Raw genomic sequence first — 72,089 nt, 5'->3', positions numbered from 1 at the left:
CGGACCATTTGTCGACCGTCCGACTCTTTTAACAACGTGCGGGAAAGAGGACCAATTAAATCTTTTCTTACGAGCTCTGAATTATATTATTACTATGGCCATTTCTTCTTGTGTAAGTTCCCCAGGAAATAATGTTTTGGCATTCAGAACAGATGTTGGTGATTGAAATTTCGTGAAAAGATCTTTTGTTTTCATGTCACCACAACTCGCTTATCAAATCTGGGACTCTCTCTCCCCTATTTCGTGACATTACAAATCGTGCTACTGTTCCTTGGACGTTTTTGGCGTACACCGTCAATCACGTCTGTCAAGGATCACATACTGCGCAGGAATACTATAGCAATGGACGGACAAACGTATTGTAGGCAGTGTTTTCAGTAGACCTGTTGCGTATTCTTCGTGTGCGGCCAATAAAACGCAGTCTTTCGTTTGCCTTCCCCACAAAAGTACGTTTGCGATCGTTCCAATTTAAGTTTTACTGGGTACTGAGATGAATAGACAGTATTTCGACTTGTGTTTTGTCATGTAACCGAAAGTTAATTATTGTTACTGGACGCAGCTTTCGTGTTTAATGTATTCCTCATTCAACAGGGTACACTCCTCGTACACCACACGTAACTGTTTCAAAGTATTGAATTGTTACTGATGTAACCAAGTTGCAGTGGTAAACTAAACTTGCCGTTTTGAAACATAGGAAAATATTATAGCGCAATATGGCAACTAAGAAGCGGACTCTCCAAATAAACAAACATTTACGGTTCAAGTCGTTGCAGTAGGTCTACTACACAGTAACGTAAATTAGGAGTAAAGTCCATTAGTAGATCGTTATCAGGAAAATCAGCCCTCATACTGCGAAGTGCCACTAAAAGAACGAAAGTTTCCAGACATGTCAATGAGTAGTCGAGGAAGGGGACGCATTCTGTCTACTGAATCGCAACGCACGCCACTTACGAGGGGACCCGCCATGTGTCATACCCCGATCTTGCTGAAACTTCGCTCAGTGAAAAAGGGGACAAAATAAGCGAACACGTGTCCCGGCTTATCTCAATGCCCGACCGCTTCTGAGAAAACGCCGGTCAAAGTTTTCAATGCGCTGTTGCTATCGTGTAAATACCTTTTAGCGTGTAAGGATTCAATTGAAGCGGGGGCTCAGCGGCTACCGTCGAGACTTCAGAACCTTGCGGTGCGAGTTCGAAACCCGGTTGCTCCTTCCCCCCCCTCACTTTCTGGATTATCTACGAATGTTTATTCCAATTCGTGTTGAAACAATGTTGTCGTTATTCGTCAGTTAATTTACTGGGTAATGAAAGAAGTTAAAAAAGTAAACATATGAGAAAATGATGTGAAATATTTCTGAATGTCCTTGCAACCTTACAGGTTGAAAAATATTTCACATTATTTTCTGATTTGTTTATTGTTTCTTTTAATTCATTAATTGCACAGAAAGTTAACTGACGAATAACGACAACATTATTTTAACATAAATTGGAAAATAACATTCGTAGATAATTCTGATAGAGAGCGAGGAAAAAATAATAACAAAAAAACCAATATGGTCTCGAAGTCGGGAATCAAAGTTAAGAAGGAACGACTGTAGCCACTGAGCCATCGCTTCAATTGCATTCTCGGGCGCAAAAGGTATCTACACTATAGCAACAGCGCGTTGATAACTTTGACCGTCGTTTTCTCGGAAACGGTGGAGTGTCTGCAGATAAGCCTCAACACATGTTCTCTTATTTTGTCCTCTCCTTTACTGGGCAAAGTTTCCGGACAATCAGCGTATGGCACATGGCGAATTCCCCTCGTTAGTCGAGTCGCTTCTTACACCGGCGAGAACTATGTATGCCTCAGAGTAAACTGCGCCACTTGGAAACCGGGCGAGCGAGGATAAGCACGTTTTCCTTCTTATAAGGCAACCTTCTACAGCTACAATTCACGGAGTGTTCGTCATTTGCCTCAGATATTTCAGAAATGTTTCTTGCGTTAGGCCTGCCGTATATGCAAAACGTAAACATTTCATTTCACGTAACATTTATCCGGATAAGACATGACAAGAGCATACCAGACCTTTCTGAGAAAAATTACAGATTCTAAGTTACTCCGCCGGCCGGAGTGGCCGTGCGGTTCTAGGCGCTGCAGTCTGGAACCGAACGACCGCTACGGTCGCAGGTTCGAATCCTGCCTCGGGCATGGATGTGTGTGATGTCCTTAGGTTAGTTGGGTTTAATTAGTTCTAAGTTCTAGACGACTGATGACCTCAGAAGTTAAGTCGCATAGCGCTCAGAGCCATTTTCTAAGTTGCTCCACTGTGTAATGACACGGGTACGGGATTGCGATCTCTGGTTTATGCCATCGATTTCCGTGTTATACATACTTGGCCACTGCGTTGTAACTGCAGTCGTGGGGAGGCAGTCTGTTTCCTACTAGCGCTGTTTCCGCAGCAGATATTAACCGCGACGAATCATTCACTCAACGCTAGCCAGGTGGATTAGACGAAGGGAAGGGGGTGGTAACCTGAATGGAAGGCCTCATGGCCGTCGCCGCAAAACAGCAGCAGTTCAGGATCGGCAGATACGCCGTTTCAGTGAGAACCACCCATTTGTTAACGCACGACAAATTCAGCAGACTTTGGGTGTCAATGTTAGCAGTAAGACAGTCATTCGTCGTCTAAGGGAAGGTGGACTGAGAGCAAGAAGCGCTGCTGTGAAAGAGACATTGACTATTTCCCACAGAGAAGCCCGCCTTACTTTTGCTGCTGAAAATGTCGACAAACCTCTCCAGTTTTGAAGGCAAGTGATTTTCACGGACGAAAAAGTGTTCTCTACGGCATCAACCGGAAAACTACTTGTTTACCGGCCAAAAGGTGCTAGGTATAATCCATAATATATTTACAGTTGCCGAAGGAGTGGCAGGGAGTTGGTACCGGTATGGGCATGGATATAGGCCGAAGGATGTGGGCTCCTGTGGGAAGTGCAAGGAAGACTCGGTGCGCGCAATTACATATCAATTCTGGAGAATGTGATGTTGCCTTCTGTGACAGCAATATTTGGCGATGATCAGATCATGTTCCAACAAGATCGCTCGCCTTTACATATGGCACGTGTGGTTAAAAGGTGGTTCAACGACCATAGTGGTATTACTGTAATGGAATGGCCACCTAAAGGAGCTGACATGAATCCCATTGAGAATATTTGGGCAGAAATGGTCAGAGTAATACGGGGAAAGGGACAGTCATCGTCGACTCGCCGACAGATTTCTGATGTGATTGACGACGCTTGGAATGCGTTAGCCGAATCTCCTAGTTATGTGGCTACAGTTGTGGGCTCAGTACCCAGCAGAATTCGAGCCGTTGTGGAAGCCGAAGGAGTCTATACGCGATACTAAACAGCATCATCAGAGGTGTTCTTTTTTTTCAGCCCTTAGGTAATCAGCTGCAACAGATGTTTCAAGTATTTTTTACAGACGTATATTTTGTATAATTTTTAAGGAAACGCAATAAGTGGAATCTGGAAAAACAAATTAATTCAAAAGATATGTAATACTTAATTTGCTAAGAGAAGAAATACGTTATACAGGGCTATTACAAATGATTGAAGCGATTTCATAAATTCACTGTAGCTCCATTCATTGACATATGGTCACGACACACTACAGATACGTAGAAAAACTCGTTTTGTTCGGCTGAAGCCGCACTTCAGGTTCCTGCCGCCAGAACGCTCGAGAGCGCAGTGAGACAAAATGGCGACAGGAGCCGAAAAAGCGTATGTCGTGCTTGAAATGCACTCACATCAGTCAGTCATAACAGTGCAACGACACTTCAGGACGAAGCTCAACAAAGATCCACCAACTGCTAACTCCATTCGGCGATGGTATGCGCAGTTTAAAGCTTCTGGATGCCTCTGTAAGGGGAAATCAACGGGTCGGCCTGCAGTGAGCGAAGAAACGGTTGAACGCGTGCGGGCAAGTTTCACGCGTAGCCGCGGAAGTCGACGAATAAAGCAAGCAAGGAGCTAAACGTACCACAGCCGACGGTTTGGAAAATCTTACGGAAAAGGCTAAAGCAGAAGCATTTCTTAAACAGGAGATTGGAAAACCGACGGATCGGTCATGGTGGAGATCATGATCAACAATTCATGTCGTGACCTCCACGCTCTCCCGACTTAACCCCATGCGATTTCTTTCTGTGGGGTTACGTGAAAGATTCAGTGTTTAAACCTCCTCTACCAAGAAACGTGCCAGAACTGCGAGCTCGTGTCAACGATGCTTTCGAACTCATTGATGGGGACATGCTGCGCAGAGTGTGGAAGGAACTTGATTATCGGCTTGATGTCTGCCGAATCACTAAAGGGGCACATATCGAACATTTGTGAACGCCTAAAAAAACTTTGAGTTTTTTTATGTGTGTGCAAAGCATTGTGAAAATATCTGAAATAATAAAGTTATTGTAGAGCTGTGAAATCGCTTCAATCATTTTTAATAACCCTGTATATTCAAGCAGTCTCTAAAAAATACTGACACATGTGTATATGCAACGAAAAAGAAGAGAAAAATCAAGTACCCAATAGATTTCGTTGTCGCAGCAGAGGGCGGTTGGTATATGCGATTCGGAGCAACATTAGAAGAACAGTTTTATTTACTGATTTTTGAGGCTTTATTTTGTGACGGCTAAACAGTGCTGCTTCATGAGACCCCTATTTGCCCACATGTGGCTAGACATCAGAGGTGTAAAAAATTTTGAGAGGTGCCAAAGTTTTCTGGAACAGTAACGTGTTTTAGAAAAGGAGGTGATTTTTAGTTCATTTCATTTTAACCATTCACAGTATGCTTTGAGATTCTAATCTATGATTTCATTTTGTTATCACGTATCTTTTCTTCACTGAAAGTGAACGGTAGTAAGTTTCAAGATCTAGAGAATAACTGGAAGTTTTTAATTTGTGGAATAGCGTATTTAACAGTTAATATTTTCAACAGAGTTATAGGACATATTAAGAAGCAGGTCAAAAATGGCATTGCGGAAAGATCAGTTGGTCTCTAAAGGGTGACGACGGTCAAATAGCAAATACAAAACAATGGGTAACAGCTATTGTTGATGGTGAGGAACCATAACCGATATGCCACTATTCTGTAATTGTATTTCTGAAGTTTATCGTTGATCCTAGGCCTGAAACCGATACTCTGTTTTACGTAAAGAATATAACCTTTAAAATGTACGTAGCAGCGCACAATATTAATACACAGTGTATAGATCAGGAACCTAATCCCACTGCCTTTAATTTTATTCTCACGGATTACATCGAGACAGTAAATAACAAGAAGAAGAACAAAACTCTCAGAATCAATATAGAGAATTCAAGTGTCCAGTGGATTCAAAAGTTTTCTATAATAGCGAATAATTGCTTTCACTGACTCCTTCATGCCTACGTTTTCTAAGTCAGACAATGTTTGAAACTAGGACTAGCAAGGTAAAACATTTTTCCACAAATGGTCAGATTGGAAGTCGAAGAGAAGTGACATAAATTACGATGACAACAAACGTTTTTCAAGTAGACTGATCACTGTAGGAATCCAATGCTTTTATTGTGTGTTACATGCGCAGTATATAAACTGGCAACGCTACCAACAAACAACACCACTAAGCTATAAAACAACTGTAGCAAAACAGAGCATCCTCGTTGTCCATGTGATGGATCAGACGACTCATTCGCAACATAAATGTCAATGTAAGCAGTAATTTCTGTTGGAACGTGCTTCCTGGACCAAATAACATACATTTCCTACGTCTTCAAAGCGAATCATGTACTAGCAAATGTAATCAAAGGACATAAAAATAACGAGTGGATCTGCTAACATAATTATGAACCACTCAAGAACGTAAATCGATGGTCACATAGTTATAAAACGTATTCTACGGTGTTGCCATCGTCCACTAGACTAGCAACAGGAAGAAGACGTTCCGCTCAGGTGATGTGCTGAGATAGCTAGCACTAGAGAAGCTAGCGCCTCGAAGGCGCCACAGCATCGTCTGCCACCACTTCGTGGGAAACGAAATACCTCAAATACAGGGTGTTTCAAAAATGACCGGTATATTTGAAACGGCAATAAAAACTAAACGAGCAGCGATAGAAATACACCGTTTGTTGCATTATGCTTGGGACAACAGTACATTTTCAGGCAGACAAACTTTCGAAATTACAGTAGTTACAATTTTCAACAACAGATGGCGCTGCGGTCTGGGAAACTCTATAGTACGATATTTTCCACATATCCACCATGCGTAGCAATAATATGGCGTAGTCTCTGAATGAAATTACCCGAAACCTTTGACAACGTGTCTGGCGGAATGTCTTCACATGCAGATGAGATGTACTGCTTCAGCTGTTCAATTGTTTCTGGATTCTGGCGGTACACCTGGTCTTTCAAGTGTCCCCACAGAAAGAAGTCACAGGGGTTCACGTCTGGCGAATAGGGAGGCCAATCCACGCCGCCTCCTGTATGTTTCGGATAGCCCAAAGCAATCACACGATCATCGTAATATTCATTCAGGAAATTAAAGACGTCGGCCGTGCGATGTGGCCGGGCACCATCTTGCATAAACCACGAGGTGTTCGCAGTGTCGTCTAAGGCAGTTTGTACCGCCACAAATTCACGAAGAATGTCCAGATAGCGTGATGCAGTAATCGTTTCGGATATGAAAAATGGGCCAATGATTCCTTTGGAAGAAATGGCGGCCCAGACCAGTACTTTTTGAGGATGCAGGGACGATGGGACTGCAACATGGGGCTTTTCGGTTCCCCATGTGCGCCAGTTCTGTTTATTGACAAAGCCGTCCAGGTAAAAATAAGCTTCGTCAGTAAACCAAATGCTGCCCACATGCATATTGCCGTCATCAATCCTGTGCACTATATCGTTAATGTCTCTCGTGCAGCAGTGGTAGCGGCGCTGAGGGGTTGCCGCGTTTGAATTTTGTATGGATAGAGGTGTAAACTCTGGCGCATGAGACGATACGTGGACGTTGGCGTCATTTGGACCGCAGCTGCAACACGGCGAACGGAAACCCGAGGCCGCTGTTGGATCACCTGCTGCACTAGCTGCGCGTTGCCCTCTGTGGTTGCCGTACGCGGTCGCCCTACCTTTCCAGCACGTTCATCCGTCACGTTCCCAGTCCGTTGAAATTTTTCAAACAGATCCTTTATTGTATCGCTTTTCGGTCCTTTGGTTACATTAAACCTCCGTTGAAAACTTCGTCTTGTTGCAACAACACTGTGTTCTAGGCGGTGGAATTCCAACACCAGAAAAATCCTCTGTTCTAAGGAATAAACCATGTTGTCTACAGCACACTTGCACATTGTGAACAGCACACACTTACAGCAGAAAGACGACGTACAGAATGGCGCACCCACAGACTGCGTTGTCTTCTATATCTTTCACATCACTTGCAGCGCCATCTGTTGTTGAAAATTGTAACTACTGTAATTTCGAAAGTTTGTCCGCCTGAAAATGTACTGTTGTCCCAAACATATTGCAACAAACGGTGTATTTCTATCGCTGCTCGTTTAGTTTTTATTGCCGTTTCAAATATACCGGTCATTTTTGAAACACCCTGTATAAGCCACTGTGTTGTATTCGCGTATCTGTGACTATGACTTGGCGCCAAAGTGTGGTTATGGTTAGTACGTATGCTCAGATTGCGAATCTAATATCATAAATAAAGACAAGGGGGTATGAATTAGGCGTCCTTCCTCTTTCGTAACATCAAACATATTTTAGTCATTCTGTCTTAAATGAACTGAGCAGAAAATCATGCACCAGGAGTGAAAAACTATTTAGTAACACCAGATGATATTAACAGCTTGCCGGCGCGGGTTAGCCGTGAGCTCAACGGCGTCATATCGGAGGGGGGTCTCGCTCGTTTTGTCCACGACTGTACATGTCCTTGCGGGTGTTGCATTTCTTTCCAGCAGTATACGTAATTAAATATGTAGGTGAGAAACGTAGAACACGAATCGGCATTTAGTATAGCAACCATCGAGTGGCGTGCAAAAAAATAAAGAATAGGATAAAAACATTACCTTTTATTCTACATGTCTGGGAACAAAGCTTGTACAATTAGGAGTATAATATCATTTTCATAAGCTTAGTATGAGCTATTAGTTGTTGCTGGTATTCTCACAGTACATGCTTTCATACCTTTATTGCAGTGAAATTCTCAGTAACGTCGTTGAAATCTGTTTCATTTAAAACAGTGATTCCAAACCTGGGAGTAATTACACTCTGAGGGATAAAATGAAATTTTCTGAAGAGTAAAAACTAAACGATTCGATTCTGTTTCAGTCACGAAACTAAATTATTTTCAAAATATCATTACTATTATCACAGTTTTGTAAGATTCTAATACTGATTGTACAGGTTATCAATGACTACTTTTTCTCAATTAGTAGCATTAATGCGACGAAGGTTACAGGTTTCTCACATAGCTAGCCCACTACACTCATATGTTGTTCTTTGTCATTGCTGATGATAAAACTGAGGCATATACGTAACAGGTACTAAATATCTCAAGAAAATGTATTCTCCAGGTTGTAGATAGTACCTACAGTTGTCCAGGAATTGTTTCACTACTCGCTTCGAAACAGATAAGTGAATTAATTGACAGCACGACACAGCAGTTGCCGGCCGAAGTGGCCGCGCGGTTCTGGCGCTGCAGTCTGGAACCGCGAGACCGCTACGGTCGCAGGTTCGCATCCTGCCTCGGGCATGGATGTGTGTGATGTCCTTAGGTTAGTTAGGTTTAACTAGTTCTAAGTTCTAGGGGACTAATGACCACAGCAGTTGAGTCCCATAGTGCTCAGAGCCATTTGAACCATTTTTTGAACACAGCAGTAACTACATAAGTGCTTATATAGTGCTGTACACATTATTATTATTATTATTATTATTATTGCTACTACTACTACTACTACTGACTGTGGGCAGGCACAAATCATTAACACATTGAAATCTTCCAGTTTCTGCCAGTTCAGAAGAAGGAGTGCAGCAGTCAAGTGATTTATGAACAATAAGTATAGTGCACACATTATAACTTGCTTGATTTTAAATGGGGTTGCAGAGTGCAGGTCAAGCAAGTAACAAGTGTCTACCGTTACTGTGGATAGTTAGCTTTCTTATTTAAGATGGAGTTGTGAGTAGCATTTGCAATGCATCATGAATTACTTCGTCTTTCATTCTAACACACAACACAAACACTAACACACACACACACACACACACATGTGTTCCAAGAAAAATCTTTCATTCTACAGTTCAACTAAGAGTTAAAACTGGTGATAAAGTGGGGGAGCGGGGGGGGGGGGGGGGGGGGGTGCAGATGGACGGGAATACTAGCTAAGGTCAATTGCACTTAGCAGAAGAAAGGTTGGTACACACATTTAAAGCTTTTCTTTCAGTTGTTAAAATGGAGAGACTGACTAGTCGTTACTGATTCATTGTAGATTGAAGATAATTTTTTATTAGTTTCAGGTTAGAAAAAGTGTCTCACATGATGCGTCTGAGACACAATTGGTGAAGAACTATTGCATTATAAGTGATGTATAGCGTAATTATCCAATAAAGTCCCATTAAATTAAAAACTCAAGGATTTCTTGAGCTGTTCATCTAGCAACTACATCCACTTTTGTATCAGACAGAGCAAAGTGACGCATTAGTTAGCACACTGGACTCGCATTAGGGAGGACGACGGTTCAAACCCATGTCCAGCTACCCTGATTTAGGTTTTCCATGATTTCCCTAAATCGCTTCAGGCAAATGCCAGGACGATTCCTTTGAAAGGGCATGGCTGATTTCCTTTCCTAATCCATTTGGACCGATGACCTCGTTGTTTGGTCCCCTTCCTGAATCAACCAAGCAACCCACTTGTATTGGTTGCACGCAGAGGCCTTCAATACTTTATTTCTTGATATTGTCATAACAGTTCTTGTATAAATCAGTCTTTGCATTCAAACACTGACTGACGAATTTCTTCTTGAATTAATAATCCAGAATCATGAACTAGTTCACCCATCATTGTTTTATTACCCTTCCTTGTTCCTCTTCGGTCAATGTGAATTCTATATCACTGCAGTTTTTAGTATGGCCTATAGCACTGTCTCACCCCATACCCCACCCCCATGAACCACGGACCTTGCCGTTGGTGGGGAGGGTTGCATGCTTCAGCGACACAGATAGCCATACCGTAAGAGCAACCACAACGGAGGGGTATCTGTTGAGAGGCCAGACAAACGTGTGGTACCTGAAGAGGGGCAGCAGCCTTTTCAGTAGTTGCAAGGGCAACAGTCTGGATGATTGACTGATCTGGCCTTGTAACATTAACCAAAATGGCCTTGCTATGCTGGTACTGTGAACGGCTGAAAGCAAAGGGAAACTACAGCCGAAATTTTTCCCAAGGGCATGCAGCTTTACTGCATGGTTAAATGAGGATAGCGTCCTCTTGGGTAAAATATTCCGGAGGTAAAATAGTCCCCCATTCGAATCTCCGGGCAGGGACTACTCAAGAGGACATCGTTATCAGGAGAAAGAAAACTGATGTTCTATGGATCGAAGCGTGGAATGTCGGATTCCTTAAAAGGCAGCTAGGTTAGAAAATTTAAAAAGGGGAATGGATAAGTTAAAGTTAGATACAGTGGGAATTATTGAAGTTCGGTGGCAGGAGGAACAAGACTTCTGGTCAAGTGAATACAGGGTTATAAATACAAAATCAAATAGGGATAATGCAGGAGTAGGTTTTATAAATACAAAATCAAATAGGGGTAAATTCATTAATAATGAATAAAAAAATAGGAGGCGGGTAAGCTACTACGAACAGCATAGTGAACGCATTATTGTAGCCAAGATAAACACGAAGCCCACTCCTACCACAGTAGTTAAAGTTTATATGCCAACAACCTCCGCAGATGAAGAGATCGAAGATATGTATCATGCGAGAAAAGAAATTATTCAAATAGTGAACGGAGACGAAAATTTAATAGTCATAGGGGACTGGAATTCGATAGTAGGAAGAGGAAGAGAAAGAAAAGTAGTAGGAGAATATGGAATGGGGGTAAGGAATGAAAGAGGAAGCTGCCTTAATCATAGCTAGGACATCGACTGTTTGTAATAAAAGACTTCCAGGGTTTCTTCAAAATGCAATATGTATGACATCTGTACAATGTTTAGTTCTTGTGCAATAAATGATTCAAATGTGTGAATTCCTAAGGGACTAAACTTGCTGAGGTCATCGGTCCCTAGACTTACAGGCTACTTAAACTAACTTATGGTAAGAACAACACACACACACATGCCCAAGGGAGGACTCGAACTCCGACGGGACGGACCGCGCAGTCCGTGACATGGCGCCTTTAACCGCGCGGCAATAAGTAAATGAAAGTGTTCCGGGACTTTATGTACACCCTGTACTATATTAATCTACACAACATGTCAACGGTATCTGCAGATCGAGACTTGCTGTCGCCTCTGTTCCTACTTTTAAGCCGGCAGGAGTGACGGAGCGGTTCTAGTCGCTACAGTCTGGAACCGCGCGATCGCTACGGTCGCAGGTTCGAATCCTGCCTCGGGCATGGATGTGTATGATGTCCTTAGCTTAGTTAGGTTTAAGTAGTTCTAAGTTCTAGGGGACTGGTGACCTCAGAAGTTAAGTCCCATAGTGCTCAGAGCCATTTGAACCTATTTTTAAAAGAAACGACGTGCATACTAGGGGCACTAGATGAGTAAACTGTTTTATGGGGTTCATATTTTAGCAGACAGGTCATTTAACAGACAAGGAATACTGACGGATGTCGCCAGAAGACGCGTTTTCTAAAATCATTCAACATTACAGTAGATTAGTCTTCGTTCCGTAACAGTTTTCAGGTTATAAAAACCTTGTCAGTGAATAAAGAACATGGAACTAAAGAGTCAGCGGTTTCCGGAATGACGATAAAACCAGGTGGAGGAAGATTTCCTACTGGTTTAGAGTTGTAGCAAGTCTGGCTTTCTGCGGATTTGTCTTCGCACTGACCACAGCGAAGGCTGTCCATTGCGGGGAGGGACTGTTTTGAGATATGCCCGAACTTGTTTCTGTTGCCGGAGAAATTAAAATGATAAAACAACATATTAATAAATACTCTCTGCTAAATATTTTCTAAATGTTGACGATTGTGTGCGTAGTTTCGTTCAACGGACATTAAAAAAAAAGTCAGATCCACGCACACTTAACTGCTACCCTGCACACGTATTTTTTTCGCCACTTCACGCGAAATATAGTTTTGAGACTGTTCATGTGCTTTATTAGACTGTAACTGGTCCCAGAGACATCTTTGCTTTGTACATTTTTATGCCGCGACAAGCTTATACCCGTGACTTCGTCCGCGCATAAAATACGCCGGCGCGAACAGCAGCTCACAAAGCTTTGCCGTCCTGCCGGCACATTTGATTGCAGCAAGCGTCAATGTCCTAAGGTGTGTAACAGCACATGCTTTTATGGCAAAACTGCGGTAACTTCCATTCGACCCGGCGTGTCAAAATGAAAGCTGTATCACATTTTACGTTAGACCTGCAAAAATACAACTGAAAATCGCATCCAATTCCGTGCATTAGTTTTTGCGTGGTGGGCTTACAGACATACACACAAAAATTCTAAAAATAATTGTTTTCGATTCGATAGCTGTTATAAAACACACCGTCATAGTCAGTTTTCTTAAATATCTCCTACGTAGACACATCTTCAAGTTACAATTTTGTTACATGTGTCAGTTCACAATGCAGTGGATACCGTTGATCGTATCATTCAAAGGGTATTGGCTCATATGCAGCAAAGTTATGTCCAATACTGAATGAGTTTCGCTGCCAATATCTTGAATAGCTTTGTGGACGTCACTCCAGATCACCATCCTTTGAAAAATTGTTAGAGATACCGTTAAGGGTACACTTCCTTTGAACTGTAACGCTGACAATATTATGAAGTACAGATTCAAGAGCTACACCATTCTTCAACGCTACCAATTTGTAAATTGAAAATTATTAACCTGTTATCAAAATAACTGTTTAACCAATTAGCAGTGTTCATGCTTCACGCTTTACGATTGAGAAGATACAGTGGGGTGGGGTACTGCAACGTGCTAATGGTTAAAATGTACATCACAGATGGTCAAAGCTGCGCACTATCAAAATTATTGCTCAATTTTTGACGCAAAATCGATTGCAAGGTTGTTGTTTCACACGTGTTCTGTTTTCCTCTTTATAATATGACTTCAAGTCGACGACGTTACATTGTGGTATTAAAAATCCTCAAGTATATACCAGTACTAAGGGTGAACAAATACTGAGTGCTAAATAAATGTCTACTGCATTCGAAATCATCCAAATAAAAAGTACAGTGTTTTATGATGATAGCAAACACAAATAGCTGATTCCTACATAGTTACATGCCGAGAATCAACATACTTTTTTATTGTTTAAACTTCGGGCTATATTTGAACAAACAAGGTCCTTACCTTATGCTTCAGTGATTCCCTCTTTTCAGTCAGCAACTTTGGAATCACTATATAAAATCGATGTCACCCACTTAATAATCTTCTACTTTGTAAAAGAAGTTGACGATTGGCCTCCAAGCCCCGATTGTTAAATGTCTGTACCTCTCGGGACTTGGGCCGACTGCCCTTTTTGCCAACGTAAACATTCCCGCGCTTTTACGTTTTGTGCTGTGTGGCGTTAGTTGCATGCAAGGGGTTTGCCGCATGAACTAAATGTCACTAAGAAGTTATTGCTGGCCATCTGTTCTTCGTCGTGACGCCAGAAACATTATCAATCAGTTGGCACAACGTTGCGAACTTAACCAAATGGTGAGCTAATTCACCTTTTTCACTAGTCTACTTGCAACAAATAATTGCTATACTTGAAGTAACTGTCAATAACGAAAAAAAAAAAACTCTGACTTGACAAGAGTTTTCGCGCCCATGCACGGGGCCCCGTAGCATTTGCTAACTCCTGTTACGTGGCTAATCCTGCACTGTGAGAGGGAATACGTGAGAGTGCATGAACTCTATCTTTTTAATTAGCGCCATACGATCATTTCATTTCACTTCTTCAGTTTTTCGTTGTGCTACTCCATGCTCACCTGAGACTGAGGCGGCATTACCATAGCCTTGAGCGCAGCACAACGTAATATCCAGCCCATCTTTTTCCAACTACTGTTGAATATCTTTTGATTTATCCTCTGCAGTCTTCCCCGACATTTATTTCGGATGTATTTTGCATACATATGGAGCCTTCAACTCCAAACTGCTTCCCATTTATTGAACATATTTATACCTCGTTTGGGATTGGATTAAAAACTGTCTGGTCCTGGGAGGCCCCCAGGAACGGAGGACAGTGACAGGCCGCCTCCTCCGCCACCCTTTTGGTCTGCCAAGGCACTGATTAGAGAACAGGAGTAGATTAGGACGGAAGTGGCGTCCAATTGAAAGATTTGCCCGCGGCCCTTGAGTCGCACTTAAACAATCACTTCAGCACTTCCCCCACCCGCCGGCCTTGGGCTTTTCCTCCACTATAGCTGTTAAGCTTGCGTCACACAGGACGCTGCTCGGCTGCTTGTAGCCGCTAGTAAACAAGTGACTGCGGAGGTTATATCACAGAACGGAACACGCGGGAATACGGTAGGCGGTATTTCAATATCGTTATAAATGTATTGTTGAAAGTGTGAGAACATCAAACGTGTTCAACTTTACAGTTCTTTATAGAACTCTTGTAACACCCATTATCGCTTACTGTAAATTTTACTTCACTTTGTGGCGTAGCCTATAAATGAAAATAACTTAATAACTGGTATGTGGACCAAACCGGTATCGGTAATGTTTGTTGTTTCACTTCTTCATCTGACACATGATTAACATGAACATTACTGTTGCGTGACAGTGATGGGATGATATACGTCAATCATATATGGTATCGGTGTTGTTAATACACGTGGGAATGGGCGTTTCTTGTTAGCTCCTTAAGTCAAGTTAACCACGGACAGGTGATGTTTCCAAATGATTTCGGGTTAAGTAATGTAAAAAGCGATAATTAATGTTAGGCCTAACTGAATTTGAATCATACAAACTGTCAGTATACTGTAGTGTACAGCGTAACTTCTTTTCTACGTTGTATTTGCAGTCGTTCGATCGTAATAACCTGTATCACAAACTGTGCGTTTTTCATACGATTGGAGTAACATATGATGGATGGATATTTGAGACAAGTATTGCATTCATGCAATTGGCAAAGATATGAAAACAACATTTAGCATCATGTCAGCAACAGAACACACTGCAACAGGAATAGCATTGAAAAGGATATTTCGCCTTTCGGCACTCATGAATCAAGTTGTCATAGCCTTTTTAGAGGTTTTGACTTATCTGTTCTTATATATGGTACCAGTACTAGGTCTGCTCTATAGACCTAGTAACTGGGCACTCTTCCGTGACTAATCAGCAAGACTGCTAGAATAATGGAGAATACCGTATGAAATATATTTTTCTGGGTAAGATTTTGGGAGACCATGTGTTTTTTTTTTTTTTGTGTAAAAGCTCTGTTTAGAAGTTCTGCATATGGACACTGAGGCAGCGTTGCAACTATAAAAGTGCATCTAAGCAGATGCATTTATCACAGATATCAAAGCTACTGGGGAGGGTAAGTTTCGATATGTAGTTGATGTTACTTGTCAAAATAGATTTGTAGTTAGTTTGCATTGTTAGACAGTTTTATAGAGCCACCAGAGAATCGACCAGCGAATGGTGGCATGCAAAGTGTTCATAAAGATGTAGCATGTAGATAAACAATCTTATCCACGAAGATGGCTTGTCATAAAGCTTCATTGATCTTGCACATGGTTGAGTCAGAGCCTGTAAGTCAGAGAATTTTAATGAGTTGGAATAGATTTTAGCCCACCATTGACACAGCAGGTGAAATGTGTGTATTAATCTGACAATTTTTGGAATGTGTTCAGTCCATCTTCATATACACTGTTGTGTTTGTCCTGTTTTCAAATATGCCATGTAATCTGTACACATGTATATTGGTACTGGTTTCTTATGTACCTAACTGAATACTGTCACATCAGTAAGTACCATCATTGACACAGTACTATTTATTTACTTATGTTGTTTGTTTTGGCAAATGTCTGATCAATAATGTATATAGTCCTGAAGATGTAATGATCACAATCTGTAACAAATTGCGCTGATAATACATTTGGAATGTGTTCAGTCCATCTTCATATACACTGTTGTGTTTGTCCTGTTTTCAAATATGCCATGTAATCTGTACACATGTATATTGGTACTGGTTTCTTATGTACCTAACTGAATACGGGCACATCAGTAAGTACCATCATTGACACAGTACTATTTATTTACTTATGTTGTTTGTTTTGGCAAATGTCTGATCAATAATGTATATAGTCCTGAAGATGTAATGATCACAATCTGTAACAAATTGTGCTGATAATACATTTCAGTTGTGCCAGAGGTGGTGGATTGATGGTAGCTTTATACTGCAAGTGAGAAGTTGCTGCAACAGCACATTCACTTACACATGAATAAAATGATTCTAATGAGTCTTTTCCATTTTTTTGAGACGGTAATAAATTTTTTACTAACTTGATAAATACCTCAATAGTTCTATTGGCTCCAACCAGCTCTTATTTTTTGTAAGTGTCAGAGATTAGAAATCATGCAACTGTGTGCTGCTAAGAAGTAGGGTTTTTCATTTTACAAAAACAACCAAGAAAATGTTTGGGACTGTGAAATGAATCAATGAGCAACAGAGATACCAGTCAGCATGAGATCTTCTCATTGTGATTCCTTGTAGTGTCAAGCTTTATTGTCTTACATTTGTTACCGCGAACTGTGAATCTAAAATCTCAATAGTGGAAGTGCATTAGTATAAGGAACCTTAGGCATGTTAATTAAAAAACACAGACACACGTCATCACAATTTCTGGACAGTTTAGGCCTACTACTCACACAACATATATAATATTGATGATGCCAGATACTGGTCACTTATCAGTCTCAAAATACATACACCATAATAGCTGTTCATAGCTTGGTTACATGTAAGTGCACAGTTGGAGGTCCGTACTTAACCTGCTCGCCCACCATTCTCATAACAGTAACATATTTCTCAACAATTCTGATAGTGCATGATACACTTTGCAAAGTCCATAAAGATTTTCATCACTGCAGTTAACACAGTCTATTCTCATATGAAGTCACGGTCCAAGTCCTTCTACTGCCTTGCATCTGGCTATTTATAGTCTCATCCTTTGGGCAGTAATGCAACACTTCATGGTTTTTAGCATATTACAAGAGAACGCTTCATTAATTTATGATACAGAAGGGAGAATATATAAAACTTGTCCGGCTGGATTTTTAGCATCAATTACTTAATGCACCATGTTGTTTGAATACTTGTTTTTTACAGAAACATGAGGCACTACTATTTGATTTTATAATGTTACTGTACTTTTGTGTTCAACAAAACTTCCCCATCTTCTAAGAGAGCCACCATTTATAGTTTATTTAACAGAAGTTTAAGCTTTGAATATTTCCCTTAAAAATCAAAGTTTGAGAGGTCTAAACATCACTGGGTTCAGAAAATTTCAGGCTACAGTACTATGAGAGCAGAATTTTGAAAATATTAAAACATATGAGTGGGTTGTGTGTTGAAATCATATCTTAATTAATTAATAACTTTTGACTTACAGAAATTTAGTCAAAACGAATCACTGTCTTAGAATCAGGAACAATTGATTCACAAAGCTGATTATTTTGTGGGTTCTTAAGTTTCAGCTTTTACCCATGTATTTTTGCATGGTAGGCCTAATGAAATTATATCTTCTAATTTACAACTACACTCCACAAACCACTGTGAAGTGCATGACAGAGTGTATGACACATTGACCCAGTCATTAAGGTTTTTCCCATTTCATTCTTGTATGGGACATGGGAAAAATGATTATTTGAATGCCTCTGTGTATGCTGTAATTATTCGAATCTTATGTAATGATTCCTATGTGCGTAATATGTAGGGGTTTGTAGTATATTCCTAGTGTCCTGAAACTTTGTTAGTAGGCTTTCCCAGGATAGTTTGTTTGTTTTCAAGAGTCTGCCACTTCAATACCTCTGTGACTCTCTCCCATGGGTCAGATAAGCCTGAGACAATGTGTTGACTTTCTCTGTATATGTTTGGTATCCCCAGTTAGTCCTATTTGGAACAGGTCCCACACGGAGCAATATTGTAGAATGGGTCACGTGAGTAACTGTGTATAATATTGATAGTAACCTCAGTTTGTTGCTGTTGATGCAATTGTTTATAGCGTAGTATAATAGATTAGAAAATAAAACGAAGTAGTGAATGAGTTTTGCTATTTGGGGAGCAAAATAACTGATGATGTCAAAGTAGAGAGGATATATAATGTAGACTGGCAATGGCAAGGAAAGCGTTTCTGAAGAAGAGAAATTTGCTAACTTCGAGTATAGATTTAAGTGTCAGGAAGTCGTTTCTGAAAGTATTTGTATCGAGTGTAGCTCTGTATGGAAGTGAAATGTGGGCGATAAATAGTTCAGACAAAAAGAGAATAGGAGCTTTCGAAATGTGGTGCTACAGAGGAATGCTGAAGATTAGATGGGTAGATCACATAACTAATGAGGAGGTATTGAATAGAATTGGAGAGAAGAGAAATTTGTGGCAAACTTGACAAGAAGAAGGGATCGGTTGGTAGGGCACATTCTGAGACAACAAGGGATCAGCAATTTAGTATTGGAGGGCAGCTTGGAGGATAAAAATCATAGAGGGAGACCAAGAGATCAGTACACTAAACAGATTCAGAAGGATGTTGGTTGCCATAGGTACTGGGAGATGAAGAACCTTGCACGGAATAGAGTAGCATGGAGAGCTGCATCAAACCAGTCTCTGGACTGAAGACCACAACAACAACAACGTAACAAGGGGAGGGGGGAACCTACACAGGTATCCACTCAAATCTAGGTAACATTTCAGCATGGTACAAATATTGGCAACTTGCCTTACATGCACAGAAATTTAAATTTGTGTGCTTTACAAACTGCAGAAATGTAGTATGTAATGAATGCAATAATAATGCATCACAGTTGGAATCAGCCAACTTGGCAGTAAAATACGTTGGTGAACCAATAGTGCTTGTTATAGGCCTCATAGGCAAGTCCTCTTCACGCTCATCCTTATCCATCTTGTGAAGTTTAAGAAGACCATAAAATCTCGGTGGTACTGCACCTTGCACTTTTAAACTTCTTATGACTTCCTTTGGTAGTGATGAAGCATTCAGCAAGGCAGCAGTCTTATTGTCACCTTGTTGGTAGGATCTTTGTTAATCTTCTGGTATGCACCAGAACTAAGTAGACCTCATGTATTTTCCTTATAGACTTCTTGAGACAGAAGGACGGTAGCATTAACTTTATCAGTACGCAGGATGACTGTCAGTATCCTCACACAGCTTTCATATTGCACATATTTCTTCCTTGAAAACATTACTTCTTTGTGGATGATGATTTGTAATTGCTCGGCAGATGTGTCATCTGATTTCTTCAGCAGAATCCTCTGGCAGCGGTCGGATAGCTTCTTCAATGGTACTGATGAAAGATGATATCGGCAAAGTCTTCGTACTAGGAGCAAAACATGTCTTCATCCACACCCTTACCCATCAAGTTTATGACAGGACATGGATTCGCGAAGTGGCTACAAAAAGACAGATTGCGAAGTACAGGTGATTGGACCAGCCTTCTCAAGTGGACTCTGTTGTTCGATGTCCTGTCATAAATTTTATGAGCAGATTGATGGCGTTGATATGGGAAGCCCCCTCTCCCCACTGATAGCTAATTTATTCATGGAGGACTTCGAGGACAAGGCACTTGACTCAGCAAATTTTAAACCAACGATCTTCTGGAGGTACGTGGACGACCCATATGTGGTATGGCAGCACGGGATGAATGAATTACGTAGATTACTTGAGCATTTGAATTCTATCCATGCTACTATAAAATTTACTATGGAATAGAAAACGACAGCTGCCTCCCCTTTTTGGATGTTGTCGTGTGCCGTAAAGATAATGGCACATTAGGACATGCCGTATATCGAAAACCAACACGCACAAATCTATATCTGTGTGCCAATAGCTGCCATCACCCTAAGGTCTTAAGTGTCCTTAAGACCTTGTGCATATGGCGCATTGTATATCCGATAAAGATAATTTGCAAGAAGAGCTCACACACCTCAAGATTTTCTCTGCAACAATTTCATAGAGCATTCAATGTAAAACTTACAATGCAGGCATATGATGGGGAAGAAGATAGTAATTCCTTCAGATCAAATGAGTTTTTGCCGTATGTGGGTGTTCTTTCCTCGAAGATAGGCCGCATATTTTAGAAAAATTGTGTTAAGGTAATCTTCCGGCTACCCACAGAGATTGTGGCTTTACTCGGCTCTGTAAAGGAAGATTTACTGCTTTGTAAAGCGGGTGTGCTTGAGATTCCTTGTGGAAGTTGTGAGAAGTCATACATAGGTCAAACAACTCGCACCGTTCATGAGAGAGGTGTGGATCATTGAAGATACACATGCTTATCACCGCCAGACAAGTCAGCTGTTGCCGAACATTGCATTGATATACGGCATTCCATGAATTACAATGATGTGAAGATTGTAATATCCATCTTTTCCTTTTGGGATTCTGTCTTCAAGGAAGCTATAGAGATCAGATTAGCTAATAATTTAATAACTAGAGATACTGGTTTTAATTTGGACAAAGTATGGAATCTGGCTCTTGGGGTAATTAAACTGCAGGGAAGTTGTCATGGTGTCACTGCTGCCGAACATATGTCAGTAAGCGAATTGAATGCCAGTATGCCTTTACCACAGGCAGCGAATGTGTGACGTGGAAAGAGAAAATTATTTGAATCATTTTTCGTGAGCCAATCATTGATATACAGGTATATCAAGAAAAGCAATGCATCCATCCATCGCCCACCAGACTCATCTCCTGATGCAATCAAAAACCTTAGAGAAAACCTCAGTTCGTGTGTACTTAAGTAATCTTTGGTGGAGACTTTAATTATATATAGAGAGATGCTGCTGGAAGTGTGCTTGGCTGTCAAAAGGGCAGTGTGTGAAGCCTTCAATAACTACCGTAGCAGAATATTGTCAAGTGTTCCTTCATGAAACCCAGAGAAATTCTGATCGTATGTGAAGGCACGAAAGTTAGTGTCCAGTCCCTAACGAATGAAGCAGGAAATGAAATTAAGGGTAGCAAAGCAAAGGCTGAAATGCTTAACTATGTTTTCAAATGTTCCTTTACAAAGAAAAATCCAGGAGAATTTCCCCAATTTAATGTTTGTACCACTGCAAATCTGAGTGAAAAAAGTATTAGTGTCAGTGGTGTTGAGAAACTGCTGAAACAATTTAAACTGAAAAATGCTCCAGAGCCCAAAGGAAATCCTAGCAGATTCTGTACTGAATTTGTGGCTGAACTAGTCCTTCTTCTAACTGTTATATTGTAGATCGCTCAAACAGAAAACTGTGCTCAGTAGTTGGAAGAAAGTACAGGTGACAGCTGTCTCCAAAGAGGGTAGTAGAAGTGATCTACAATACTACTATCCAATGTCCTTGACATTGATTTGTTGTAGAATCTTAGAACATATTCTGAGCTCAAACATGAAGTATCTTGAATGGAGTAACATCCTCCATGCCATTTAGCATGGATTCTGAAAACACTGATCATGTGAAACCCAACTAGCACCACTCTCGCATGAAATACTGAACGTTTTGGATCAAGGCTGTCGGGTAGATCCAGTATTTCGTGATATCTTAAAAAGCATTTGACTCAGTGCCACAACTACGCTTATCATCAAAAGTTCAGTCAAATCGGGTCTCAAGTAAAATTTGTGACTGGACTGAAGACCTTTTGATGGGAAAGATACAGCACATTATCTTGGACAGAGTGTCATCATCATTTGTAGATGTAACTTCAGGTTTGCCCCAGGGAAGTGTGTTGAGACCCTTGCTGTTCATGCTGTATGCTAATGACCTTCTGGACAGTATTAATAGTAACTTCAGATTTTTTGCAAATGTTGCAGTTTCCTATAATGAAGTATGGTCTGAAAGAAGCTCTATAAATGTTCATTCAGATCTTCATAAGATTTCAAAGTGGTTTGGCAACTTGCTTCAGATGTTCAGAAAAGTTAAATTGTCCGCTTCAAAAAATGTAGGAAAGAAGTATTATCCTATGGGCTATGTCAGTGAATCACAGCGGAAATTGACCAACTTGTACAAATACCATGGTGTGGCAATTTGTAGGGATTTGAAATGGAATGATCACATAAGCTCATTTGTGTGTAAAGCAGATGGTAGATTTCAGTTTCTAGAATGAAATTTTCACTCTACAGCGGAGTGTGCGCTGTTAGGAAACTTCCTGGCAGATTAAAACTGTGTGCCGGACCGAGACTCGAACTCGGGACCTTTGCCTTTCGCAGGCAAGTGCTCTACCAACTGAGCTACCCAAGCACGACTCACGCCTCACCCTCACAGCTTTACTTCTGCCAGTACGTCGTCTCCTACCTCCCAAACTTCACAGAAGCTCTCATGCGAACCTAGCAGAACTAGCACTCCTGCTAGGTTCGCAGGAGAGCTTCTGTAAAGTTTTAATCTGCCAGGAAGTTTCACAACAGCACACACTCTGCTGTAGAGTGAAAATTTCATTCTAGAAACATCTCCCAGGCTGTGGCTAAGCCATGTGTCTGCAATATCCTTTCTTTCAGGAGTGCTAGTTCTGTAGGTTCGCAGGAGAGCTTCTGTAAAGTTTGGAAGATAGGAGATGAGGTACTGGCAGAAGTAAAGCTGTGAGGGTGGGGTGTGAGTCTTGCTTGGGTAGCTCAGTTGGTAGAGCACTTGCCTGCGAAGGGCAAAGGTCCCGAGTTCGAGTCTCGGTCTGGCACACAGTTTTAATCTGTCAGGAAGTTTCAGACTTCAGTTTATCGCTAGAATACTGAGGAACTGCAATCACTTACTCGTGTGATCCATTCTAGGATATTGCTCAAGTGTGTTGGGCCTGTACTAAATAGGGCTAACTGGGGATACTGAATGTATACAGAAATGGGAATATGAATGGTCTCACATTTGCTTAACCCATGGGAGAGTGTTATCAGGATGCTGAAGAAACTGAACTGGTAGACTCTTGAAGACAGGTATAAACCCTAGAAAGCCTACTAATAAAGTTGCAAGAACCTGCTTTAAATGATAACTTTAGGAACATACTACAACCTCTTACATATTGCTTACATATAGAATAATTACAGCATGCTCAGAGGCATTCAAACAAACATGCTTGAATGGAATGAGAAGAAACCCTAATAACTGTTACAATGGTATGTATCCTCAGTCCTGCACTTCTTGGTAGTCTGCAGAGTATAGAGGAAATAGATGTCGATGTTGCTGTAGAACAGAACCTTTTTGCACACTCCACTGTTCATAATTCCAGTCATTTCTATTTGGTGTGGATCCGACATACTTTAACAATATTCTAGAATGGGTTGCATGAGTTTTGTAAGAGAACCCTTTTGTAGACTAATTGCATTTTCCCAATATCTTGCCAATGAAGTTGTCTGCCACCTGCTTTACGTATGGCTAAGTCAATGTGATCATTCAATTTCATAACTATATGAATTGTTACACCTGGTATTTGTGAGTTGAATGATTCCAATTGTGACTCATTTTATTGTAGCCAGAGAATACTACATGTTTGCATTTTATGAAATTTCTGAACATTTAAAGTATGTTGCTTCATCCTTGCACTGCTTCAAAATCTTATCATTGCCTGACTGAGTATTTGTGCTGTGTTTTTTAGACAGTACTTCATTACAGTAACTGTATAATAAAAAAAAACAGAGGTTACTATTAATATTGTGTACCAGATTGTCTTAATATACAGCAATGGAGCCAATTCAATTCCCTGGGGCATGCCTAAAGGTGTTTATAAATCTCTGGATGACTCCATTCAAGATGACATACTACATCCTCCCTATCAAGAAATGTCAATCCAGTCACAAAGTTTTTTCGATATCATGTATGATGGTACCATTGTTAATAAGTATTGGTGCAGTGCTGATGGTGAGTCAAATTCTTTTCATAAGTCAAGAATTATTGTGTCTACTTAATTGCCTTGATCCATGGATTTTAGGATGTCAATGAGAGAAGCACATTTTGGATTTTAAAAAACCAATATTTTTCAAATTCATACCGGTTGTGATGGAGGAAACATTCTGGGAAAGGGGTGGCTGGTGAGATGCTCAGAGGGATGCAGCTGGTTTGCCAGTTAAGAATGCGAGAGGGAGGGGTGACAGGCGCATCACCTCCTGCCACCCAAACCTAGTCTACCAACAGATTTCCCATGCCATATCCTCACACACCCTCAATCCTCCCACCACCCTCAAGAATCACCTACGAAGGAACTCTCCCCACTGAGCCAATATCACCTTGCACTGGAACAACTGAATCATAGAGTTTTATCTCCCATTGTTCCCTGAAATGAGGGAAATCCTGCCCAAGATCCTTCCCAACTTTTCCAAACTGGTGTTCAGTCACCCACCCAACCTACAAATCATCTTAGTCCACCACTATGCCACTCCTATTTCAACCTCCTTCAAGGATCATATACCTGTAGAAGGTTTAAGACCTGCCCAAACCACACACTCAGAACTTTCTACTTCAGTCCGGTCACAAGCTTACCCTACCCCACCAGAGGCTGGGCCATAGCTGAGAGCAGCCATGTCATAGACCAACTCTACTGCAAACACTGCACAGTTTTTTTATGTAGGTATGATTACTAGTCATCTGTCCACCAGGCTGAATGGCCACTACCAAACTATTCCCAAGAACAAAGGGTTGGGGTTGGGTTGTTTGGGGGAAGAGACCAAACAGCGAGGTCATCGGTCTCATCGGATTAGGGAAGGAAGTCGGCCGTGCCCTTTCAAAGGAACCATCCCGGCATTTACCTGGAGCAATTTAGGGAAATCACGGAAAACCTAAATCTGGATGGCCGGACGCGGGATTGAACCGTCGTCCTCCCAAATGTGAGTCCAGTGCAGGAACAAAGTTGACCACACAATGGCACAACATGCAGCTGAACGCAACAAGCTCAGTTTCAGTTTCTCCTTCACAGCCCGGGCCATCTGGGCCTTTCCCACCATCACCAGCGTCTCTAAGCTACACAGTTGGAAGTTACACACACAACACATCGTTTGCTTCCATAGTTGTCCTGGCCTCAATCTCTGGTAATCCGCTATCCCCACATGTTACACCCAACAGTTTCTCCTCCCTTTGTCCTGTTGGCTCCTCCCAGTCATGTCCCCATGTCACCTCAGCAAGCAGTGCTGTCCACCAGCTTCAACAGAAGTGTCCAACTTGTGCAGCTGCCACCCCTCCCTCCCACATTACTAGCCCGCAAACCAGCTGCCTCCCTCTGAATCGCTAGCCAACCACCTTAACCCCTCTCCTTGCCTCCCAACTCTCTGTCCCTCTACCCACCTAACCACCCCACCCGACACAACCCTCACCTCACCCCAGTCCACCCTACATTAGTCCGCCTGCCGAAATGAGGCACTGACGTATGTCCAGTTGGCACCATTTTTGTTTGTTTGTGTACTTTCTATGTGTATTTTACAATAGCTGAAAAGGGCTACTCTGCAACCCAGCAAGTCTTCTTTTTTTGTGTGCATGCCTGTCAGTGACTCAATGCATCTGCTTTTCAGTGACTGGTGTCCTTTAATCCCAAAGCTCTTTCAAAGATCATCAGTTTTCATTATTATAAAGCAGAACAGCATGCCATAAAAGCATAATTTCTTAAGAGGCAGCATAAGAACAAGACACTGTAGACATTGTAAATATAAGACTGCTCTATTTTAGTGCTGAAGGTCAGGCCTTCTGTGTCATCTTTGGGGCACCAAATCAGTATTTAATGGTAATTGGGTGGCAACATATAATTTATCGAAGTAATTGCTGCATCCTCCAGTGCAAATGTACAGTCGTGGGAATCACCCCAGGTTCTCAGTCTCAAAACCAAGTGATTTGTTCTTTTGAAATTTCCCATGAGATTGTGGTATATGACTAATTTTACTTTCCAAGGTGGTAACAGCATTGGCCCTGTATTATTCTGTGCACTCAGTAGGTGGGCTCATTTTTGTGGTAAAGATCTGCTGGAAATCCTGATATTGATAATCATTTGCTTGCTTGTGGAGTTTCGTTTGCTGATAAGGTGGGTATGGGAACTGGGAGTGGTGCAGTAATCTGTAGATCAACAGATACAATAACTACAATATATTTCGTACTTAGCCATATTTCTGTAGAAGATAATTCTTTAGAACGATAGGTAATAAAAATATTCTGAATAAAGTTTGTCATTTCTTCAAGACAATACAGTAAGATGGATTTGGTCGTGCAAAATGTGCCAAGCTGAGCTTCATGAATTTTTCAATTTGTTGACTCTAATTTACCTTTTTATTCACTCCAAGGACTTTTACTTAATATGTTTCATTTAGTGTATAACCTATAATGTGCATTTCTGGTCCCAACTGTTCATTTTTCCCCCCCTTTTCTTTTGTTTCAAATTGAACCGACACATTTTTGTGCATTGATATTATTCAGCATGTAGTAACTTAATAAGAAACAATTTCTTTCAGCAGTTTTGCAATGGCAACTCTTGACTTTTATGGTGAACCAGGGAGTCCACCCTGCAGAACAGTTAAGATGGTAGCTGCTGCCATTGGTGTGAAACTTAACAGCAAGTTTGTAGACCTTGATGCTAAAGAACATCTGAAGCCTGAGTTTCTGAAAATGAATCCCCAACATACTATTCCTACAATAGATGACAATGGTTTTTATCTTTGGGAGAGGTGAGAACTGTTCTAATAATGTTCTAGCATTTAATCAAGTTCAAATAATTTGTGTGCTTCATTTCACAAAAGATCCCACATTCTTGTATGTATCATTTTTTAAAGAATATATTCTTATTATTAACCACAAGGACTATCAAGAGTAGATGTAGTGTTTTGTTTGTGCACAATTACAAAAGTCCTTGAAGAGGACGCCATGTGACACACACACACACACACACACACACACACACACACACACACACACACACACACACACACACACACACACATTATATTGGCTATACATGGTTGTTCCTGCAGACAAGTTTTGTTGGAGATGAAAGAATTGTGGTTAGGGAAAATTATAAAGGAGAGGAAGTATCAGGAAGGAAAAGAGGGGGGGAGATAGCTCTCAGCAGGATACACACACACACACACACACACACACACACACACACACACACACACACACACACAGATATATCTGTTTGTGTGTCTGTCGACCTGCCAGCACTTTCATTTGGTAAGTCACATCATCTTTGTTTTTAGATATATATTTCCTACGTGGAATGTTTCCCTCTATTATAACTATATATATCTGCTTGTGTCTGTATGTGTGGATGGATATGTGCGTGTGTGCGAGTGTATACCTGTCCTTTTTTCCCCCTAAGGTAAGTCTTTCCGCTCCCGGGATTGGAATGACTCCTTACCCTCTCCCTTAAAACCCACTTCCTTTCGTCTTCCCCTCTCCTTCCCTCTTTCCTGATGAGGCAACAGTTTGTTGCGAAAGCTTGAATTTTGTGTGTATGTTTGTGTTTGTGTGTCTATCGACCTGCCAGCGCTTTTGTTCGGTAAGTCACCTCATCTTTGTTTTTATATATATATATATATATATATATGAGGGCGGTTCAGAAAGTAACCTCCGATTGGTCACAGTGCGGGTTGTGGGGGGAGTAGCGACGCCATCTGTGCGTTCACGCACTCAACAGGTCAGTCGGCATCAAGCCGTGGTCGAGTGAACGTCGTACCTGTGCTAGTTTAGTTTTTGTGGCAGTTTGAAATGTGTGCTGCAATAGAAAACCCCGCCAAATGTGAAGTGCATGCTGTCATAAGGTTTTTTACAGCCAAAGGATATTCTGCAGCAGCTATTCATCGTGAGCTTTGTGCCGTGTACGGACCAAGAGTTATGAGTGAAGGAGTTGTCCATGAATGGGTACGTTTATTTAAAAGTGGACGAGAAAACGTTCATGATGAAGAGAGGAGTGGTAGGCCATCATTGGTGACTGACTAACTCGTTCAGACAGTTGATGCAAAAGTTCATGAAAATAGACGTTTCTCAATGTCGGAGTTGTCTACTGGTTTTCCACAGATTTCTAAGACTCTCTTGTACGAGATAGTGACAGCAAGATTGGGTTACCGTAAGTTCTGTGCACGATGGGTGCCCAAAATTCTTACCGACCACCACAAAACTCAAAGAATGGCCTCTGCATTAGACTTTCTGTCACGTTATGAGGACGAAGGAGAACCATTGTTAAACAGAATCGTGACCGGTGACGAAACCTGGATTAAGTACGTGAACCCTGAGACAAAAGAACAATCAAAGATGTGGGCACATTCAAATTCGCCTACCAAACCAAGAAAAGCCTCGCAAGATTTTTCTGCCAGAAAACTGATGGCAACGGTGTTTTGGGATGCCAAAGGGGTGTTGTTGGTTGAATTCATGGAACGTGGTACGACCATTAATCAAGACGTGTTCTGTGAAACAATAAAAAAGTTACGATGGGCTATACAGAACAAACGCCGTGGTATGCTGACTTCCGGTATCGTTTTTTTGCACTATAACGCCCGTCCTCACTCTGCTCGCAGAACAACGGCCCTTCTTGAGTCCTTCAAGTGGGATGTTATCAACCATCCACCTTACAGCCCAGACCTGGTGCCAAGTGATTATCACCTCTTCATGCATTTGAAGAAATGGCTCGGGTCACAGCGGTTTGATGACGATGAAGAGCTCAAAGATGCAGTCACAGGCTGGCTCCAGGCACAAGCGGGTGATTTTTATGCAGAAGCAATTTCAAAGCTTGTGAAGAGATACGATAAGTGCCTCAATCGCTATGGAGACTATGTAGAAAAATAGTGCAAAGATGTAGTTGTAAGATGTATATATTAAAATATTTTTATTTAACTTGGTGTATTTTTTAAAATCTACCGGAGGTTACTTTCTGAATGGCCCTTATATATATATATATATATATATATATATATATATATATATATATATATATAGAGGGAAACATTCCACGTAGGAAAAATATATCTAAAAACAAAGATGATGAGACTTACCAAACAAAAGCGCTGGCAGGTCGATAGACACACAAACATACACACACACAATTCTAGCTTTCGCAACCAACGGCTGCTTCATCGGAAACAGGGAAGGAGAGGGAAAGACGAAAGGATGTGGGTCTTAAAGGATTACAAACACTATGGCAGCTTTGAATTATGATTCTTGACAACACTTGTTATTGCCCAGCCCCCTATCTCAGTGGTCCTTAAAGAGCACCAGGCTGGGCACAAAGGCAAAACATGTGAAACACTAGAGTGCATACAGTAGCACCTCATATTTTTACGCATAAAAGATATTGTGTTAACTCCCACAACGACAACAGCAAAATGCAGATGCTTAGAGAGTAATTCTTTGGAAAATTGGTATAGCTTGGAGAATTTACCCATTTCATTTCTGAGTTACAGATGAAAGTACAGTATTAATCAACTTTAAACCAATGTTTTATTGCAAATTTTCAAAAAACTTGGGTGTAAGAGAAACAGAGAGAGATTTTTCCCAAATTTATGTTAGTATGATGCATTGTTGTGTGTAAGAGGTCTGTCCAAAAAATTTCAGAACATTCGTAATTTCATGCCAGTTGTGTGTTGGAGTGAAATATGGTTAGTGTCCCTGTGTTTAATGTGACTGCCAGAAGTTTCATTGTTCTATGTCTGTTAGTTATTATCCAGTGCCGTATTGAGCAGAACATTCACACAGTTTGCAAATTTCGAGATGGCGTGGTTAGAGGAGCTATGCACCTGGATTAAATTTTGCATGGATCTCAAGAAAACCTTTATAGAGACACACCAAAAGATGCAGGATATCTATGGTGACAAGTGCTTAAGCAATACTCAGTGTTATGAATGGTTCATATGATTTAAAAATGACGAGACAGAAGTTAGATGACCCTCGTTTAAGATGCCATTTATTTACTGACGATATCAGGAATGTTAATGAAATTGTGCATGCCAATTGGAGACTGACTGTCAGAGAGATTGTAGAAGAATGTAACACTCCAGTTAGATCATTTCATGGAATCCTGACACAGCATCTTGGAGTGCATTGTGTTGCCACCAAGTTTGTACCGCGGTTCATGAATCAAGACCAGAAACATCTTCTCCTCGCGATCTGTGTAGAGCTTTTGGATCACGCAACTGAGAACATGTTCCTTAAGAGAATCTTAAGTGGTGATGAGATGGGGGGTCTACAGTTACGACGTTGAGACCAAGGTTCAACCTTCACAATGGGTCAGGAAAGATTCTATGATACTAAAAGAAGCTTGTCAGATCGGGTCAAAGTCATGCTGATGGTTTTCTTTGACTTCGCAGGATTATTTCATCATGTATTCGTCTCACAGGGACAAACTGTTAATCTATGGTAATATTGGGACATGTTGCATCATCTGCAAGGAAATATGAGAAGGAAACAGTCTGAAATGTTGCGAGATAATTCACGACTTGCATAGTGATAATGCACCTGCACATTCAGCCCTGTTAGTATTATTGTACAAAAAATGAAATCTCTGTGCTGCCTCATCATCTGTACCTCCAGATCTGACCCCTGCGGAGGTTTTTTTTTTTTTTTATTTGTAAAGTTGAGAACCTCATTGAAAGGACAAAGATTTGTGTTGTGTACATAGTTCCGCGTAGTCAGCGTGTACACAACTTTCCCTCTAGAGTGCGCCCCGTTAAGCACAACAGTGCAGGCACAACGCTCGTCCGTCTCCGCACTACGAGATAGCGCTGCCATAGAGACGGACCAAATTCTGCTTCCGCCGATCTGCGTATTAATATGTAATGCAGCCAATGAGATTGCTGCTAACATAGAACCTTTTCTCCTCGCGGTTCACACTCGCGCAGTGATACATGAACGCGCGAGGTATTATAACGAGTGTACAGACCTCCGATGACCAGTCTGCATTTGTCTGCATTAGTCTGTACCAGTCTGTACGAGTTCCACATTTGTCTGTACCAGTCTATAGTCAAGATTCAGTCTACGCCTAATAAGATTACCATATTCCTGTACATAGCCATGAAGATAAATGTATAGACACTTTTGTCAAGTATCAGAGATATATGTGAGAATAAGATAAACGTACCAATACCAAAGGAACTTCAGATTGTCAATTGTAAATAGCATCCAGAACCAAGTTAAGTAATTTTTATGCTTGTTATTATTTTAATAAATGTGTGTGAAAATTGATCAAGTTCTGTTTAAAGTTGGTCACCGTCAATCTGCTACTCTAAGCGTGCAAGTGGAATTTCTATCGTCTGACCTAACGGCAGAAGATAAACACGCCATGTTAAGACCACGAGACATATTGCTGACACTCGCCTACTTCGTTAGAGCGCCAAGTCAAATAATCTGATGGTGTGTGTACTGAAGGTCTTACAGTACGCACACCACAATTTGCAATTATAGCTGAGATAAAAGAAAATTCGAGGATGGCACTTAGTGCAGTCCAGCAAGAGACGTACCAAGACTGCTTCCAGAAGTGGAAACAGCACTGGAAGCAGTGTTTCAATTGCGGAGCAGAGTATTTTTAAGGAGACCATGCACAATGAGTAAAAGATAAGCATAAAAAAAATTTGTGGATAAAGTTCTAAAACTTTTTGAACAGACCTCGTATATGGGAATGTCATATAGCTCTTGAAGGCTGTGCAGACAATATAGTCACTTTCCAAAGAATGGCATCAGATTTATTTAGTATATTATGCTGTTGAATTAATACTTGTGACACAGTCAAGGTGTCCAGGACATTTTGGTATAGTGTGCATCTCTAAGAAACTAATGACATTAACAAAAACAAGTTTGAGGTAGTAAATTTCTTTGAAATCCCTGTTTCCTTAAAAAAGTAATTTTCTTTTCTAACTTGCATTGATTTTCATATGAAAGAAATGTTTCTGATGAATTATCATTTTAAATAGCCGTGCTATAGCTGCTTACTTAGTGGACCAGTATGCCAAAGATGATTCCCTGTATCCCAAGGATGCTAAGAAGAGAGCTCTTGTGAATCAGAGGCTTTTCTTCGATCTTTCAACACTTTATGGTTCCTTTGCTGATTATTATGTAAGTAACAGATTTATAGGTTAAGAGCTAGATAGTTGTTTTTCATTGATTAAACGTAGAGAGGATGTGCAGATATCTGTGAAGTTTGATTAGGATATTATAAAAGAAATGCAAAGTCTACACTTTCAAAGAAAGGTAGATCAGCATTTAGCCACAAGCTTGCATAACAAATATTATATACGGGCTAGGCATACTGATTAAGTGGAATGTAGTGACCATTCTGTAACAAAATCATTTTATTGTATTTCTCAGCAACATATCATGCAATAGTAGACTGGTTCTTCTTCGTGGTAAGTTGGCATAAAATGTTTTCAATCTGTTACATAGTAACACGGTAACTAAAAGAATCCAAGAAAGGCTCTCTCAGACTGTTCAGTTTCTAAGTTACTGTGTAACAGATTCAAAACCTCTGACTTACTAAGGAGTCAAAGCCAGTCATTATAGTATTTGTATGACACAAAACTGTGAGATACAATTAACGAAAGTTTCTTGCTGATGATAGTTTTCCACCCAATTTATTCTGCTGTTTTCATGTAACCTGCCCAGTGCTCAGTTAAGCTAGTTACAAGGAATATAAATAAAACCAACTGGATCAAGAACAACATTTATGCAAGGGTAAAACTACATTTCTACAATACGCAGTGTTAAAATGCAAAAAAAAAATTGTAAAATACTAGCTACATTTAAAAAATTCCACATATTATATATATACCGTAATACAATTTTATCCCGCCTATATATACTCAATAATACGTAACCCACTTCCAAACCATAACCAAAAAAATTTTTATTTTCCGCTTTCAACACTACCGCTGCTATAAAATCCACCGTTTCTAGTTCAATAACAGCTGCTTTCATGTATTAAACAACCATTTCGGCTAGTTCTAATAACTTTCACTTTATTTCCACTTCAGTTTTTCGCACATCACTGATCATTTTTAGCCGCTCCCCACAGGTTTTAACATCATTATTTCTTCGTCAGACAATTGTTAGCCCCATTTTTGTAATCTTTCACCATAACACCACTCCTTTTAATACATTTACACGTTTTTTCGAAATTTTCCCGAATTTCTCCGTCCTTTAACGTGTTTCAGCGGCAACACAACCACCTAACCTTCATGCACATCGCTGTCTACCAACCCAAGTTCACCACAGGATCAACTTAACCAACACTTTTTCGCCTTTTTTCCTACCAGATCTCCAGTTACTTTCTAGTTCACCCTTATCTCTCCCCATATATTTTTATCTTTCATTTTCATTTCAACCTCATGTTACACTTTCCACCTTCTAATACCATGTCACCCTCACAACACCCTCACAACGACCCCATTAAGTTTTATTTACATTCCCTCCGCAAACATGCCTTCACCCTAGCCAGATTACGCTCACATATTTTATTTTCTCAGGCTTGTCTGACATTTGACATAACCCCCAAAGGCCTCACACTTAAAGTTCCCATCTCTGGCTGCAACCCTTCTTTCCATCAGTCCCTATACCAGTTCCAAACTGAACTATCCATTGCCCTCACCCACCTAATCCTTCACCTACACATCAACTCAGCCAATGAACACACCCGTCAACTCCTATCCTTAATAAAAGTCCTCAATCTTTCCTCTCCCACATCCACACCGTCTATTCAGAGCATCCTCCTACAGGCCAACCGCAAATTAGAACAGCATGCCACCCTTCACCTCAAAAAACTATCCTATCTCCTAGGTTCCCACCTCCGGAAAGGCAACTCACTCACCCTTCACAACCTTTCCAGCAAACCTCAACCACCTCTCATTGCACACAAACCCAGTCTCTCCCATCTACTCAGTCTCCCAATTCCAGCTCCACTCCCTCCAAAACCTCAAAATTCCAATCAACACAATCTGGCACCACAGCACCCTAATTCAGTAGTTAACCTTTCCTCCAAACCTCTCTCCCAATCTGAAACCTCTGTCCTATCCAAAGGCCTCACCTTCAGCCCCACTCCCAGATTCAACCAAACAGCCCTCGTCAAAGATTTACTGTCCTACACTCGTACTCTCTGCTGGAAGTATCACTTTGCCACGAAGAAAAATGATCCTAATCCTACCCCTATTGATCCAACTCCCCAAGACACTATCCAAATTGAACCCTGCCTGGAACAGTTCCGTCCTCCGTCACAGCGGGACCCACCTCCTCTTCCTCAAAATCACCCTCTCCAAACCTTCCAGGAATTTCTGACTTCCAGCCTTGCATCTCAATCCTTCTTAAAAAACCTTAATCCTACTCCCAACATCACCACTGCTGAAGCCCAGGCTATCCGTGATCTGAAGGCTGACCGGTCGATCGTCATTCTTCCGGCGGACAAGGGTTCCACGACCGTGGTACTTGATCGTCGGGAGTATGTGAGGGACTGCATCAGCTTCCAGACAACACCACATACAAAGTTTGCCAAGGTAATCCCATTCCTGATGTCCAGGCGGAGCTTCAAGGAATCCTCAGAACCTTAGGACCCCTACAAAACCTTTCACCTGACTCCATCAACCTCCTGACCCCACAGACACCCCGCACCCCTAACTTCTACCTTCTTCCTAAAATTCACAAACCCAATCATCCCGGCCGCCCCATTGTAGCTGGTTACCAAGCCCCCACACAACGTATCTCTGCCTACGTAGATCAACACCTTCAACCCATTACGTGCAGTCTCCCATCCTTCATCAAAAACACCAACCACTTTCTCGAACGCCTGGAATCCTTACCCAATCTGTTACCCTCAGAAACCATCGTTGTAACCATTGATGCCACTTCCTTATACACAAATATCCCGCACGTCCAGGGCCTCGCTGCGATGGAGCACTTCCTTTCACGCCGATCACCTGCTACCCTACCTAAAACCTCTTTCCTCATTACCTTAGCCAGCTTCATCCTGACCCACAACTTCTTCACTTTTGAAGGCCAGACATACCAGCAATTAAAGGGAACAGCCATGGGTACCAGGATGGACCCTTCGTACGCCAACCTATTCATGGGTCACTTAGAGGAAGCCTTCTTGGGTTACCCAGGCCTGCCAACCCAAAGTTCGGTACAGATTTATTGATGACATCTTCATGATCTGGACTCACAGTGAAGAAGAACTTCAGAATTTCCTCTCCAACCTCAACTCCTTTGGTTCCATCAGATTGACCTGGTCCTACTCCAAATCCCATGCCACTTTCCTTGATGTTGACCTCCACCTGTCCAATGGCCAGCTTCACACGTCCGTCCACATCAAACCCACCAACAAGCAACAGTACCTCCATTACGACAGCTGCCACCCATTCCACATCAAACGGTCCCTTCCCTACAGCCTAGGTCTTCGTGGCAAACGAATCTGCTCCAGTCCGGAATCCCTGAAGCATTACACCAACAACCTGACAACAGCTTTTGCATCCCGCAACTACCCTCCCGACCTGGTACAGAAGCAAATAACCAGAGCCACTTCCTCATCCTCTCAAACCCAGAACCTCTGACAGAAGAACCACAAAAGTGCCCCACTTGTGACAGGATACTTTCCGGGACTGGATCAGATTCTGAATGTGGCTCTCCAGCAGGGATACGACTTCCTCAAATCCTGCCCTGAAATGAGATCCATCCTTCATGAAATCCTCCCCACTCCACCAAGAGTGTCTTTACGCCGTCCACCTAACCTTCATAACCTCTTAGTTCATCTCTATGAAATCCCCAAACCACCTTCCCTACCCTCTGGCTCCTACCCTTGTAACTGCCCCCGGTGTAAAACCTGTCCCATGCACCCTCCCACCACCACCTACTCCAGTCCTGTAACCCGGAAGGTGTACACGATCAAAGGCAGAGCCACGTGTGAAAGCACCCACATGATCTATCAACTGACCTGCCTACACTGTGACGCATTCTATGTGGGAATGACCAGCAACAAACTGTCCATTCGCATGAATGGACACAGGCAGACAGTGTTTGTTGGTAATGCCCTTCAGTATATCCCTTCATCTCGTTATCCGCCAGGCCTCAACCTCCACTGATTTCAAGTTGCCGCCGCTCATACCTCACCTGTCTTTCAACAGCATGTTTTCCTCTGTACTTCCGCCTCGACTGACATCTCTTCCCAAACTCTTTGCCTTTACAAATGTCTGCTTGTGTCTGTGTATGTGCTGATGGATATGGGTGTGTGTGCGAGTGTAACCTGTCCTTTTTTCCCCCTAAGGTAAGTCTTTCTGCTCCCGGGATTGGAATGACTCGTTACCCTCTCCCTTAAAACCCACATCGTTTCGTCTTTCCTTCTCCTTCCCTCTTTCCTGAAGAAGTAACCGTTGGTTGCAAAAGCTTGAATTTTGTGTGTATGTTTGTGTCTGTGAGTCTATCGACCTGCCAGCACTTTCATTTGGTAAGTCACATCATCTTAAGATAACACTGTTATGGAGGGAGAGGTGAAGAGCACCAGTGCTCTATATTACTACCTGTCCAAAAATTATTTCTGCAATAGTTCATTTCATTGTTAGCATTTCAGTATTTTGTTTCTTCATTGTTGGTCATTTATTTCCTTTGGGTTTGTTTTGCTACCAGTGATGTGCCACAGTAATCAGTGGTTAAATCCCAAGGTCAGGTATTAATACCCAGTTGATGGTAGAATTTTTTCTGTCACTAATCGCGATTATTTGTGTTTGTCGAAAATGCCATGTTTTACTGTTGTTCGTGAAGTATCGTTGCCCAAGGTGTGTAACAAGGTAGTGACTGATACGCACTGTGGAATAACAGGTGTTTGCTTATTGACCACAAACTAAGTAGAGCTTTAGAGGACAAAGGTCCACACTTGATTACAACTGAAATGACCTTGTGTGATGATGCATACTAAGTGTCCATTACAATGAAGTCCATGATTGTTGGTAGTGGCTATGAACAGGGAGGTGCCATAGATGCATAGTGACAAGATTCCTCAAGGTTATAAGATATTGGGAAGTTCAGGCATAGATCCAGTGGAATGAGGGCTGATGGAGGTCTGAAGTCTAGGATCAAGCAGCTGCCATCCTGATGGAGATGCAAGATGGCTGTGTCTGATGGGTAGTGGCAGGCATGGTCCAAAGCCTAGGCTTGAGGCAGAGGCTAGTGGTTGGTCTGGTGCCCGTTGATCAACTGTTCACTGAGGGGCCGAGCGGCGATCTAAGCATCCATGAGCAGAGGAATCGGGTGTGGTGTCATGTGGATACATGACCTCGTTCACACTGATATGTGCCTGTGATTGCAGCACTGTTTACTATGATCTGCATGCGATGTATCACGTGGTTTGCACTCCTTATGCTTTGATTGCTGAAGGAGGCTTGGTGGTAAACAGCTCTGTGATTTTTCTCTTGACAAACCACATCCCGCACTTAGGTAGTGGCTATATCCGGCCCACAAAGTTTATCTGCAAGTGTGGGGGCCAAATATGAGGCACAAAGCAGCCTCAAGAGCAGACTAGAACAAAACAACAGGATAGTCAGTCAGTGAACACAAAAAAAAAAAAAAATGATCCCAATGAAAGAAGCACAAGATTCTGCATAAGGGACAGCAACTGGCCACTGTAGGTGGTGAGGAAGGCAAGGTAGGCAGGGCCGGCAGCAAAGTGTTCAACAAGGCACAACAGCAGGGGTGGCTGGCCTCATGCTGGAACAGCTGCAGAGGAGGCGGCAGCTGCACTGTTAGTGGTGACTGTCAGGAGTGACATCGAGAGGGCTGGCCACAACAAGCGGTGGAGACAATTGTAGAGGAGGCCACAAGACAGATACAACAGTGGTGCAAGTGGTGACGATGACTGGGAAAGGTGTTGTGAGGGCCGTCTGAGATACAGCAAGCAATGATTAAAGGGCTGGGCGCGACAGGGCCAGTGAGTGAGCAGACAGTGTGGGCTGGCTGCCTAAAGGTCAATGACGAGTGGGTCAGGGTCCGATGGCATCATGTGCAAGGACTGGACCAGTACCAGAGGAATGTCTGGTGGAGAAGTCTGTGAACAAGAATGGAGTGCAGCTTGGCATGACAACATTTTAAATAAGCTGGATGGCAGGGGGGCCAGCTTGCCATACAGAAAACACCTTGATGTCCTGTCCAAATACTGTAGGAAAAAAAGATCCTTGTGAACCTAAGTGAGTTGAATGATGCCCTGCAGCAGGCCTTGAATTGTACAACCTCTGAATGAAAGTATTGGAGACACTGATGGATTGCCTGACCCCTGACTTGGAGGGCTGGAGGAAATGATAGTTCTGGCGATTGAGAATACAATACAAGTGAACTAGAACCTGAATGAACACAGAAACATAAGGTATTTACAGACCAACAACACAAAGTAAGAGAATGTACATTGGAAGAAATCATCACCAGATCACCCGGACTATGCAGAAGAGAGAACATTACCAAGAGCTTACATCTGCTGAGAAGTATGAAGACAAGTTGCAAAGGGACTCCTACCAGAATCGAGACAATCAAACAATTGTACAATAACACTGACTCCAACAGTTGAAAAGTCGTGGTCCGGTGCATGGTTGGAAGAGTAGTATTCTCTTACCGAGGAGTGAGACTTGGTGAATTGAGACACATATGTTACAATGACAGCTGTTTATTACAAGAACCAAACCAGATACACCTCCTGAGAGTAATGTCTGCACGTGGGAACAGCAATGTCTTGAGAAACAGGGAAGATTAATAATGACACAGCCTGACAAGGCGATGAGCTTGTAGGCAGCCTCCCGATGAACAGTATGTGCTGCGACAACACTATCCTACAGGGATACGTGATCATAGGCAACCTATTGGTAATGACATGGTCCCCCAAGGAGATGAGCTCACAAAAAGTGACAACAAATATGGCCATACAGTGCCCTCAGAGCAGCTGGCAGAAGCACAGCATTGGATGTGGCTCACAATGAGGGCAATTCGACACCTTGGTGGACATTGAGAGTGGCAGTGGCAGTCATGGCAGTGGCAGTCATGGACAATAGCAGAAACTCAAAGCTCAGAGCTCAGGAGTAACTGTGTCTCCCTGGACAGATCGCTGAACTAAGTACACATCTGCGGAAGCATACACACACACACAGTATTATATTTACACATGACCATGCAGTCATGAGTTAGTGCCCGCAACTGCAGCGCTGTGTGTTGTAATTTGCACGCCATGTAGTCTCAAGGCACTGTACCCCTGGGCACTGTAGTGGCTGTTGGTGGCTTGACTGTACATAGTGCCGTGCCTTTTTATTATACAAATTAACACCTAGATGAGGCAGGGGCCATACCTAACGTGCAAAACGTACACATTAAATGTTTTGGCTAAAATATGCAGGGGCCAGTCCTGCATACACAACATCCCTCCCCGTCAAAAAAAAAAAAAAACACCTTACACCAACAGCATCAACTAACAGAATTCACACTCATAAAACATATGAACAAACTACCTGAACTCTGCAGAAAAGGTAATTACTAAGAAACTTGGTTCAAGAGCATGCATAGATGAGACACCTGGCTTGGTTATAAAAATCATTGAATGCGACACCACTGCCTACATACTATAGCAAAACAAAATTAATACGCAGCAAGTAGTACTAAAACACATGTGAAGAATATCTTTTACCTCATTGTCAATGAAGCATATGGCTGACGAGAAGAGACAAGAAGACATGAAAACACACCGCTAACACGTTAGCAAAATAGGCTTGTTGCCAATGAAGTACAGTGGGTTAGAGAAGAGCTCTGAAACATCTCACAAAACCTTACACCCTGCCACAAGTGAGGTACTGCGTATGAGAGAAGAGCACTAGAAAACTACATGAAACCTGTTTTTTTTTTTTTTTTTTTTTTTTTTTTTTTTTTTTTTTTTTTTTTTTTTTTTTTTTTCCCCCTCTTTGACAATGTGCTACCCTCTTACTGAGGAATAATGTCTACACATCTTGAGAACAGCAGTGTCTGCAGGAGCAGGGAAGATTAATAATGGCACAGTTCCACAAACTGATGAGCTTGTAGGCAGCCTCCAGACGAGCAGCAAGTGCTATTAGTAATGACTCAGTCACATGAGGCAGTGAGTTGTGAGCAGTCACAATTAATACTGTAAAGTGGGGCCCTCTGAGCACCTGGCAAAAGTGCGGTATTGGATATGGCTCACAACAAGTGTGACTTGGCACCTCGGTGAGCAGTGGGGATGGCAGCAACATGTGTGGTCCGTAGTGGAGCCTCCAGGTGGCCGTTGGTTGCCTTGAGCTTCGAATGTAACTGCTTCTCCAGGGGTAGAGCACAGACTTAAGTACCTGCCTGAGAACAAGTATGTCCATGTGGATATAAGTTAGTGCCCATGACTGCAGCACTGTCGACTGTGATTTTCACGTCATGTACTGGCAATGCTGATGCTCCCGAACATTGTGGCAGATGCTGGTGTCATGACTACACAGTACCTTGGTGCCTCTTGTATTCCAAATTACCTACAAGGTGAGGCCTGCACGACATACATGTAAGTGCGGTGAATGAAATATGCAGGGGCCACCCCTTCATACATCACAGAAACAGTGCATTTTAGTAGGATCTGAATACAGAGTGGTGCAACACACTAAAATGACTATGTTGCCCCACCAAGGTGAGTTAACACACGAACAGAACTGAACAGCTGAAAAAAGGATGAAACACTGCTCCAGCAAAAATGAATGAAGACACATCAGGAAACACTGAAACACACACAAAGAAGGACAACATTGAGCATGGTTTGGTGGTGGGGAGACGGTCAAGACGAAACCAGGAGCTGGCACTGGAGCGAGCAAATTTTGAGCAGGTACTGTACTGAGAAACCACACATATGGCATGAAACCATCACCATCATCATCATCATCATCATCACCACCACCACCACCACCACCACCACCACCTGTTAACACGTATGACAGACAAGTGAAGAGCACCGTAACACAAAACATTATCCTTGTTGTCCTTTGAAGTATCCCTGACCAGGTGTTGTACCCAGGTAGTGATTAATATCCACATTGGAATAACAAATGTTTGTTTATTGACCATGAACTAACTCAGTACAACTTTAGAGACTGAAGGTTCATACATGAGGACTACTGAAATTTCCGTTAGCGATGATGCATAGCAAGTGCTTACCATGACAACATCCACAGCTGTCAGTAGTGGCGATGAGCCGGGAGGTGCTGTGAATGTGTAGCAACATCGTCCCACAAGGCCATGAGCTGGTGGGTAGCCCAAGTGGAGGTCCACTGGAATGGGGTCTTCCAGAGTGGCTGATAGACTTCCAGTGGCTGCGATCGCGGTGAAGGCGTGAGACGGCACCGTCTGATGGGTAGTGGTAGCGGCAGGTGTTGTGGTCCAAAGAGTAGGCTCAAGGGTGGCTGGTAGTCACTCTGGAGCCCGGACCTAAACTGCCATCAAGTGGCTATCAGTAACCTAAGTATCTGTGAGTAAAGGAATGTCAGAGTGCTGTCACTTGGGCACACAACCATTTGGATACAAATAGCTGTCTGTAATTGCAACATTGTTTACTGCGACTGGCACACCACATATTGTCATGGCTTGTGCCTCCAAAGTTGTGGCAGCTGCAGGAAGCCTCTACATGATGTGTGGTTGTCAACTTTAGGCAGTATTCTTAGGGCACACTTATGTAGAGTAACAGCTTTTTTGACTCTAGTTGCATTGCCCCAAACGATCATGGCACAGGATCATACTGAGTGAAACATTGCTAGTGACTCCTGTTCTACTGTATTGTATTGGCAACAGACAGATTAACCAGTTTTTATAAGGCTGCTGTTACATTATGGAAAGAAGAAAACCTAAAAGGGATTGCCAAAGTTTGTTTTCCAAAGTGGCTATTTTAACTGCAATTACTTTTTGTTTATTAAGAAGTTATGTTGGTCATGTTATTGCAACCAAATGTAAATTTTATTCTTCTCTAACATAATATTAAATATAGTGTGTGTGCGAGTGTATACCCGTCCTTTTTTCCCCCTAAGGTAAGTCTTTCCGCTCCCGGGCTTGGAATGACTCCTTACCCTCTCCCTTAAAACCCACTTCCTTTCGTCTTTCCCTCTCCTTCCCTCTTTCCTGATGAAGCAACCGTTTGTTGCGAAAGTTAGAGTTTTGTGTGTATGTTTGTGTTTGTTTGTGTGTCTATCGACCTGCCAGCACTTTCGTTCGGTAAGTCACATCATCTTTGTTTTTAGATATATAATATTAAATATAATGTCATTAGTTACAGAACAACAGTTTATGAGAAAAATCTGCTACATGCAAGACTTAAATTAGCAGAATCATGGGCCAGTACTGTTTAGCTCCTCCTGTATCAACTGCATAAATTTATCCTATGTAACTGTAGTCCAATTTAAAGTAGCTGCTTCCTCCAGCAATGCACCAATGGGAGCCAGCATCAACTACTCCCACTGTGTTGCCTCTTCAATTATGCAAATCATTGTGCCTGCCAGTTCACACACTGTGTTGCCTCTTCAATTATGCAAATCATTGTGCCTGCCAGTTCACAGAGAGCCATTGCAGGAGAAGATTGCTGTAACATTTATATTCACATCCCTTATGATGTGCTACAAAAGTAGTTCAAAGGTGGGCGTAGGGAAAGCACGATGAAGGGCTATACCATACATAAATTTCAGGTTTTTTATGTGATTTCTGAAGAAAATAGAAAATTTAAACTTCATAATTATTAAATATTGACAAAAATTGCAAGAATAAATGTTGTTTCACGAATAATTTACATATCAAATATAATGTGATACACAAAATTGGAAAGAGACATTACCAAAAGAATTGCATTGAGCTCAGTAGTTTTCTAGATACACAGAGATTCCTACATCATATGAATATCAGATATTTTATTTGATGTTTGTAGGAGGTATATACTTAAAGGGATTTTTTTTATTCCCATGAAAAGTGCAGCATTGTGGCAGAGCCCTGTGAGCATTACTTGTTGTGACGTCACCACGTTTCGACCTTAAGTGTCAAATGCCTTCTAATAATGAAAACCATACTATGGTTCATAACAACACATTTTAGTTTAATGAAAATTTTGAATGTTTCGAGGGTGGTTTGAAAAGTTCTCGAAATCACCACAAGTATTAACCAGTTTTCATAAGGCTAGTGCAACGAGTTGTTCACATGATATTCATTGGACTGTTGCCTGTAAACGAGTGCCACATCAGTGCTGTTGGAAGAGAGCTATGGCGGTGACATGGCTCTGCTGTTGTTCCCGTGTAGTGACTTGCATAGATCGAAAAAATCGAGATTTGAGCAGTGATTAAGTACTTCATAAACAAAGGTGTGAAAGCAAAGAACATTCACGCCGAGTTCCAGAATACACTGGGGAACACTGCTCCTTTGTATTCAACTGTTGCCAAGTGGACAAATGAATTTAAATTTGGTTGGGAGAGCTTAGATGATGATCCGCGCACTGGTCGGCCTAGATGTGTCTACCCCAGAAATCATTGCAAAATTGCACAAAATGGTCATGGAGGATCACTGATTGAAAGTGAGAAAAATTGCTCATGCTTGACAGATGTCACCTGAAAGGGTGTATCACCTTTAATGGAAGAATTAGAAATGAAAAAATTATCTGCAAGATGGGTGCCGTGACTCTTGATGCGTACCTGCACACGTGCCGACGCCATGGCAAAATTACGTGAACTAAGGTATGAATTGTTGCCACACTGCCTTATTCACCTGATATGGGTCCGTCAGACTTCCATCTCTTCCCAGATCTGAAAATTTTTCTTGGTGGACAAAGATTCATTTCAAACAAAGAATTGTTAGCTGGAGTTGACAACTGTTTTGCAGGCCTGGAGTAAACTCATTTTCGAGATGCGATCAAGGCACTGGAACATTGTTGGACCAAATGCATTAATCTACAAGGAGACTACATTGAAAAATAAAAAATGTTTCGGTGATGTAAGTACTTTTTTTGTATTCCGTTCCAAGAACTTTTCATACCACCCTCATACTTCAGACTGTGTTCGTACTAAGTGATAATAGTGCCCAGTCTCTAGTGAATGAGACTGGAACTGAAACTGAAAGTAGCAAAGCAAAAACCAAAGTTTTTAAATGTTCCTTTACAAAGGAAAAATCAGGAAAATTACTCCAGTTTAATTCTCGTGCCACTGTAAAGATGAATTAAATATGTATTAGTGTCAGTGGTGTTGAGAACAGCTGAGTTGGTTAAAACTGAAAAAGGCTCCAGGCCCCAATGTAATCCCTGACAGATTCGATACTGAATTTGCAGCTGAGCTAGCCCCTCATCTAACTAAAATCTGTCATACATCCCTCGAACAAAAAACTGTGCCCAGTTTTTGGAAAGAGGCACCTGTCTACATGAAGGGTAGTAGAAGTGGCCCACAAAACTACCATCCAATATCCTTGACATTGGTTTGTTGTAGAATCTTAGAACATATTCTAAGCTGAAACATAATGATGTATCTTGAACAGAATGGTTTCCTCCATGCCAACCAGCAGGAATTCCGAAAATATCGATCTTGTGTGACAATTCACGCTTTTCTCACATGAAGTACTGAAAGCTTTGGATCAAGGCAGTTGTGTAGATGCTGTAGTTTCTGACTTCCAAAAAGCATTTGACTCACTACCACCCCTACGCTTATTGTCAAAAGTATGATCATATGGCGTATAGAGTGGAATTTGTGACTGGATTGAGGACTTTTTTGTAGGGAGGATGCAACATGTTATCTTGGATGGAGAATCATCATCAGATGTAGATGTAACTTCAGGTGTGCCCCAGGGAAATTTGTTGGAACCCATGCTGTTCATGTTGTATATTAATGATCTAGCAGACAAAATTAATAGTAAAATCAGGCTTTTTGCTGATGATGCAGTTGTCTGTAATGAAGTACTATCTGAAAGAAGCTGCATAATTATTGTCAGACCTTGATATGATTAAAAAGTGGTGCAGAGATTGGCAAGTTGCTTTAAATGTTCAAAAATGTAATGCACTCTACAAAATGGAAAAAAAAAAAAAAAAATGTAGTATTCTATGACCATAATATCAATAAGTGACTTTTGGAGTTGGCCATCTCATATGAATACCTGGGTGTAAGACTTCTAGGAATGATCATATAGGCTCAGATGGGGGTAAAGCATGTCGCTGGTAGACTTTGGTTTAGTGGTAGAATACTGTGGAGTACAATCAGACATTGCTTACAAATCACTCGTGCGACCAGTTCTAGAATATTGCTCAAGTGTGTGGGACCCACACCAGATAGGTCTAACAGGGGTTATCGAATGCATACAGAGAAGGGCAGCACAAATGGTCACAGGTTTGTTTAATCCATGGGAGAGTGTCCCAGAGATACTGAAGGCACCGAATTGGAAGACTCTTCAAGATAGACGTAAACTATCCTGAGAAAGTCTATGGAGGTTGTACCAAAAGTAAGGTTCCCAGTGAGCTACAGCCTTGAGGGAAGGTGCTAGGCTAAATCCAACAACAGTGCCATGCACAGTGCTTCCCCCATTCTTAAGCCCACCCGTCCGTGATTCGCTACATAACTTAGTGTTGGCTTGGCAACCATCAGAGAGGGAAGTGTTGGTCGCCGCTCCCCCCAAGTGAGAAGTTCGAGCAGTAATCCGGTTTCTCCATGCAAGGAAGTTACCACCCGTGGAGATCCATCAGCAACTGACTGAGGTTTATGGTGAAGAGTGCATGTCCATTCAGCACGTCCGCAAATGGTGCAGGGCTTTTGCTGAGGGTCACACGGAAGTCCATGATGAAGAATGGAGTGGATTTTCCAGAAGATTAACAGTGAGCTGCTTAAATTGTAAGACATTTTCAGGGACAGATGTGGGCCCTGACCACAATCTATTGGTTATGAACTGTAGATTAAAACTGAAGAAACTGCAAAAAGGTGGGAATTTAAGGAGACGGGACCTGGATAAAATGAAAGAACCAGAGGTTGTACAGAGTTTCAGGGAGAGCATAAGGGAACAATTGACAGGAATGGGGGAAAGAAATACAGTAGAAGAATAATGGGTAGCTTTGAGGGATGAAATAGTGAAGGCAGCAGAGGATCAAGTAGGTGAAAAGACGAGGGCTAGTAGAAATCCTTGGGTAACAGAAGAGATACTGAATTTAATTGATGAAAGGAGAAAATACAAAAATGCAGTAAATGAAGCAGGCAAAAAGGAATACGAAGTCTCAAAAATGAGATTGACAGGAAGTGCAAAATGGCTAAGCAGGGATGGCTAGAGGACAAATGTAAGGATGTAGAGGCTTATCTCACTAGGGGTAAGATAGATACTGCCTGCAGGAAAATTAAAGAGACCTATGGAGAAAAGAGAGCCACTTGTATGAATATCAAGAGCTCAGATGGAAACCCAGTTCTAAGCAAAGAAGGGAAAGCAGAAAGGTGGAAGGAGTATATAGAGGGTCTATACATGGGCGATGTACTTGAGGACAATATTATGGAAATGGAAGAGGATGTAGGTGAAGATGAAATGGGAGATATGATACTGCATGAAGAGTTTGACAGAGCACTGAAAGACCTGAGTCGAAACAAGGCCCCGGGAGTAGACAACATTCCATTGGAACTACTGACGGCTTTGGGAGAGCCAGTCCTGACAAAACTCTACCATCTGGTGAGCAAGATAAATGAGACAGGCGAAATACCCTCAGACTTCAAGAAGAATACAATAATTCCAATCCCAAAGAAAGCAGGTGTTGACAGATGTGAAAATTACCGAACTATCAGTTTAATAATCAGATCAGTTTGGATTCCGTAAAAATGTTGGAACACGTGAGGCAATACTGACCCTACGACTTATCTTAGAAGAAAGATTAAGGAAAGACAAACCCACATTTCTAGCATTTGTGTAGAGAAAGCTTTTGACAATGTTGACTGGAACACTCTCTTTCAAATTCTGAAGGTGGCAGGGGTAAAATACAGGGAGCGAAAGGCTATTTACAATTTGTACAGAAAGCAGATGGCAGTTATGAGTCGAGGGACATGAAAGGGAAGCAGTGGTTGGGAAGGGAGTGAGACAGGTTTGTAGCCTCTCCCCGATGCTATTCAATCTGTATATTGAGCAAGCAGTAAAGGAAATGAAAGAAAAGTTCGGAGTAGGTATTAAAATCCATGGAGAAGAAATAAAAACTTTTAGGTTAGCCGATGACATTGTAATTCTGTCAGAGACAGCAACGGACTTGGAAGAGCAGTTGAACGGAATGGACAGTGTCTTTAATGGAGGGTATAAGACGAACATCAACAAAAGCGAAATGAGGGTAATGGAATGTAGTCGAATTAAACCGGGGATGCTGAGGGAATTAAATTAGGAAATGAGACACTTAAAGTAGTAAAGGAGTTTTGCTCTTGGGGGACCAAAATAACTGATGATGGTCGAAGTAGAGAGGATACAAAATGTAGACTGGTTATGGCAAGGAAATTGTTTCTGAAGAAGAGAAATTTGTTAACATCAAGTATTGATTTAAGTGTCAGGAAGTCGTTTCTGAAAGTATTTGTATGGAGTGTAGCCATGTATGGAAGTGAAACATGGACGATAAATAGTTTGGACAAGAAGAGAATAGAAGCTTTCGAAATGTGGTGCTACAGAAGAATGCTGAAGATTAGATGGGTAGATCACATAACTAATGAGGAGGTATTGAATACAGTTGGGAAAAAGAGGAGTTTGTGGCACAACTTGACTAGAAGAAGGGATCGGTTGGTAGGACATGTTCTGAGGCATCAAGTGATCACTAATTTAGTACTGGAGGGCAGCGTGGAGGGTAAAAATCGTAGAGGGAGACCAAGAGATGAATACACTAAGCAGATTCAGAAGGATGTAGGCTGCAGTAGGTACTGCGAGATGAAGAAGCTTGCACAGGATAGAGTAGCATGGAGAGCTGCATCAAACCAGTCTCAGGACTGAAGACCACAACAACAACAACTGCTCAAAGATCTGAGGGTCACAGTCCTTGAACTAGTCGAACGCATTCCTTAAGCTTCCTGCGGCACAATCGAAAGAACTTTAACAGAAACGTTGGGTTATCACAAGGTGTGTGCTCACTGGGTCCCCCGGATGCCGACTGACGGGCACAAGAAGCAACGCCTTGACTGTGCTCGCAAGTTTCTTCAACAATGTGAGGGGGGAGGCAACAAGGAGAAGTTGTTGGGCTCTGTAATCATGAGAAATGAAATGTGGGTGTTTCATTACACTCCTGAAATAAAATAACAATCTTGTCAGTGGCGTCACTCCGTTTCACCACCATCAAAGAAATTCAAACAAATGCAGTTGGCAGGAAAGGTTATGGAGAGTCGTTTTGGGATTGGAAGCGGGCACTCCTCATCGATTTCATGCAACCTGGGATGACAATAAGCTGAGACAGATATTATGAAACATTGGCCAAATTCTGGTGAGCAATCCAGAATCACTAGAGAGGACGACTGACAGAGGGAGCAGTGCTTCTTCACGACAACACTTGACCCCACGTCGCTCATCAAACACAGGAACTTTTGAAGCATTTTGGGTGGACTCTTATGGCCCTTCCCCCATACAGCTTTGACTTGGCCCCCAGTGATTATCACTTCTTCCCCAAGCTAAAGGAACACTTAGGTGGCAAATGCTTCAAGAGCAGCAGTGAAGTCTGAGCAGAGGTCACATGCTTCCTCAGCGGGTTGGTGGGAGTCTTTTCAACTTGGGAATACAAAATCTGGAGCACTATCTTCAAAAGTGTTGGGATAAAATGGAGATTATGTTGAAAAATAGACAAAAGCGTAAGCTTTTCAACAATACAAAAATTAATAACAATAAACAATGTTTTCTATTTGTATAAATATGTGAATCTTACTTTTGGTACAACCTTCATATTAACAACGTTTCAAGAAACTGCTTTAAATGATTACTATCCCCTAACATATCACTCACGTAAGGTTTTTGAAGATAAGATTAGAATAACTGCTGCATGAACAGAGACATTCAAACAATAATTCTCCATACATAAATTGGAACAGGAAGAAACCCTAACAACTGATACAATGAGGTGTACCCTCTGCCATGCACCTCACAGCGGTTTGCAGAGTATAGATGTAAATATAAACAATGAAAAGATTAAAGGTACCTAGCCATGCATGTTAATGTGCTGCTTATATGATGGGGAGGGGCACTGGCCCCAGATCAAATCCGCCCAGTAGATAAATAACAAGGGTCGTGTGCCAGCCAGCCTGGATCTGGTTTTTAGGGGGATTTACACATCTTACTAGATGACTACTGATTTGCTACCAAAGTTTCACCTCAGTTACATGATTCACAAACATTAGAAAAATAGAAACTTTTGTTCACTTTCACATGAATAACACTAAACACAGATTGTTGAGGTACGCATGTTCCATCCTGCCTAGGTAAGAGGGTGGGAGCAGGAGGGGCATCCGGTCACCCCTTAAATTAACCAGCCAAATACATTGATAACCATGCTGGCCATGCACCAATGTGGGACAAAGGCACCGGAAGAAGAATGAATGGAAAGAGTAAAAGTAACATCTCTCCATGGAGTTCAGTCATCAGTGGGTTCAGAAAAAAGGTAGTAAAAGGTAATAACTTTTGGACACATCTTAAATTCCGCAACTGTCCTGCCTCATTCTTTGCTTGCCCCTACCATACTACCACCTCCACCCCATTACCCTAACTTCACTCATCTCGCACTCTCAACCCTCGTTCCAGCAGTTTTCCTCTGTTGTAGCTTTTCCTCCCAGTCTACTCCTCCACATCATTGTGTGCTGCACCTACCTCTTCCTGCTTATGGCCACAACAAGCTCACTGTATTCATATCCCATCTATCTGCCACTCCCTCCCTCCACACCGTCAGACAGTATTTTGTAACCCTTCTTCCTCTTCCCCACCTCATTTCTCCCCTTGCCTCACCTAGCACAACCCCTCACCAAGCAAGGTGGCACAGTGTTTAGCACCCTGGACACACATTCGAGAGGATGACGGTTCAAACCCCCATCAGGCCATCCTGGTTTAGGTTTTCTTTGATTTCCCTAAATCACTTCAAGCAAACACCAGAATGGTATCTTTGAAAGGGTGTGGCCTATTTACTTTTCCATCCTGCCCTAATCCAAAGGGACAGATAACCTCTCTGTTTGGTCCCCTCCCCCAAATGAACCTACCAATCACAACCCCTCGCAGTGCATGTGTACACTATTAGCCCTGAAGAACAACTTGACCAAACTACCAAATTTCTAAATTTTGTTTGTGTTCCAATTGATGGCTCAGCCTGTCAGCTGTATGGTAACTAGTTACTTTTATTCTTTCTGTTATTTATATTCCACCAAAGACTATCCATTATCATATTGATAATATATAATTAACATAAAATACATACACATTGAAGGCAAGATCTCAAATACATCATAGTTAATAACTGACCTTAAGAAATCAATAAAACTAATGTCTTATTTAGAAATATTACTTTGTGTTGTCACAAACTTTTATTTATTTTTATTATTATTGTTGTAAAAAAACAAAAACAAAAAAAAGAGAGTTTGGAAGGACAACCAAGCATAATTTCCAAAGTCTCTTGAAAAGCTTAAACCAGTCACTAGTAACAGGCAAACAACGGAAAATCCAGGATGGAATATAAGAATATTATAAAAAGGGAAGTTGCTACTCAGCATATAGTGGAGATGCTGAGTCGCAGATAGGCACAACAAAAAGACTCATAATTAAAGATTTCAGCCAGTGCGCGTGCGCGCGCACACACACACACGACTGCAGTCTCAGGCAACTGGAACCACACTGTGAGCAGCAGCACCAGTGAATGATGTAAGTGGCAGCTGGATTGGGGTAAGGAGGAGGCTGGAGTGGGAAGGGGGAGGGATGGTATGGTGGGTGTGGCAGACAGTGAAGTGCTGTAGGTTAGATGGAGGGCAGGATAGAGGAGGGGGGGGGGGGGGGGGGAAGTAGCAGAAAAGGAGAGAAATAAAAAGACTGGGTGTGATGGTGGAGTGACAACAGTGTAGTGCCAGAATGGGAACAGGGAAGGGACTGAATGAGTGAGGATAATGGCTAATGAAAGTTGAGGCCAGGAGAGTTATGGGAGCGTAGAATGTATTGCCACTTGCGCAACTCGGAAAAGCTGGTGTTGATGGGAAGGATCCATAGGGCACAGGCTGTGAAGCAGTCATGGAAATGAAGGATAACGGCTTGTTTGTTGTCATGCCTACATACAATGCAGCACAGTGGTTGCAGCTTAGCTTGTACATCACATGACTGGCTTCACAGGTAGCCCTGCCTTTGATGGGATAGGTGATATTAGTGATCGGACTGGAGTAGGTGGTGGTGGGAGGACGTATGAGACGGGTCTTGCATCTAGGTCTATTACTGGGGAATGAGCCATGAAGTAATGGATTGGGAGCAGAGGTAGTGTAAGGATGGAAGAGTGTATTGTGTAGGTTCAGTGGACAGTGGAATACCACTGTGGGGGAATGGGAAGGATAGTGGGCAACCCTGGTGGAAAATGTAATTCAGTTGTTACAGTCCTGGGTGGTACTGAGTTACGAGGGGAATGCTCCTCCTTGGCTGTATGGTGGGACTTTGGGAGGTGGTCGGAGACTGGACAGATAAGGCACAGGAAATTTGTTTTTGTACAGAGCTGAGACGGTAATCTCTGTCAGTGAAGGCTTCAGTGAGACGCTTGGTATATTGTCAGAGGGACTGCTCATCACTGCAGATGCGACAACTACAGGTGGCTAGACTGTATGGAAGGGACTTCTTAGTATGGAACGGGTGGCAGCTGTCAAATTGGAGGTTTTGCTGGTGGTTAGTAAGTTTGATGTGGATGGAGATACTGATGTAGCAATCTTTGAGGTGGAGGTCAACGTTTAGGAAGGTCGCTTGTTCGGGAGTAGGATCAGGTGAAGCAAATGGGGGAGAAGTTGTTCAGGTTCTGGAGGAATGTGGGTAGTGTGTCCTCACCTTCGATCCAGATAGCAAAGATGTCATCAGTGAATCTGAACCAGTTGAGGGGTTTAGGATTCTGGGTTTTTATGAAGGATTCCTCTAGGTAGCCCATGAATAGGTTGGCATAGGATGGTGCCATACAGGTGCCCATAGGCCATACCCTGAATTTTTTTTAGGTAATGCCTTAGAAGGAGAAGTAATTGTGGGTGAGGATATAGTTGGTCATGATGACTAGGGAGGAGATTGTCGGTTTGGAATCCATCAGGCCTTGGGAAAGGTAGTGTTTAGTAGCGGCAAGGCCATGGGCATTAGGAATGTTAGTGTACAGGGAGGTGGCAACAACAGCAACGAGTAGGACACCATGTGGTAAAGGGACAGGAACTGTGGATAGTCACCAAGGATGCCCCGTTGTGGCCAGTTACTGTGCCCCCACTGAGCGAATCTCTGCTCTCATACACCAGCCCCTTCAACCTATTACACGGAAAACCTACCCTCCTCTATAAAAGATACCAACCATTCCTCCACCGAGAAACATTCAAAGTCAAATAATAAAAAACCCACCAAAAACATGATTCAAATGAAAGTAGTGGCATACTCATAAAATTTGCCTTTTCAGTTGATGCCAATTGATCCAGGTGCAGTTCGTCCAAATTTGACAATAGGTATTCATTGAACCTATCACAGAATAATATGTATACAGTAGCTACATGGAATTTAGTATTAACTACATTTTGCATTCACAAGATGATATTATAAAAGTATTATTTGCTATTATAATTATGTGTGTCCGTAAATAAAAACCTGCACACATTGAACTAAAACTTAGCCAAGCAATATACTAAAATATGTAGACTTGTAAAACAATTATAAAGATTAAAATAATTTGATTACCAAATCAAAATACTTTGGATGGCAGATCCGTCTTGCTGGAGAACCAGTAATTTTATTTATATGAGGCAGATTGTTTGCTGCAAAACTAAAATATAATAATAAAAAATAAATCAATAAAATTTGAAGGTAATGTTCTCTACACTGGCACCATCTGGCAGCTGAAACTTGCAGCTTTGTGAAATTTGTGTGCCAGGCTGGTAGTTGACACTCTGAGTAGGCACACGTTTTTATTCCTTACATTGGACCTTCTTTTGCAATTTCTAAGTTTGTGGTGAGTGAGTTTTTATAATTATGTTTTAACTTTGATTTTTAATCTTTTGTAGCTTGATGTTGTGTTACAAACACATGTTGCTTGTTATTTTCCTGTATTCTTAATTGCAGGTATCTGATGATGGCAGATGCCAAAACTTAGTAAGCGACTAAGACAGTTCTACACACAGAAGGGAGATTAATGTATTCTGTACCATTACATTGTATTCATGGTACTAATGACAGAAATTTCTTTGCAGTACCCAGTATTGTTTTATGGAGCACCAAAGTTTGATCCAGAAAAGTTTAAGAAAATAGAACAAGCCTATGATTTCCTAAATACTTTCCTTGAAGGAAAGGATTGGGTGGCTGGAACGTCTATGACTATTGCTGATTATTCCATGGTATCTTCAGTTGGCGCAGCAGAAGTAAGTACTGTTTGTGAAAAGTTAGTCAGTGGGACTGTTTCATTAAGCTGGAACATTTCTACATTATTCAGTTATGAAACTTTATTCACTGTTATCAACAAAGAAGCATTCCATCGAGTGCAATATTGATTTATTTATTTCTTTATTTGGACAAATAACAGTTTTCACCCTACATTTTAAAGGCCATTTGTTCAATTATGCAGCATGTTCCATAAATCCCATAATGAGGGAGAGTATGTGGCGACTATTTTGGTGAGAGAGGGGAGGGAGTGGGAAACTTCTGCTCTTTCTCATACAGTATTCAGTTGTTGTTTCTATCTGCTATTTCATTCTACGAATTTAACAGTATTGTTTCAGGGAACATAAGCAGCTGTTTACACATACTGAAAAATTAAAAACCTGTTTAATATGATTTTAGTCTTAACAGGAATTTAGATCAGAGTGTAAATATTGTGATAAATTGTAGGAGTGTCTTCTTTGTTTGTGCAGGGTCCTCATTTAATTTTATGTTGCTTTCTTGATACTCTTTTTTTTTTTTTAGCAAAATTCCTGTACTGAAAGCATTCTGCCTGTAATGCTTCTGTGTCACAGAATAGCTTCTTGTCAGTCAGATGTTATTTAGGCTATGCAGTTTTTAGTTTCATCATTATTGGTAGAGCATTAAATAAAATAACACACAAATTATCATTCTATGGGTAGTGATATTAGAATGTTTAATTTTTGTGATGTTTGCGATTCGTATGAATGGTGATGAATATTTAAGAACATTTTCATTAATTAGTCATATAGAGTAATGTTATGTAGAATTGTGACTTTACTTTTGCTACTCTGAGCCTCATCATCATTCTCGCAGAAAAACAAGCATGCTGCTGTTAGAACTTGCTGCTGTGTGTTCAGTTCTGTTTGAACTGTCAGTGTAAGCTGAGCCATCTGACTATATTCTGGAATGAGTCTAATAATATTGCAGGGTTAATATGCCATCTCCCACTTCACTCTGTATCACACAATCAAATACCAAATTGCTTCTAAACAGATAATCATATTTTTTTACTCACCTTCCACACTGAAAATATTCATTTCTTTTGTAAACCAACCAACACATTTCACACTGTAACAAGATAATGTACACACAGGACATAAATGGGCTCTGTTCTTAACAGTTTGAGGCTTTTAAATACATGATTCCTCACATTAAGAAGTGAAAATGAAGAGAATGCTTTGTCAAGAAGCAACCAGTAGTTGCAGAAAATAAGTGAATCAGAGTGAGGCCACTTGGTAGTATTTCAGAGAAATTTGTTATACAAGATGTGTTAAAAAAGTAATGAGAATTTTGTAATTTTGCATGTTGTGTTAATCTGATTTGTGCAGTTTTGTCATTGTTGTGTTGCTAAACATGTTTACATTATCTGCAGAGTGTTAGCACATCAGATATTTAATTTTTTGTCGTCTGTGAAAAAGGTTACATGTGTTTTTGCATCAGCAGTTATTTGTTATATATAAAAATGGACAAAGAATTTGTATTAAATTGTGCAGTATGAATAGAATAAAATTGAAGTTTTTGGAATTTTAAATATTGCTTTTGAATGAAGAAAAGTCTGGGATGGAGTAACAACAATGAAATGAGATACATTGCTCTTCTTCACACAAAGGGGGTGTTGAGTGGCAGACAGGCACATTTAAAGTACATTTAATGGTATATCAAGCTATTCGACCAAGTCCTTCCTCACCCATATTGCACTGTATCCTTGTCCTTCCCTATTTGGCCACTGCTCCCAGCCCCTTGTCCCTGGCTCATATCTCTCTGATAGACCAGGATGTAAGACATGTTCCATACATCTTCCCATTACCATCTACTCCATCGTTTTCACAAACATCTCCAACCCCATCAAAGGCAGGGCTACTTGTGGAAGCGGGCATGTTGCCTGCCGCTGGCTACAAACATTGTGGCATTCTACATGGCCAAGTTGTCTGTCTGCATGAATGGATACCACCAAACTGTGACCAAGAGACAGTTGGTCTTCTAAGTTCCTAAGCACGATACACAACACAGTGTGCTTGACTGAAGTGACTGCTTCATAGGCTGTGCCCACTAACATAAGATTCTCTGAATTGTGCAACTGGGAACTCTCTCTCTATAACATATTCTACATTTCTGTAACCCCCTAGCCTTGACCTTCAACAGTCCCTGTCCCACCTGCATCTATCCCCTACCCTGCTCCTATTCCAGTCTCTCGTATGCCTGCTGTGCTCCCAGTGGTGTAGTCATTTCCCCTTCTCTCTCTCTCTCTCTCTCTCTCTCTCTCTCTCTCTCTCTCTCTCTCTCTCTCTCTCTCTCTCTCTCTCCTCTCCTCTCCCTTTTATCCTTCCAAGCACAGTTTCCCGATGATGCACCTGACAACCCTCCATCCTGTCCCCACAATGTCCCTGCACCCTCACACGGGCATCACTATAGCATCTCCCCAGCCCTAAGTTGGTGCCCCTCGCCAACCTTGTCCAATGCCTCTTCTGTACTGCCACTACCTACCCCAGCCAAGATTACTCTCATTCCATTCAGATCTTAGCACCCGGAGATCACAATGGCCCTATGTTTGTGTGTATTTGTGTTTTCTATGTCTGAGGAAGGACTTTGTCTGATAACTTAATCTACTTTTGTATGCACTTTATACGTATCTCTCTACTGCTCAGTGTCTCTTCTGTGTGGTAAGTAGCAGTCTGTCATACTTCAAATATCGCTTGTGGTGAATGTGCTTTGAACAAAACAATGGTTCATGGTTGATATACAAGTAAGCCATTAAAACATTGGAGATGACTAGGGCTGTGGACACCCCAGCACATTAACAACAATGGAAATATGGAAAAAATGAAAGTGATTATGATTGATCACCAAATCAGGGAAGTTGCTTGCTGATGATGATGGCATATCAGCAGGTTCATGTGATGCCATTTTTTCATATGTTTTAGGTATGAAATAAGAGATGGCAAAAGTACTACTTACATTTACTTGAAACAATGTGGAAAAAATGCTTGAATTTGTGACAAAACAATTAATGATTTCTGCATCACAGTATTGCGTCTACTCTCACTTTGTTGCTTGTTTCTGAATTTTTTGCCATAATCAATACTGTAATGATACACCGGCCTCCATAGTCACCAAATGCGGCCACTTGTGACCTTTCCTGATCCCAGAACTAAGGAAAACATTAAAGGGTTGTTGTTTTACAAGCATACTTGAGTGACATGCAGTTTCTAGATTACTATAAAAATACAAAAGAATAAACACGAAGATGTTGCTAGCAGCAGAAAAGTCATGAATGAGAGAATCGCATGCAATTTGGGCAATGACAGCAAAGCAATCTGGACAGTTGTTAAGAAAGGAAATGGAGGTAGAAATCAGAGAGAAATAAATTCCAAGTAAGGGACAGTGGAGCGTTAATTTGTATCCCAAGAAAACTGAGCTAGATGGATTTCCAGTGTGTAGGCTCAAGGAATTCATTGATAATGTGAAGGGGCCCTTAACATACATTCTAAATTAATCTTTCATTTCAGTTACCTTTCTGGAATACTTAAACAGACTGGAGTTTACCAGTACACAAAAAGAGGATACTGAGAACATAGAAAATGTAGACTGATATCACCCTATCTTCATTTTCAGAGATCATAGAAACAGATGTGGAAGATAGACTTACTGACTATCTCAATAATATAATTTGCTAATAGAATCACAATTTGAATTCAGACTAGCAGTAGTTCAGAAACAGCAATAGCAGAATTCACTAAAAGCATAATGGGGGCCCTGGGTTGACACTATTGTATGAAAGAATTTTTTTTAGATTTGCCGAAGGCGTTCAACAGAGTAGATCACAAAATACTTTGCCACAAACTAGAGGCACTGGGAATAATAGGAGTAGTAAACATGTTGTTCCAGTCATATCTCATGAATACAGTACATAGAGTAGAAATTTCACAGGCCAATAGAAATCTCAGTTCCATAGAGGAGCATCTATCAGATGCGGAACATGTTAACCTAGGTGTCTCACAGGGAGTATATCGAGCACTAATCCATATTAATGACTTCCCTGAAAGAGTCATGCAGGCAGACAAAATTCTATTTGCTGACAGCAGCAACAAAATAATCACAGATATGTCACTAGAGCTACTGCTGTGCCAAGCTGATGCTAATAGAGTACATATATGGTTAGAGGAGAATAAAGTAGCACTTAACATAAAGAAGACAAAAGTATACATTTCTATACAAAGAAATAACAACAACAACACTGAATTGAGTGTAAATCATGAGTCGCTAAGCTGTGTTAAGTAACACAGAGATTTTAGAAATGGATGTTGATAACCAACTGAAGTGGTGGACAAAAAGAATCGCAGAAAGGGTTTCTGCCTCATGATATGCTCTGTGGGTACCAGCATCAGTGTGTGATAGTAATTGATTGAAAGTAACTTATTATGCATATATTCACTCAGTCACTAGATCCGGTAAATTTTTTGGGGCACGGGCAGACTAAACATTGAACAAATTTTCAGATTGCAAAAGAGGGCTCTTAGAACAATAACGAAAAAGAACAAATGAGATCACTACCTGGAATTATTTACAGATCTAGGAATATTGAATGGCCACCTAGAAAGAAAACACACAACATTATTGAATATCAGATAAAGTTTGAGACATCTTTCAGGGATTGGAAAAGCTTATTACATCTAATGGGGACTATTTTGAAGGGGATGTACTTTTTTCATCTACATCCATTTCATCAGCTGTGTATTGACGCAAATTAACTTTCAGCTATTGGAAATGAAAATTTGATAGTTGCTGATCACTCTCCATTCAAACAGTATATACCATATGCTTAGACGCTCGGTGTGGCATCCCTGATGATGATTTTACACAATCGTGTGGAATGAAAACTTTTCCATCCTGAATTTTGTTGATGTAATAAACATAGAACTATAAACTGAATACGCTTTTCGCTCAGCACTTTCATAAATGCTTTCATAACATGTTCCATCAAATGGGATGATTTCGGACACCGGGCGAATTCGGACAGTATGGCTTATTTGCTCTTTCCCACTGCATAGAAACGAAGAGTTACTTATTTTAACGTCTGTGCGCAAGACTGCATTTATTGCTTTCCACAACTTTTATTGTGCATCAATTGTTTCTCTAGGTGAATAATTGACGAACAGTCTCACTGTTAAAAATCCATGCATTATTGTAAAGTGGAAACTTTCTATTGTTGCACCGAGTGGGAAGTTATTGTAACCGTAATTGTCGATGCGCTCAGTAGCTAACAGCATTGAGACAATTTCTGTACAAGTTTGTCGAGTTTCTCATGCTAGGTTATAAAATAACGACGGTTTTTGTAAAACTGTGTACTGTGTGGGGTGATTTCGGACAATGCCAAGAACGTATAAGAGCAGGAGAGGTGCTATAGTATGGTGTAATTATGACCCGGAAATTTTAGATAAAGCTGTTCGTGATATTCGGAGTGGTAAATTATCATACAGAAAAGCATGTGATTTGTATGGTATACCTAAATCAACCATACAAAATAAAGTGCAGGAAGAACATCTGAAAGAAGTGGGAGGACAGCCAGTAGTGCTAAATAAAGAAGAAGAAGAAGAAGAAGAAGAAGAAGAAGAAGAAATGTTGAAGCAAGGTATCTTGAGGGCTGCACATTGGGGAATTCCCTTCACTAAATTGGATATTAGATATTTAGTTAAAGGCTACCTTAATAAATCTGGCCAAAAAAAAAAAAGAGGAAATTTCGTAATAATTTGCCAGGAGAAGAATGGGTGCATTTATTCCTCAAACGACAGTCAGAAGATCTTGCCATTCGCTTAAGCGAAAATATTTAATGAGCTTGTGCAGAAGTGAACAAAGACTGTTAAGATGTTTTTCTCTAATATCAAGGCAAAGCTGGAAGATCTCCCACCTAGCAATATGATAAACTATGATGAAACCAACATGTCAGATGATCCAGGCAAGCACCAGATAATTACGAAACGAGGGAGTAAACATACTGAAAAAGTGATGGACTCATCAAAATCTGGTGTCTCAATAATGAAGCCAGCTAGTGCTGATAGTAAACTGCTTCCTCCGTGTGTCCTTTACAAATCAGAGCATTTGTGGGACATGGGGCAAGAAGGTGGACCACGAGGAACCCGTTTCAATAGGAACAAAAGTGTATGGTTTGACCTGCCAGTATTTGAAGACTGGTTCTTTACAATCACTTTGCCCTATTTGAAGAGGCAAAACAGGATAACAGTCATGATTGGAGACAACTTATCCAGTCACGTGTCTTTACGTGTTATTGAAGAGTGTGAGCAGAACAATATTTCATTCATTCTCCTTCTCCCCCCACCCCACCCCACCCAATAGCACGCACCTCCTCCAACTGCTCGATGTAAGCTTCTTCAGGCCAATGAAAGCAGCATGGCAAGCTGTATTGGAAGAAACATACTCGTGGGACCATTTCCAGGGATGCCTTCCCATTTCTTCTGAAGCAGACACTAAGATTTCAGCGAATTCCAAGGTAAACGTAAAGGATGGATTTCATGCCACGGACCTAATCCCTTTTGATCCAGATCATGTCTTATGAAAATTGCCTGATAATGAGGAGAGCCAACAAAGCAACGCAGATGCATGGTCTTCCACTTTTGAAAAAATGCTCAAAGAACCGTTATCCTCCAAATAAGCTTGGTAGCTCCCGCTGCTGCTGCAAACTAGACGTTCAACCTGGAAAATCAGTCACTGGCCGAGATTTTCAAGGAAACTGAAACAGTGCTGAACCAAGTCACAGTGCTTGCTTCTAGCAGTAGTGAAAGTGAAAACTACACATCATCCATTGAAGTTTCACCACTGAAAGAAGAGGCTTTTCTTGTTGCAGAGTACAAATATAAATGTGGAAACAAGGAGCAAACAAGGCAGTATATTGGAGTGGCCACAAATTTTGGTGTTACAGAAGTAAGTATGAAATTCTTGCACCCACACGAGAACAGTAAAAACATATTTGTGTTTACTAATGTCCCTGATGAAGACACAATACAAAAACTGCAAATTTTGAGAATACTTCCCACACCAGTTGAGAGGAGAGGAATGTTCATTTTTTGAGATGATGTGCTTTAGACTCGAAGACAGTCATTTATTTAAAGTGTTTGCAACTTAATTTAGTATGATGAGTGAGAAAAATTATTTTGACCTTTTAGTTAAATTACTTTGTTTGTTTCTGTCTGTTTCTAATATTTCAGTTAAGAACTGTAAAAAAAAAATTTATTTAAATTCTTGCAAAATAAAAACTTATCTATAATATATAAAATTCATTTTATCATTCCATATCACTTATTCGTAACAAAGGGCTACCTTAAAATGTGTAAAATGTCACCAAAATCAAATAAAAAGCATGTAGAATTTAAAAAAAAAAGGCAGTAACTATCCGAATTTGCCCTCTATGTACTGTAACTACGGACAGAGATTTAAAAAACACACGTGTCCGAAATCACCCCAATCCATGGGGTGACTTCGGACACTTTATTTAACTGCCTCAGATAAATATACCTACACATACACTTTCTGGTTCAGGGATATTTTATCCGTTACACATATACCCTACCACTTCCATAACAATCAATTTAATCTAACAATATATACGAAAGTTACAATCAAAATAATAACAAAACTGTCCGAAATCACCCTGTTTTGATGGTACTCATACTTTTCTGTCTTCATTTTACCCTTTTTCAGCTACCCTATTTGGTTATTGAGGTATTTTTATTACTGTTGCCTGGTACCACAGATTAAACAATTCCTATTAATATATCACTCTTGAAAGTTATTTGGTTTTTGTTCTGTTTTTAAAATACTTTACTGAAATGAAGACATTTCTGCCCTGGACTATAATTATTGTTTATTTCCACTATTGGTCAATTTTGACTATTAAGCAATTTTTCAAGTTTTAGTTTATATGCTTGAGCACAAGCCACCAAGCTGTCCAGCCACCAGAGTATGGCGAGTAAATGTAAAACTTTTGACAAGAAAAGTACAGGTTGCTTTTCGTTAAACTCAATTAGTGGTTTTGGTTAAATAAACATCTTCAGATCCACTCTTAAAAGAAGAATAAAATATGTCATCAAAACATATAAAATCCATTCACCATTATATTGTACTGTCAAGTACAAAGTGCAACAAAACAACACCAACAGCTTTGACGTATAGTAGATTGTGTGGCGACAAACAAACTGAGGACGCGAATCCACGTCTGAGAACCTCATAAAACAGTACTGCAGGATGTTGATGTCATAGAGATCAACACCTGCAGTTCATCCCTTTTGGCAGCAATGCCAACAGATAGCAATCAGTCTTGTGGCAGGTATGAACATATTTCCCACCATCCAACATCGTTAATGCAGTCACGCTTATTGTGAAAAGCATGTCCATCAGCACAAAGACTTACATTCACTGCCGAAGGGATGAACTAATGGCCAGCATTGGCTCCTACAATTTTGTTGAAGGATGATTATCTGGAAATGGGTTTCTGTTCTCAGTTTGTTCCTCATGGTATCTTCCATTAACCCTTGAACTTCACTAACATAATTTTACATATATTCTTTAGTCCGGTATTAAATAGTTGCTCTTCAGATAGTTAGTTAAATGAAGCAGTCACTAAATGTAAACGAAAACCAACGTGGACCTTTTCAACTTGAGTTTTTGATAATCAGTGGCTGTAGTTGCATATACACTGAGCTTGAAATAATACATGTACTGTATATTCTTCAATTGTACTCTTTACAGGCTGTTGGTTTTGACTACAAGAAATATTCTAATGTTCTTGCCTGGTTTGAAAGAGCAAAGAAGGCAATAAAGTCATATGATGAGATTTATCATCCAGATGCCATGGTGTTTAAGAAGTGGTATGACGACGCAGGTGCTGGTGATAAAAAATAGTCTTATGTATTTCAAATAGTCCTAGCCATTTTGTCTTCAGACTATTCATAGGACTTCCTCTTTGTATTAGAAAAAAAGTTTAATATGTACCAATAAATCAGTTAATTCAAACTGTGCATGATAACATTTCTCAAAATACTTGAAATTTATTCTGAATGTATATCCAGTAAACTAAATGATCTGCTACTTTTGACTGAAATATTTTCCATTAGCACTTATATGCACAAGAAAAAAGTACATGGTTTACGACCAGTGGTTCAACTTCGCGAGGTAACTTAATGATGCAAAATGATATTTTGGAAGAGTCATTGAGATTTTATTATTACTATTTCTACAATTATGTGAACTGTCACACTAACAGGTTATAATTTTCATTGTAATATACCTCATGTGTAAATTGAAGGTGGATTGGGGGGGGGAGGGGAGGGGGGGGGGATGAAAGGGCAGGGACTGTTGTTGCCAGCTGCATCAGGACTCTTCACAGAACCAGTGGCAATGAGTGAAAATGTGTTTCGGACTGCAATTCGAACCTGGGATCTCATGCTTACTGGCCAGTTGTGTTAACCACTGCACCAACCGGACACAGTGTTTATGGCAACTGCATGGACTAGCTCAGTATGCCTCTCGGCAGATGGGCATTTCTACCTGGTGCCACCTGTCCATAGTCCATGTCCATGTCCTCAGTGCTCACTACTTTGAGATTCCTGCAGGAGGTCGGATAGAATCATTCATCTGACTGAAGAAGGTGGATTTGTTGTCCATCGAGGCGAATCAGTTATATGAATGCATGCTGTCTGTTCTTTTGGACGTGTCCAAAAGAACAGACACCACACATTCGTAAAATTATACGTCTCATTATTTGAAGTGTGTCATTGAAATTATTACCATTTTAGCCATTGAATTAATTTTAATTGCATATGATTATTTCTGTCAAGTGCAGCACTAAACAGAATTGTTTGATTTAACTCAGTATCCATAGCATAGAATATAAAACTAAAAAAAAAGATGAATAATAAAAGCAAGCAGCTGTCTGTGTCATTCACTGTGTATGTTTGCTCTGTGAAAATGTTGTAATTAAATAAAAGTGCTACTGTTATTCATGATTTTATTCATTACTTTTTAAGGAGAAATTTGTTTGTGCACCCATAGTTGATAGAGTTGGGCTGTAATCTGGCATCGCTGCTGGTTGTAACCACTCTGCCCCATAGTAATGCCAGTTTGCAGCCTGACAGCTTAGCTGATGGCAGGAATGATTGCTTGAGTATGAGGCTATGACCCAGAAACTAGTAACAAAAGAGAGAGAGAGAGAGAAATAAAATGAATGGAAAGTGTAGCTGTGTGATGCCTACTTAAAAAATAAATGTTACTGTTGTAAGTTTCTCAGGATGACTAAATATGAATTTACTCCCCTGCTCTGTCGAATAATAATTGTAGAATAAACACATTTTGTTCTATACATGCTATGATACTGGTAATGTATTTCTGCATCTTGTCTACATTCACATTCACTGGGAAATGCATGTCTTGGGATACTTCCCATATAGGGGTTTCATCCTGTTGCATTCATATATGAAGCATGGGATGAATCATGGCTTCAGTGCTTCTGTGGATGTTGTAATTCAAAATTTTAAACATGGCTGAAACAGCAACTGTTGAAAATCTTCACGGTAAATAACAGCCAACTGCAACTGTTTGGCTGTTATCATTTACCTTGAAGATGTTGTAATTAGCGTAATATTGTTTTTGGGTTGTCTATAAGAGTGATGCACAGGGCACCGTAATACATATCTCTAGATATGTCTCTTAGTACTCAATACTGAAACTTTGCAAGTGGGTTTTCTTGGGAGAGACGAGGGGGAAGGTGAGTTAGATATCCATCTGCAAGCATTTGGCGGTTCAGATTTTTTAGCATTTCCTTAATGTCCTCCCATGAATCAAACAAAACTGATCTTTCACGGCACCATTCTTTGAATATATTTAACATACAGTGTTAGTCATACTTATGTGTGGGTCCCACACACATGGACAGTATTCTAATATGGGTAGCACAGATGATTCATAAGCAATTTCGATTGTAGACTGCATTATCCCACTATCCTGCCATTGAATTAAAGTCTACCACATGCTTTACTGATGACTGATCACATGTTATCACTCTGTTACATATCCCCACAAAATGCTGCACTAGAGTAATTGTACGTGAATTGTGCTTTATTTATCTTATGACGCCTTTTCAATCCATGTGGTTTGTGTACACAGTTGACTGGTTCCAGTTTACTCATTGATGCTATTGTTGTAAGATACTACTGTTACATCCATAAGTAGCCAGATATCAATGCACCTGTCAGAATGCAGGAGATAAATGAGTAAAGCTGCAAGGTGGATGGACAGCCTGCAGAAAAGACGCCAAGCGGTAGTCGAGCTAAACACAGCTGGCTGATGGCGGACAAGACACAGACAAGTACAAGCCAAAAGCAACCTATGCAACAACGAAGTGCAAAGCAGAAACTTTCACCACAACATTGTCAACAGCCCACAGCAAAGAGAGAGAGAATCTGAATTGCAACCACACAGGACATCCAAGTGCCAAGTTAGGTTGTTATTGAATAGTCTGTTGTGTAGTAATGATAATAACTGATGATATCAGACACGAGTACAGAAGTGACTAGCCATTCACTGGGTGACTGTTTTTAAACCTGCCAGAGGGAACTCTGTTGGCTGGAGCACTGTCTATGCAAGTGAAGTACTGTGGCAATGCTATGCCCTCTAAAGGCCATCTACTTGCCCTTGCCCAGAACTAAACATTTCTACTTTCTCCTAGATGTATGAAGTTATTGCCTCTTCATTTGGTCTAGGGAGCAGTGATGCTGCAATTGAGACATTCTATGGAACAAAGATTTAACTGAAATATATTGATATTGAAATACAGAGCATCAGATATTTTTTGATACTGAGATACAGAACATCAAATATTTTAAATAGTTTTTTATCCATAATGTGTAAGAATTGCCGACTAACTTGGATTTCAGTTAAGTCTTTGTTCCACAGAAACCCTCAGATGTCACTTGTACTAAATCCATTGTGGACATCTAAGATAGATTAGGTCTTTTTGATGCCCTTAGATCTAACAAATTTGTGTCATTAGTGGGCTTCTTAACCTGTTCAAAGTAGCTTTGAAGAATGTGTTTATTATTGTTCCACAGGGTGTCTTATTGTGTCTGCCATTTACAAGACCAATTATACCAATCAATCCCTAGATGATCAGTCGCTGTCAGTGATTACTGTATGACTGGGGAACATAAATAGTGCTAACCATAGATTTTCCTTTTGAAGTTTTTGTTCTCCTGGGCCTTTTCATTTGGTCTTTGTTGACAAGTGAAAGCATTGTGATAATCTTTCACCTACCAATCAGTTCCTACAGGACTGGATTACTCTGGAAAAGTTCACATTCACAATTCACTAGTTATTCCCATAAAAGCATATCAGATGGTACTCAAGTGCTATACACAGGCATCTCCAGATAACATCAAAACTTAATGCATCTTTCTTTCCTGTTATAAGGACTCGTAATTTGTTCTTAAAAACATGTTAACAAACCATTTTGTGTTGTGCAGGTATACATTGAGAATGCACTTAGGTTTTGTAATGGAAAAAATGCAGGCTGCTATTACTGTTATTTATGTTGTTCAAACCATTTAATTTCATCCATACACTGTGTCTTATTGTGCACACACAATTATATGCAGCCATGAAAAAAATGCATGAAGGTATCTACACTGCAACCACAGAATTCTATTCATAGGTCCTGTATACTGTCAGATTTCCAGTTCAGACATATTTGCAATTATGAATATCACAATCAGTTTGGCCACGATCAGCTTTTCTCTTTAGGTTCACTTTTCTGCTTTGTTTTAGTTTTGAGCACAAACTCGCTCACTGAACATAATAAATGTAAGACTGTAAGGGAAGAGACTATCCCAGGTGAGCTTTAATAGAGTAAGAGAGTTTTACTGAATGCTAGAGTTGACTTGGTGCTCAAATTTTTTGCTATATATCTGTGTCCAGAAGTACAGGACCAGATACTGATGTAAACTACAGGCTCTTCATTCATGCCACCGCAAAACTATCACATGTTAACAGTCCACACACGTAGTCCGAACATGGTCAGTTGTTCGCAGTGCTCCATCTATTGACGCATGATGAGTGCCAACTGATATTTGCACAGAGTAAGTATGCAGTGTAATGGCTCCAAAGAAGATTAAAAGAAATGTTGGTGAATTTATGATGGTTTCAATGTTTTTATTTTAGATCTTTAGGGTTTTTTATGTGTGTTTTGACCTGGTGAAGCATGTGGCTGAGGAGCGTATGTTGTTATATGAATGTATTAGCATTCGTAAGAAACAAACTACACCACTATAAAATACCTGTGTATTACGAGAAATTGCTTCACTTGTTGGTGGTGAAGTTCCTGTGGTTTGGTTTTCCTTGACTTGTATCATTGACAAACTGAAATTTGAAAATAGTGAACAAATATTAACATCCTATGTAATCAGAAATATTTATTTGAAGTAGTTCTGCTCTATGCAAATGGTGCACTGAAGAAACAAGATTGCAGTCGAAGGCTATAATTTTCGTACTACCATGAGAAAATATACTGGTGAGCCAAGTATTACACTTAATAATGTGTTGATCTTTCTTTGGAAACCAGTAAAGCAAAGATTCTGCATGTCGTAGATTAAAAAGATCTTGGTATGTTTCTGGAGGCATGTGCCACAAGATGTCTGCAAACTGAAGGCCATTAGTATGTAGGTGCAGCAGTGGAGCCAGATGCATATCATTGGATTCAACAGTGGTAGCTCGTGCATAATTTTACCAATGTGCTATACTGTTGTAGCCTATAGCCTTTTGACTTGCGAGGATAGTAATTATAACTAAATTGAATATATTAATTTTATGTGCATAAATTGAACTGTTTAAATTTATTTAAATTTTGTATTTAATCATTTATAAAGTGTACAACTTTGTTCCGCCGTATTTTCCCCAACACTTGAGGCTTCAATGAAACAAATTGGTTACACATGTATCATTCAAAGTATCTTCCATCGCTGGGCACTACTTCCATTGTTTGGCCAGTGTACGAATCTTGCATTGAAAACATTGTTCATCTATTGAAGCGATCCACAAATCGATCGATTTTGTGACTTCTTCATGAGATCAGAAAATGTTGGTCAGCCAGGCCATGCGTCATTGATCTAAACAGGTGTTAGTCAGAGGGAGCAATGTCTGGAGAATATGATGGGTGGTTTAGGACTTCCATTTTAACGTTTCCAAGTACATTTTTACCTCTTCTGCAATGTGGGGTCGAGCGTTGTCATGCTGCAAAATCACTTCATAGTGCCTCTCGCTGTATTGTGGCTGGCCGTTTGTCTTTTACTGCTCTGCTCAACGCATTAATTGCATTCAATAACAAGCACCTATGATTGTTTCACTTTTTTGCCGAGCTGGTCCCACCAAATGCAGAGCACAATCTTGGAGCCATGAATATTTGGTTTGGCCATCGACGTGGAAGCGTGGCTGGGATATCCCCATTATTTTTGCGTTTAGGGTTATCGTAATGAACCCATTTTTCGTCGATGAGACTCGGCCGCTGTTTTCTTCATTTTGAAACAAAACAGTAACACCTCCCGCAAATGACGAGAATTAGGCTCATAAACTGACATTTTCAATCAAGAAGAACTTTATGATGCAGACAGAAATCGACTAATGTTTGAATGAGGTTATGTTGACTGCAGTCAAAGCTGACTGCCTGACATCTGCGATCTGTTTCTTTCGACCGCTGCTTACCATTGTCGCCACCTGTCGGCAAACGGCGGAAGCAAAGTTGTACACCTTGTAACATTGTGAGCAATAAAATAAAATAAAATTAATAAATCAATCAATCAATTATGGCAGCAAGGGAATTGAACAGAAGCTGACAAATTGCCAGTGAGTGAATTTGACCCTGCATTATTTTGCTACACTGTATTATTTTGCTGTTACGTGAACTGGTGCCTGTAAATCTCTTACACTTTACGCATTAATCTTTAAAGAGTGTTTCATCTTTTTCCATGGTCCGCTCAGGTGAAATATTTGGGGAACTTGAAAGGGGCATCAACTGCTTCTACTCACGTTATTTTATTTTATGTATGGTTTCTATCAGTGGAATCAATGGCCTTCTGGAAACCACACTAGACCTTTTGAATTTAGTAATCTTTGGTGAATGATTGACTTCAGATTAAATATTTGTTAGGGTAGTGATCTGTCCTTCCTAAAACCGCTTTAATATTCAAGTAGATTAACCCCCAGAGTTACTGTTGTTTCTCCTCTGTTCCGTATAATCTTGCTAACATGTTACATGCATCTGGTTGGAAAGAAATCCACCTGTAGTTGTTAACATCTTGTTTATCGCCTTTCTTACATTGTGCATATATCAAGGCCACCTTACATTCTCCTGGGAGTTTGTCTGTTTTCCAGTTTTGTCAAAGATTAATTTTAGCTCATTTATTTACTTTTGTAGAGACCATTTCATAAGTACTGTTGTAATAGTCTTCTCCATTAGCTTTATAAGGTTTTAATAGCTTCTTTAATTTCTGTGACAGTTGGGGGTAAATCTTATTCTAGAGTTTCACAAGTGTTTGGGTATAAGAGCTTATGAGCTGGTTCTGGGCAATTAACCCAGTGGTGCATGCATTGGGAATCTCAATGTCAGTACACACATCTGGCCCCACAGACCTTTACTGCTCCCACCACTTTTTACTTGAATTGCATTATAAGTTAAGCAGAGAAGTGTTAGTAAATGAAATAGTATCATTACTGCTGGCTGGAGTGGCCGAGCGGTTCCAAGCGCTACAGTCTGGAACCGCACGGCCGCTGCGGTCGCAGTTTTGAATCCTGCTTCGGGCATGGATGTGTATGATGTCCTTAGGTTAGTTAGGTTTAAGTAGTTCTAGGGGAAAGATGATCTCAGAAGTTAAGTCTCATAGTGCTCAGAGCCATTTGAACCATTTTTAGTATCATTACCAGTCACTCTAGTATTTCATTTAAAAGAAACCTTTTATATTTTGGTCAAAAGCAAATGGAGATACTGTTATGGTCTCAGATGCCAAATGTGGCATATTGACACCAAATGTAGTGGATGGTGTTATATCCTAGCCAGTAATGCCACCCGAGCCCGCTGCCAAAAGGTTGGCAGCATCAAAGTCCGGACGCCGTCCGCATAAGCAGCGCCAGCGAGACAGCAAATCGCCGCAAGTCTGAGCGCGCCACCGCTGGCTTCTGGGTTCTTAAGCGCTGGAGTCGCGAGCGCTAGGACAGTTCTGTATTCGCCGCTCAGTTGTATACTCGCCACCGAATTGTGTACTTGCTAGTCAGTTGTGTGTTCATCGCAGCAGAGTTGTTGTTTGTCGTCAGCCGACGCTGACCTAGTCGCTCCGACTCGAACTAGACAGATCTCTGTAGACCTGGAGTTCACTACGGTCTTTCTGCATCTTCTATAATAAAGCTAAGTACCGACTTTTATTTAATCAGAGTGTTTGTGTTTTCATCTTTCTGTTCACTGTTCCAGCGGACCGGTCGGCCCGCTATTAAAAGTGTGGCGGTGACTTCGTAAGCCATTTCTACAGCGAATTGCTTGTCTCTACGAACACCGCCACAAAACTGGCGACGAGGTCTTCCGAACTCGTGTGCAGGGCTGGTTCAACTTGTTCTTGTTAAACTAATTATAGCGATAAACTTTTGGGGGCTGGTTTAATTTGTGTTCACTATGTCTGCCGAATTACAACAGTTAATCTTGTTACAGAGTCAGCAAATACAAAGTCTGGTGGAAGCAATCGCCAAACAAGCGGCTAATCCTCCAACACAAAAGGAACAAGCACAGGCAGCACCACCGTTCCGGGCTTTTGATGAATCCAGAGAAGAATGGCGAGAATATTTCGCGCAGTTGCAGGCGCACATGACAGTCTACAAAATCACAGGTACTGAGCGGCAGCTTTATTTAATTTCCACTGCAGGCGTGGAAGTCTATCGACTACTTTGTAAGTTGTTTCCGGAATCCCAGCCAGAAGCTTTAGACTATGACGTTGTTGTTAACAAGCTTGCCGAGTATTTCGAGTCGCGAGTTCATGTGGCAGCAGCCAGATTCAAGTTCTTCAGATTAAAGAAACTGCCACATCAATCTAATAAACAGTGGTTAACAGATTTACGGGGCCTCACCCGTCAGTGCCGATTTAATTGTGTGTGTGGAGCTTCCTACAGTGATGTCATGTTACGAGACGCTATTACTCAAAACATTGCAGATTCTCGTATTCGTGCTGCTATCTTAAAGTTGCCTGACCCGTCATTAGAGACTGTGATGAACATCATTGAAACCCAAGATACTTTTGACTATGCTGAGTGTGAGTTAGATCAGCCATGTATTTCTCAAATTGCCTGTGCTAAGCAAGTTATGTCACGCCCGCGGCCCCACTGGCAGAGTCAGACTGTAAACACTAGCCGGCCGCGTCATGTTAAACACATTCGTCAGCCGCATGTGCAAAATGATAGAGTTAAGTCTTGCCCTAAGTGTGTTCTTGCTCATCCTCGTGAACGTTGCCCGTTAAGAAACGCGGTTTGTCACTTTTGTCAAAGGAAAGGACACATCCAGACTGTTTGTTTGCGTAAACGCAAGAACAATTCTAGTGCTGCCCAGCCCATGGATATTCATGTTCTTCAAAGCCAGCCCGCCCAGAAGGTCGCGTTTAAAGACTCTTCCACGGTTCGTGTGGGTAATAAACTTGTTCGCAATAAGCCACCTAACCGGCCCTCTGCTATGCGACCCAAGCGTAATTCAAACGCTGTAAAACGTAATGTACATACTGCAAGTGAAGCGGGAGTTGTTGTTCCACCCGCCCAACCCACGAGTTGTCGTAAGCAGCGAACACGAACTAACCACGCTGATTTTGTGTCTTCCGCCTCCACTGCACCGATCCAGAGACAGTGTAATAAACTATTTGTGAAGCTACGCATCCAGGATAAGACCTTCAATTTTCAATTAGACACTGGTGCGTCTGTGACTCTCATAAATAGTGCTACGTATGCGGCTATCGGCCGCCCTAAACTTTCAGCGGCAAAACATTCTTTGGCTACTTATAGTGGAGAACAAATTCCTGTGTTAGGTGTATGTAGCGTGCCAGCCACATTCCGTGGCAATACAAAAACAGTTTCATTCACAGTGCTCCGCGCTACAGACAGTGTAAACATTTTCGGATTAGACTGTTTTGACTTGTTTGGCC

At 41.1% G+C, this 72,089-nt stretch overlaps 1 protein-coding gene across 3 annotated transcripts; it reads left to right on the top strand.

Annotated features, from left to right (window-relative positions):
* Nucleotides 1–14,582: 14,582 nt before the first annotated feature.
* LOC126457033 (glutathione S-transferase 1-1-like) lies at nucleotides 14,583–62,892 on the top strand. 3 transcript variants are annotated; one of them, XM_050093017.1, is made up of 5 exons: nucleotides 14,583–14,684; nucleotides 26,775–26,984; nucleotides 32,217–32,358; nucleotides 53,661–53,828; nucleotides 62,629–62,892. In XM_050093017.1, exons 2-5 carry the CDS (start codon nucleotides 26,782–26,784, stop codon nucleotides 62,779–62,781), a joined length of 666 nt encoding a protein of 221 aa, XP_049948974.1. In that variant the 5' UTR covers nucleotides 14,583–14,684; nucleotides 26,775–26,781; the 3' UTR covers nucleotides 62,782–62,892. The 3 variants fall into 3 exon arrangements, with proteins under 3 accessions (XP_049948974.1, XP_049948975.1, XP_049948976.1); XM_050093018.1 differs by having other exon boundaries at nucleotides 14,590–14,684; nucleotides 26,772–26,984; XM_050093019.1 differs by having other exon boundaries at nucleotides 14,654–14,727.
* Nucleotides 62,893–72,089: the final 9,197 nt, after the last annotated feature.

The sequence above is a fragment of the Schistocerca serialis genome, chromosome 2 (assembly GCF_023864345.2).
Source record: "Schistocerca serialis cubense isolate TAMUIC-IGC-003099 chromosome 2, iqSchSeri2.2, whole genome shotgun sequence".
Classification (NCBI taxonomy): Eukaryota; Metazoa; Arthropoda; class Insecta; order Orthoptera; family Acrididae; genus Schistocerca; species Schistocerca serialis.
Note: the sequence above shows the minus strand (reverse complement) of the source record. Positions and strands in the feature narration are given on the sequence as shown.

Coding starts and splice junctions, on each gene's coding strand:
- LOC126457033 (XM_050093017.1), top strand. CDS start 26,782: ATGGCAACTCTTGACTTTTATGGTGAACCAGGGAGTCCACCCTGCAGA. Junction 26,985..32,216: donor GGTTTTTATCTTTGGGAGAG/GTGAGAACTGTT, acceptor CATTTTAAATAG/CCGTGCTATAGCTGCTTACT. Junction 32,359..53,660: donor GTTCCTTTGCTGATTATTAT/GTAAGTAACAGA, acceptor ATTTCTTTGCAG/TACCCAGTATTGTTTTATGG.